A 72,089-nucleotide genomic window follows, 5' to 3' on the forward strand; every position below is an offset into this window, starting at 1 on the left:
GCAAATACCATAGCTCTTCTCCTGCCAGCAGGGTTAATGAGAGGGAAGCAAGGCTGCCAGTGCCCTTCCAGACTTCATCCCAATGCAAGATGTAGCAAAGCTGGGGTATGTCAGGCTCAGGACCTTTCAGTGCTTTCTGGTTGTGGTTTTAGACATTGTCACAGTATAGTCAATGTTCCAAGAAGCTTTTGGCAAATTTCCTCAAAAAAACACGTAAGGGAACAAAGCTACTATGGGTTAAGATGGAAGATTTTTCCTGGATTAATGATTGTTTAATAGAAAACAAAGGGCAGGGCTAGGATTAGGCTTAAAGTTAGCTTTTGTACTGAAAGGAAATTGCTAACTAAGTCACACATAGACTTGTTCAGATAGACAGGTATTCCTGGGACTTCTGTTGTTCAATACATCCATGAGGACTTACTGAAAGGAATCGATACATGAGGTTGCAAAGTTTGTCATTACTGCAAACCCGCTGCTGCGGGGTACATCTAATGTGTACCCACATCTTAGGTATTGGATGTGGACTTGGTAACCCACTTCAAAAGTTGAAAGAGAGCTTGCAAAGATACCCTTTACACCTCACCTTAGTGTCAGTCAAGATGGCAGCCATCACAGTGATACTGGGCAGGATTTTGTAACTATTTCATTTGTTTTGGGTGAGGAGCAGGGTACTAAAGAGAACAGACACTTTAGTTCTTTTCTCCACAAACTCTGCACTGGAAATCCTGGTAAAACAGATGTGTTAAAGCATTCAACACTGGGACTTTTAAGCATGCCACTTTCTTTTCCATTAAGTGTTTTGTAATTTCTGCTGATTTTTCTGCAAGTCCCTTTGATTATAGTTAGTGCAGCCTTGATGCAGCGTGCTTGAATTGCTATATCACTGAGATTTGCTAAAATAAGTCACACATGAATTGTAGGCCATTATCTATCATTAACTCATCTAGAATTTCATGACAAAGTAAGTGCTATGTCTAATGTGTTTTCTCAATTGTTACTGGCTGTGTTGTTTTAGTATATCAGAATATGGCTGATAGTAAAGTCACATGCAGTTTAGATACATGGAAATCAGTTTTGGGGGGAAAATGGTTTTAATTAATACCTGGTAATATTTAAAATTATCTAAGTTTTTTCAGTTACTAGAATTTATAATGCATTTATTTCTAGGAAATACAAACTCTTATCATCATGCTACTCTAGAGAAAATTTAAGACTAGGGTCAGATTTTCGTGCATCAAAAAATTGCTATTAGATGCTATTTAAAATACATTCTACCTATCTTATGTGGTGTCTGTAAACTGATCATCTTGTCTGCAAGCAAAAAGGAAGATAAATGGCTGTGGTTGCTAGTTTTCTTTTCTTTTGAGAATGGTGGTACAATGAATATTGTTGCTATGTGTGTGTGTGCATGTGTGTGTAGGAGGAAATTTTGGGTGGGAGAAGTTGCTGCACTAGATACATGCTCTTATTCAGCCTCTTCTGAATGCCAGAGATCCTGTTCTTTCTTCCCTTTTTTATTCTTTCAGTTGAGGATATTTTTCAGCATGCTGGTTCCTAGTACGGTGAGGCCAGCCATTATCAAGAACCATGGGTTCTCTAACTGCCGATTTACATATTAAGGTGCCTGAATACTTTTGAAAAATCTCCACAGCTCCTTTTTGTGGGCATATTTGATCTTCTGATGATTTGTGTTTTGTTGATACTTCTCATTTCATTTTGCCCACTGATATTTTTTTGAGAAGATGAGTTGTAAGCAGGCCTATGATCTCTTTGTTTACCACCTTCAGTGTTTAGAAGTGGGGTCAGAATGTTCTCTGCAAAAGGAACATGAGCAGAGTGGTGTATCTCAGTGTTTCTTCTCGTTTCTGTTTGTCTCATCTCATCTCATCTCATCATCTCATCTCATCTCATCTCAATTTTCTAAAGACTTGATACTGGTTGGCTCAATGTTTTCTGTACCATGTCTTCCAAAACAGACTGTTTCCACTAAAATTATTGTGAGCCTATAAACAAATTAATAAATATTTTTGTGGCATAAAACAATTGCAGAGCTTCCTTTTTATGGCATAAAACCCCTGAAAATGTTATTTTCTTGGTCCGACTAAAATTTGATTATCTTTTATCAGACTTGCATTCCAGCCATCATCTGAAGATTGTCCTCAGACTCATGTGAGCTTCTATTTCTAGACTTATGTTTATTTCTAGGTTCAAATTTGTCTTTTCTAATTCTACTTTTTACTATGAGTTCCAGATAGCTTTCTTCATCAGCTTGTTTGAAAGACTTATCCTAAATGATACATGTTTTTTTAAGACTAAAAGGGATTGTGTCCTTTGTCCCTTAGTACTACCTGGGAGATAGTACATGTTGTTATAGTTTGAGATGTAGTGCTGCTCTGTAATAATTTGCACATTTTGTGTGTGGATTTGGTTACTGAATGGTATACTTTATGACTACATTCAGTTAAATATTGTGAGTTTATTGTGTGATTGTATTTGTTTAGCTTGATGTAGATATGTTGGAAAATCAAGAACAGTGGCTTGATAAAGCATCGATCTACTAACATTTTTCATAGAATTAATACCATTTTCTTTTACATATTTCTGATGAACAATGGTTTCAGCAATGAACTTGTCAGAGTGAGAGGTAAAAGTCTCTGTTCATTAACTCAGGAAAATAAAAGCTTAATAAGACTGTAAAGAGTAAGGAACAAGAGGACTGACAAGAAAGGGTAGCAGAATGAAAAATTTCAGGGACTTGAGTGACTTGTAAGGTGAGACATGATTAATCTCATCCAGAGATTGAAAAAAAGCTGTTTGATCATTCTGCTCTTCACTGGTCACAGGTTCCCAAAAATAAAAAAGGTTAATCTTGTTGGCTGGTTGGCCTGGTGTAAGGCGCTGTACTGCAGCTCTGGGCCTTAAATGCTATTGGGTAGAGAAGAGGCCATGAATTGGAAGAAGTGGATGTAAACATGAACCTTGGTTTCAGTGTTGCATCTAACTATTGTTAGAGAGAAAATTTCTAATTTGCTAAAGTTTTAAGGAACCTTTTTTAACTTTAATTAACATTTTTTCATAATTCAATTAACTAACATTTTCTTTATTTTGACAACTTGCTTGATCCCTTGTTTTTCATTTTTCACTGTCATTGTTTTGTAGGTGCTTTTTCAGAAAGTGTATATATTAGCCAAAGTTTTGACTTAACCTAGTAGTTACCATTCTTGTCAGGTCTTTTTGATGATGTTACTGTAATGACTAAAGAATGAATATGGTGAATGTTTACAAAATTCTGGAAGTTTTCTTCTTAGAAATTACACATTTAAACCTGCTATATTTATAAAAGTGCATGTGTTGTAACTTCTAGCTTATGAGCACTTTTCCTTAAAGATAATGGGATTGCATTGAAACAGGACCCTATCTAAATATGTCAAATTGCGTAATACCCTATATACACAAAAGCATGCTCTCTATATATATTTGTATGTATATATTTGTTGAAAATAAAATTGTAATTTAAATTTGTAGACATTAATTTTTCTATATATTTTGTTAATTTACAGTATCCAGGTAAATTGGTATTGATTTTCATTCTGGAAACTAAAATTGTAACTATTAGTGTGACTGTATTTGCTTATCCAAGACCTCAGTGCCAGGTTTTGCTATTAAGATTAGGTAAAGTACATGTTGGCTACATTTTAACTGCAAGTTTTTAGAATAGTTTAAACATGTAGGTAAACAAGCCGCAGTATATATAGTCAGTGTAGGGTTTTTTTAAAAGGTCATCTGTGTAAGTCAGCTACAAATCAATTTTTAGTTGCCAGTCGTCTTGTTGCTATTATTTATGTTATGAAAATTCTATTAAAATATATTAAAAATGTTTTCATATTTTTTATTGCTGGATAATTCAGACCACATTATTGACACTATCTTGTGATTTATTTTTAGGTTCTTTATTTAAAAATGTCTTCTAAATTTAGGGAGGCATAAAGTTGACAAAAAGCTACATATGTTTTTCCAACCCTCTTCCAACTGCCTGACACTTTGTCAAGAGTGTAAAATTATGTAGCAGAGAATAAAATACAGATTAAGGAAGATTCAATCATTCTGAAAGAGGCACTACTTTGTTTTGTGTTTTGGTTTACTCCCATTATTTTTTTCTTCTTTTTTTCTCCATGTGTCCATGTTTTGTTTCCCCCTGCTTTTAAGCAAAATTATGTGATTTATCATAGTGCTTTACTTTGGATCCTAGCTCACTAAAATAATTCAACACATAGCTCTTTTTTATTATGCTTTTATTTCAGCAAGCCATTGTTTTGCACAGTAGGATACTGTTTGGACACCTGAAAATTCAAATGAAAAAGGAAATTTTTTCCTGAGTAGTTTTTGACCAACTTTTCTAAGTAGAGCATGCTTTTTGTATAATTTTGGCAATCTATATACATTTTCTATATATTGTATGCACTTGCTTGTGCAAACATGGCCTGTGGTAGGTTTTGCTTACAATATTAATGCAGCATATCTGGGTCACATCACTTATGTGTTCTGACTAGTTGCTACTTTATGGCCAGGCTTCCACATTTGTGCATCTCATTCCAGTTTCAAAGATGACAGATACCCAGAGCTCAATGCAGAGAAACAAACCACTGCTGAAATCTGCAGTAAAACCTAGAAAAGTCTAGGGAAGATGGAGACAGCAAGAGAAGAACAAGCAATGCAACAGATTTTAGATTGACATAGAAAGAGTTGTAGAACTAATCACTAATCACAGTATGCTATAGTTAGTACAACTTTAATTTGACTGATTGTTAAGTATTTTGGGGAGAGAAGGTCTGATTTGTCATCAGATTCACAAGTATATAGTTAGATTTTAAATACCTTTCTTACAACTAAGCATATGTCTACAGTCTAATAACAATAGCCACCAAAATACCATTTGATATTTCCAGCTAGTTTGGACAGTACACTCAAAGGCTAAGGAACAAATTAATACGTTTTAACACAACATCAGTGCAGCTATGGAAATTTTTCTTTGTATCTGTCTTACATGCAAGTAGATTTGGGCTGAATTTGAAAAGCTTTCTTTTCCCCCTTAAAACTGATTTTTCTTTCTGTGAGGTTTTATATTTTTGCACTGTTCATGTGAAGCAGGCTTTAAAACATTGGACATAAGTCTGAGAGTAATAATAACCATGGATTTGAGGCAGAGGAGAATTAGTAGTAGCTCCAGGTTTCAGTGGGTGCGAAGGTCTCTGTCATTAAGGACCACACTAAATAAACATGCTGGAATATGATTGCTTTATTGCTCTTTGCTCATTTTATGTCCTTTTATTGCCCTACTAATGACTGTAGAATTAGGTGTGTAAGGGAGGTCTGAAAATGTAGAACTAAAAGAGGTACATAGAAAAGTGTGTGCTTCCTGTAGAGAATCCAACTTCTCATCATGGATGATGGCGAGACTAATTTGCCTTGCAAAGATGAGTGAGGGTAGGGAGAGAGGCACAGAGGGAACCCCAAGAACAGATCCATATCTAGGCTTCATCCTCACTTTAGTACCCCTGATGATTTCTATGTGCCTTTATAGTGATCCCAGTGAGAGAGGCTGTGTCATTTCAAGTATTGTTTTTTTCCTCCACTGTTAGCCAAATGGTATATTCCTGATCCAGGGGCTATACATGAAAATACAGAGAAGAATTAATTTTTTATATGTTTAACTATTGAATAAAATACTCTAATATATGACAATGCCAGAATCAATCTGGCATGCTGGTGTAACAGTATCACTTCTGAGGACAGAAAGTACTGATGGGCTAATAATTTTACTGCTTTCTATTTTGCATTCACTGCAGTTTACAAGATCAATAAAGAACGTAGTACCTCAGCAGACTTACAGTTTAGACTGTAAGAATCTCTGTTCTTGTCTAAAGTCCTGTTGTATCTAAATAAGGGGTGCTAGTTTCATCCCTAGTGTTTAGAAGTGATTTTCTGTGTGTCAGTTTCTTCCAAGGGAAAGTAGTATGTATTACCCATAAGGTTTCAAGTAATGTGAAAGGCAAAGCAAAGAATGTTGCTGAAGCAAGTGGATATTTTTGAAATACGAAAACCTAAAGATGACATGCTTTTATTTCGAACTTAATAGCATGAGGTTATATTTGGGGTGCAGAAAGCAAATTGTCTTTCAGAGCTTTATGAGTGACCAGTGCATATTTTGTTTGGATTTAGCAGTTGCTCATAAATGCATAGACTACATATTCATAAGAATATATAGAATTAAAAGGCGACATTGAAATAAATATATATAAAGCAATAAATAGGTAGTGCCTGCCTAGCTAAAGCTTAGCATTTAAAAGTGCAGTTCACCCCACCCAAGAAAAGTCAGCAAGGCTGCAAGAGTTGTAAAGTAGTTCTCAAGGTTACTACAAAATGTCCCTTTGTTTCTTTCATGTCTTTATCCTTTTTGAGATGCTGTGCACGTAGTCAAATTAAAATAGTTTTTCTTTCAGGCTTTTCTACTACGAATCCTGTTTTACTATGTAGTTTACCCAGTTTACCTAAACATTAGTCATCCAAAGAGCAGGGGATCTTTTATTCATATGCTTCTATGTCAACAGAACCGCAGTCTTAAAAACCATTTTGTCTTCTATTCCCTATATGTAATCCTTCCAGGTAGTATTTCAAGACATTGTATAAATTCTATGCTTTTTTCCTGTACAAGTGGAAGAAAATCTGACATCAATGTTGTCCAATGATTTAAGAATTTTCTTTAATCTTCAGAAATGCCTTTATACCTTGAATGAAAGCACTGTATTCTCAACCTTTATACTCCAAATACGAATTTTATTTAGGAGCATAGTTGGTTTGCATTGAAGGTAGCTTAGCATTTATTTTACTCTTATTGGCTGCAGGTATTACGTAGATATGAGGATGGAAACTCAGCCTAGGAAATCAGCCTTTCCTCACCTGTGTATGAAGAACTGAAGTGTCTGTACTTTGTTGTTTTCTTTTTTGAATGTAAGTAAAGTTTTGCTGCATGCTTCACTAACCTCCTTGCTTGCTAGAGACTAATTTCCTGTCCTATTTCAACATGCGTCTCACTCAGAAATTGATGGCCATTTAGAGATGAATCAGTTGTAAAGATCATGTGCTTCTGAAAGCCATATAAATACCTATTAAATTGGAGAAGCTGGTGCTGGTGGTAGGTTGGTGGAAGGTATGCACACCCCAAAATTTTTTGCTGAATGATATCATTATTTTGTCCACCCAAGGCTGTGTGTGCTCCTTATCAGGCAATTGTTCCTCATCATATCTTATTACTTTCTCCAGTTCATATTTTTCAGTATCCTTCTGGGAAAAGTTGAATGGAAGACTTGTTACTTCTTTCTTTTTTTTAATTGGTCTGCTTTAGTCAGCTAATTAAGAACTTTACAACTCCAATATGTATTGACCATGAAGACCTTATACCTGAAAGCTGATGGTTTTTTTGACTGATTTCATTTGACTTTGAATGATCAGAGGTTCTTCAGTTCTGGGCCTTAAATATAGACCACTTGAAAAAATATTCTTCCCTTTTCCACTTGTTAAGTGAATTCTACCTTGAGTGTTTTCCTCTGTCCCCTGGTGAGCTCCATGATTCTTGTTCCTTTCTACTCAGCAGCAGCTTGTGTTTTGAATTCAGTCCCACTTGGTTCATCATGATGGTTTTTTTGCACATTTTTCATGTTTAATAACACTACTTTAGCTCAATTTGTGCAAACATCTTTTGGACTTGTTATAATTTGATTTTCTGTCAAGGATAGTTCCAAAGAAGAGACAGTAATGGGCAGAGGAAATGATGCTGGTGTGTACCTTATTTGCAATTCTAGTAACAGCTTTGTGAATTTGAACACATTAGTAAAGAGCACTTCATTCAAGTGCGTATTACCACAGAACTTGCTAAACATGCCTAAGAATAATGCTATTCCAATCTGGGCAAATTAGATGGATAACATCATTTACAGCAGTTGTTAATTATGCACCAGCTTCAATCACAGCATAATTCTGTTAATTGCTTATCACAATGAGGTTAACTTTCTGTCATTTATATTTCTTTAATTTTTAATTAGAATAATACACTTGATATTTTTCACTGGCCACTTTATAAAAAAATAGTCATGATGCAAATGTTCAGCACAGTAAGACTAGAAGAGATCTCCTGAATCACCAATTTGGCTGACATCACCAACCCATGTAATACCTTTCATAAATTTCTCTCCATGTCTTAAAACCAGTTAGGTTCCTCACCTCTGCTGCCCAAATAGAAGAGGTTTGTTGCAGTACCATAACCCTTAGAAGCTTTCCACTTGCCAGCCTCAAATTTATGCCTTTGTTCTAACGGCAGAATCGTTTTATTGTCTAAATAATTTTTTCCCCTATGTAGCTTACAGAGCATGATTTATTTGTAAAATAAACTCCCTCTCACTTTTCACTTCCCTGAGATGGGGAAGCCAACTCCTTCTAGTCTCCTTCAGTAAGATCTACATTCTCGTGCCCTGAACATGGCTGGCAAGCCATTTGTGCTCCTTAATTCTGGCTGTAATGGCAGCTTTTAACTCCGCTCCTCGTGCAGATAGAAGCAGAAATGCCATTCACTGTCAGGTGAATGACAGATAGCAGGAGGTGTAGATGAGTTCTGCTGGCTTTAGGAAATGAGTCCAGAAGTACTCATGGAAGTGATTGGCTGGCTTCTTATTCTGGCTAAATTAACAGATATGGCAGTATTTTAATTACAGCTGTTTGAGACAGCTAAGTCAATCTTTTCAAACTAAGTCCATCACGGTAATTTTATTTACGTATACACCTGAAAAACAGGGAATGCTATTAATGCTAGTAATTTAGCCTGGGCAGTCTAAAAAGCTGTTGTGGTTCTCAGGGAAAAAATATTTAATTGAGAATTGTGACACTGGGAAACAACTGGAGAACAATCCTATACTGGGGAGAGAATTAGAGGACTAGCTGGGAAAAACTCTGCTGTGAAGAACTAAAGAGTCTTGGTAGACAGCAAGCAGAGCATGAGCCAGCAGTGAATCTCAGAAGAGGGCCAACAGCATCCTGGGCTGTTTTAGCAGGGCTGAGGGAAATTATTACTTCCTTTTACTCAGCACTTGTTAGATGGTGTCTAAAATGGTGCATCCTCGTCCACTTGCCCCCTTCTTTCTTTGAGGAAATAAATGGATTAACTAAAGAAAGTTCAGTGGAGGGCCACCAAGATGGTAAGGGGCTGATGCACCTGCCCAGTTGAGGAGAAGCTGATGGACCAGAGTTGTTTCAGCCTAGAGATGGCTTTGTGGGAGAGACCCTCACAGCAGCCTCTGGTACCTCAAGGCCGTTTGTGAAAAGATGAGCTTTCACTGTGGTGCAGGTAGGAGGACAGGAGACTGTGGACGTAAGTTGAAATAAAAGTATTTCAGGCTATGTATGGAGAAAAATTCCCCCTGGGAGAACCAGGGGACACCAGGTCCAGTAGGAAAACAGAATGCCTTGAGAGGTTAGGCAGTCTCCATTCTTCAAAGTATTTTTGGATATGGCAGTTTTAAGCCTTTAGCAACCTGATCTGACCTGCATTGAGAAGAAAGTTCAACTCGATCATCTCCTGAGAACCTTGAAGTAAAGGATTAAGAATGTATTCAAGATTCCTCATGTTCGTAGTAGTATTAATACAATTCCTCCTTTTGGATTCATAAAACTTGCTAATAGATGTTATACAAATACCCAGTCATTTAGTTCTCTCCTGTATCTCTTCTTTCTTGACTCTGTTTAATATTCAGAACCCTTTCAGAAAATAACACTAGGAATAACATTTCTTATTTATCTTTTTTTCCATTTTCTTTCTCTTTTTCCTTTTCTTTTTCTTCCTGCACTTCAAAACAATATAATACAGCAATCTGCTACAATATTACTTTAGTAATTTTAATTCTCTTCAGTCTTGGAAATTAGCAAATAGCCCAGTATCCAGTTTCACCTTTGAGTCTTCTCTTTGTTTTTCTCTCCTAAATAATGAAAAGTGTGACTTCACTTACGTGAATCAAACTGATTACAGAAAAGATTGTGTCTTCATGTCTTTTTAGTATTTAGTATTTTTAGTATTCAATGATTCTGAGTATTTTGGGTTCCCGAAGTAATTACTTCTGCCACACTTCCTAGGAACTGTTGGTTTTCCACATCTTTTTAAACTGTTCCTTTCAAGATAACAGTAGACAACACTGTAGTTTTGTTTCTTTTTTTTTTCCAAGAACACTATGTAGATCAAATGAGACAAGTCACATCAGTCTTCAACTGGAAAATATCTATTGTGTTTCCTATCCCTAGCATTTATTATATGTAAAAAAAAAAAAAAGTAAGTGTAACAAAGAAGTTCCAGTATTGTCCAGAGTTGTACTTACCCAAAAGCCCAGGCAAGCCCAAGTTTTAGCAAGAAGTGCCATCTTTCTTAGACCAAGCAGGACTTTCACTTCAAACAGCCAACACTGCTATTCTCCTTGGTTTGGCTATTATGTTTTTGATAGGTATAGCAGTCAGACACTACAACTGCTAGACTTTGACTCTAGACCTTACACCACCTTAAAAGGAAAATCATGTTACCCCTATTTTTCCACTCACCTGCAGATTCTGAAAGTTTTCAAATGGATTTTTTGTTCTATGTGTAATCTACTTTAACATAAATAGCACACACCCAGTAGTGACCTTTCCATCACCTAAGTGAAGCCATCTTCGTTTCTGTGCATACAGCTGCTACTGACTCAGCTTTCCAGATTCCTAAACAAATTGTTCTTTTTGATCAGGAGAGTCTTTTCTACTGCTTCTTTTTCGAAATCAAGGACTAAATTTTCACAGGAAGTTACTTCTGCCATTCTCATAAATCAGATAGGAGTATTTAAATACTAATGTGTTTTAAATGCCAATTTATTAGCAGAAATCACTTATCAAAAGTGGACTGTCACCTTAGATATTTTCTCACGTGTCACGTTAAAGCAATGTTATCTAGAAGATTAATCAATTTTAGGTGTTGTCAGGGCATTTAATCTGTAGCAAGTACAGTTCACAGCTGCTTTTTCTCCTTAATCAGACAAAAAGAAGTGTATCTTTACTGCATTGTTTAAAAAAAACCTCTGAAACTTTGGAGTGCAGCAACTTTTATGTGTCTTTGGAGATAAATTTGACAGATCTGTTGTGATTTCTCCTTTTTATCAACACAGAGTGTAGCTTTGACAAGGTAGCTTAACCTCAAGCTGTTCCTGCGACTGTGTCTGCACTGTGTGTATGTGCATCACAGTCCTGGCCCCAGGAGATGCACCTGAACAGTGTCCCAGCAAGGTGGGGAAGTGACCTGTGTCTTCTGCATACTTGCATTTCTGTTGTCAGGCCAGAGAAGGTATCAGCCAGGAAAAGAACCTGTGTGCTTGGTGCACCTTCTAAACAAAATTATAGTCCTGTCCTTTGATCTTGGGGATTTTGGGTGCACATTGACAAACCAGGGATGCAGGCAAGACCATGCAGGAAAACTGTCCCACATTTAGGTATAGTAACTTAATATTAGCTTTGTTGCTTTCTGTGGAATGTTCTTTATCTAGCTTATTTTTAGTTTGATTTTTAAGTCTGATTCTGTTAATCCTCAATTGGTGTAATGTATCATTTTATGATTTCACACATGGCCATTTTTGTGAAGTTGGCTGACTCTTCTTGAAGCTTACACCCTCTGAAATATATTTTAAGTTGGTGAAAACATTATTTATTGAACTAGGACATTAAAATATTTTTAATTTTTCTTTAATAGATAAAGGGTATTTTTTCTGGTATTCATAAGCTGTAGCAGTTGTGCTATATGGTATATTTTCAGTTTTGAGAACTTGCTCCAGTAGAAAGGACAGGAGCTGGGTCTCCATCCAGGCTCTCCACCTTCAGCTCTCTTCTCAGATTTTGGGGAGTCATTTGTCATTCAACTCACCTAATTCTAGATGTCTGTTGCAGTCGTTTGAGCACTTTAGTTAGACAACCAGTGGGAAGAAATGGGTGTTTTGAGAGATGATTCGGTTCAACGTCCTGTTAAAGATAAGTTTGAGGAATCTGTGTAGATGTGCCTCTTTCTGATCATTATATGCAAAGGGAATTGAATGTTTGGTTTGTATGCAGGCGACTGTGTTGTAGACACGTGGACTCAAGTGTCATAAACACTATCTTTGGTTGTCCTTTGCCTCATTTCTCTGTTTATTAAAAGGGGACTATAGTTTGTACCTCTCTCACAGATGGGGAAATCATGTTACTGATTGCAAAGTTCTCAGATAAAATGATGGAGCCTGCCTACATTAATACATTAAGAACAAGGAATACAGCCACATGAATATTGTTCATGTCTAGAAAATCCACCCAGATCCTACTGTTATCTATACTATTGAAGGTAAACTTGATCATGTAACCTACATTATTGCAGCTGCACATATTTTTTCATATTTCAGCTTGATGACTTGCACTGTGTTTTTACGCATAATGGCATTTATGACCATTTCTCAAAGTTTCCTCTTACCTGCTCTCAAGATAGAGACTAATTAAAACCTTGCTAGACCACTTCTCTCATATCTCTTATGCCAGTGAATTTTCCCCTGCTCAGCTTAATCAGTGGTCTGGCTTCATTAGCTAAAAGAGATGCAGCCCGATTTATTTTCTAATATTTATCATCAGCTTTTAAAAGGGACTTCAACAGATTTTGAGCTTATTAAAATCACCGTTTAAAATCTGTTGGCAGCAGATATATCTGTACTTCTGTGAAGTCACAGTATTTAACGTTTTGTTCCTACCTGGGAACACACCTAACATGTTAAAATTAAAGAGATAACCACTGGCCAATTGAAGAGAGTCTGTGCACAGCAAAGCAAAGACCTGAGCTTCTTCTCCAGAGGATTCTGTTTTGTTCTCACTGGGATCTGAATTTGCTGTGCTTAGAATATAGATGCCTCTGCCAATAAAGATATCAGGTGTCCTTGACCTTCCTGGTTCTTAAGACAACCCTGTTGTTTGAATTCTCAAGGAGATACTGTTGTCAGTTCATGTCTGGTAAAAGCAAGAATGACTTTGTTCTCATTAGAAATATAATGCCATAATTTGAGGAAAGAGAGAAGGCTTCAGGAAGACCTTTTAGCAGGCTTTCAGTACTTGAAGGTGGCCCACAAAAAGGCTGGAGAGGGATTTTTCATAAGGGCATGCAGTGATAGGACAAGGTTGAAAGGATTGAAGCCAAAAGACACTGGGTTTAGATTGGATATTAGGAAGAAATTCTTTACTGTGAGGATGGTGAGACACTGGAAGAGGTTGTGCAGAGAAGCTGTGGATGCCCCATCCCTGGAAGTGTTCAAGGTCAGGCTGGGTGAGGCTTTGAGCAACCTGGTCTAGTGGAAGGTGTCCCTGCCCATGGCATGGAACTAGATCTTTAAGGTCTTTTTCAACCCTAATCATTCTATGGTTTTATGAAAATCAGGGTATTTTACACACATACCTTCCTAGGCTGTGAGTTGTTCTAGAAACTTATTTATTTGATGCATAAAATGGAGTTATTTTGATACTTTAAAGAGCTGATCTGAAATATGGTCGAAACAGAGAATATGCCTGTAGCAGGTTCAGTTCGTAAAACGGGCGGAAACACCAATTAAGTGTAGTGGTTTGGTTCGAAATATCCATTACTTACGTATTTTCCTTCTGTGAGATAAGAATTAGGAGAAAGCAAAGCAGGCACAAAACTTAAAAGAATATAAAGAAGTTTATTAACAGACCTAAAAGAAAGAAAAAAAGTCAGACTAAACCTTCAGAACACTTCTCCTCCCCCCACCTTTCTCCCTTCTCCCACTGACAAGATAAAAAGACAACCCTTGAGATTTTCAGTCAGTTTACCACCTCTCTAATAGTCTTATTCAGTTCACTTAGGGAGAGGAGTCTCTCTTGCTCTTGCTATGGAGACATCTCCACAAGAAACAGTTCTCTTATGGCCTCAATGTCACAGCAAGACAGCTGCCCGGGTTGGTTCTCTGCTCACATGTGAAAGTCCCTTCCCTTGTCTTACAGCTTTCCCCACAACTGCTTTTCAGGGCTCCATCTTGAGCTACTGGGGTACCATTTTAAGGTTGAGCTGTTCAGAAACAAAGGGTCTCTTCACCTATCTCTGGGAGCATCTTCATCTCTAGGAACAGAGGTCTTCTTCTTCCCTGGGAGTAAGAGACTTTCATCTCTCTCTGTTCAAGCTTCTCATCAAATCACAGCTACTTCAACATTTGCTTACTTCAGCACAGATACTTTTGCTCACAAGTACAGTTTGAACCCCCCACTCCCCATGCTTTCATGAAATTACAACGGGTACTCTGATGTATCATAGTCCATCATCATAGCTTTACAACAGAATTTCAGCTTCTAGGCTTGAAGCACCTCCTCTTTCTCCTCTTTTGGGGTTTCAGCTCTTCCTTCTTCACTGATTTTGGTGTCTTTATGGTGTTTTCTTCATGTGAGTTCACCCTTCCCTTTCCTTCAACTTGGGAGAGGATTGATATCTACAGGCTTCATCTGTTCTGGAGGAATCTTACAACACTAAAAGAGTTAATCTCACCCGGGCCTTGCAGCTGGAATTTGCCTCTCGCTGTTGGTCCCATGATCTTTGCCAGACAGCGGCCTCAGATGAATTTTGGCCGCACTGGGTGAGGCCTGGCCTGGCCTGGCCTGGCCACGCCGTGGGGCCGCCTGCACGGAGCAGGGCCGTGGATGGAACAGGGCCACTCAGCTCCAGGGTGGCTGTGTCCCGGCCGGCCCGGCCCGCACTGAGGGGGCTGTGCCGGGTGTCCAGCGAGCAGAAGTGGCTGAGATCTCAGCCAAGCCGCACCACGGCTGACCTGGCTGGGCAGCGCCGAGCTGGGCCCGGCCCCGCTGGGCTGTGGGCCCCCACGTTACCTGTCCAAAAGCTGGAAGCACGGGAACGTTCCCGGGCTTTGCTCGTTCTTAAATGTGGATCACAGAGGCGTGTCAGGCTTCTTAAGTGGCTTTAAAAAGTTGCCAGTATTCAAACTAGCCAGTTGATTGGTTGTGTCGGGTCTAGAGGAAGCTGTAAGCACCTCTTTGCAAGAGAATCACTTCCATGGCTGATGGAGCCCTCTTTAACTAAAACCCCAAACTATGCTAAACCATGGCAATGCCTTTATGCTTTCTCATTGTTCCTTTGTTCAGGGAGTATTTGAAGTGTTTGTTCATTTGTCGTACTTTCACTCTAAACTGATGTTCAGAGCATATTAAACTGTCTTTAGTATGCTCTGAACTTCTCATTAATTCATTTTTGTAATAATAGCAATTAGAGAAGTTTTTAAGCTAAGGATAACCATGCTAGTGTCTTGGAAGAGTTAAACTGAGTGTGTTGACCCAGCATGCTTTCTGCAGGAATGTGATGAGTCAGCTTAGGCTCTAGTTAAAAATTTTAATTTTAGACAGTGTAACTGAAAATAATGGCACTTGCCTAACTATTCAGTTATTTAATTAGCTTTTTATGTAGGACCAAGAGTTATATAGTCACTAGCACGGGCAGAAGTGTACTGAGTTTGTTTTGAAATGTTATGTAGAGTACATAACTCATTCAGCAGGGGATAGAATATAGGAATTAGAAGACTTGCTATGATTAATTGATCACAAAGAAAAGAAAGATCCAGGCAAGTTAAAAAAAAAGAATACCAAACAAACCTTGCCTTGATACTGGTTAACCTTTTTTTGAACTCTTTTATTGTGTATGGCAAAGGCAAGGGTGTTTATCTGTGGAAAAAAAATCTCATTATATGGTATTTCTAAGATAACTGTGGGTAAATTGTAAGTAAATTTTATCTAACTGGCTATACAAAACATTGTTTACGATGCAAGTTTGCATAAAACCTGCCAAGAAGGCTTATTAAAAAATTACTAATCACCTGGGGATGACTGAACAGGAGTGCTTAGTCTTGCTTATCAATAGCATGATGGTTTGGTTTTATCTTATGCCTGAACTCTTTTCTCTTTTCTTCTCATTTCACTCTGCTCTCCAGGACAACTCTCTGATTAATTTTCCTGTGTGTAGCAGAAAATAATAAGTTACCTAATTTAAGCAAATAATTAACAAGTGTATCCAGTCATTTAACTGTACCTCAGCAATTCTCACCACAAAATTCTATGCTACAAAAATCCTTTAAGCACTCTAAATGATCAACACTTCATGGCTATAGAGAGTTTTCAAGAATAAAATGAACTAAAGAACATTAAGTTAAAACAGAAATATTAAGTACTAAAGTCTACCTAATAGTATTTCACATACCTAACAATAAACCTAATCTGTTGCAATGTAAAAAAGCAAAAGTATACTGGTTTTTATTCTTTCTCCCCATAAATATGCACAATTTTCTAATAGTGCCTGCTAACCTTAGATAGGGTTAGCAAATCTACAGTTAATCTGGACACAAAGTGAGCACAGAAATGGACTGAACTGGCAAAATACAAATTTGCTGTTAGTTCACGGAGAGAATCTGGACATGGAGAATACAATGTGAAGAATTACTAAGATTCAGTATGTAGAAGGGAGAGCTTCACCCTGTCAGATTAATTTTTGTAGGTATACTCAGTGATAATTCAAGAGGCAAATTCAGCTATCACAAAAGCACTGACAGTAAATTCCTGTGTGTACGTACATGAGTATAAATGTATGTGTACATAAAGAAAGACTTTAAATCTGCAAAGCATTTGATATCTACATGCCTTGCAGTCTACTGTGGACATCCTCCTGGAATGGCTAAAGTAATATAACTCTTCTGTGTCCTCAGTCTTTGCCGCCTAAACCTTGCATCTGGCATACTGTGTTCTGACTGAATAGGAGATATTAGGATACACTAGACTAGATGAGATTTGAATAGAATAGACTGTTCCAGTTGAAAGGGACTTGAAGCAACCATCTAGTCCAACTGCCTGACCAAATCATTGCTGATCAAATTAAAGCCTTGGTGAACATTGTCCAAATGCCTCTTAGACACTGTCGGGCTTGAGGCACTGATCACCTCTCTAGGAAATCTTCCATGTTCAACCACTCTCTGGTAAAAAAATTTATCCTAATGTTCAGTCTAAACCTCCCCTGAAATAGTTTTGAACCATTCCCATTCAGCCTATCTCTGGATATAAGGGAGAAGAGATCAGAATCTCCCTCCTTCTCCACTTCCTGTCTTCAGAAAGCTGTAGAGAGGAATGAGGGCACTCCTCAGCCTCCTTTTTGAATGACTGTCTTCAAGCTTCCACTTCACCATTACTCATCCTTCTAAATCTTCCTGTAGAAATGTGCTACTTCAACTGGCACCATCGCGGCCTTGACCCTTCCATCACCCTGACACAATGCTCTCCCTCAGCGCAGTTGTGCAGCTAGCTGTTGACATTTAGTGATGCCCTGTATGCAATGGTCCATGTTTGACCTCTTGGCTATGAGATGGCTTTTCCTTGAATATTTCCTACTGGTGGTATTATTTGCTGAAAGGCTGTCACAGAGACACCATGGGTTTCACTAAACCATTGACAAACAGTAGCATGGGACATCTGCAAAATGAAGAAGATACTGCCTTAATAATTTTGCTCTGCAAAGATTGTGGGTGAATACAATGTGAGAATCATCATCAGAACGCCTTTCTGTTAAAGAGAGAATACAGCTAAGGGTTTGTGAACTGCAATGTATCTTATACTTTGTGAGATGCTACCCAGGTCACTCACTGATGTATGTGTGCATGTGTAAGTGATGAATAAAACCAGATAAACCAGATAAACCAGATAGCTTTGTCTACCTTCACCTTAAGAGTTGATGTAACATCTCTTTGCATATGACACCATTATATTACTGTTGCTATCCTAGTAGCATATCCCCTCAATGACACTGTGGTATATAAAGTGAATAAATAAATCATTTAACCTTTTAGAATAAGATGGAGAGAATTATATTTGGAATAGAGAGGGAGAATCTGAAAGCAAGATATATCCTCAGCAAGTGTAAATTATACTTAAAATTATACTGCAGCAGCTATTCTTCAGGCTAAAAATATTTTAGAGCTTTCATATTCCTTTGATATTTCCCCTCAGCTACTGACAGGGCAAATACTGAGGTGGATGCAAGATTAAAATTGTAAATTGCACTTCATAGGATTTGGAGTACTAGATCTCTTACTCAGCTTTGAAACTCTGGTGTAGACTACTCATTGATGTCTTCATAACTATTTTGGGATTATTTCAAGTTTTAAAGAGTGCTGTAGGGTGGGTCCGTAGTATTTGACAAGTCAGACACCAGGCATGTTCTTTGTTTTTTATATTCATTCACATTCATGACCATTGAAGTTGTAGCTGGTTGTTCTGAAAGACGAATACTTTTTTAAGCCAAAAACATAAATATGAAGACAATCAGACCTCACAATAATTGTCTGTTCCCTGTTATGCCAAAATGAAAAAAAACCCAAACACAACCCTCAACATAACTTATGAAAGAAAGCTATATGTGCTGTGTGTTAGAGCAGAGCTCAACATAATGAATGACCAATTTAACTGAAAAAAAGAGGCAAATTCAATATGTGCAAGAATCTCCTTTCTATAGAATGCCTGGGGTGGTCTAAGTGTCTGAAAATGTGAGTAATGAAAACAGGCTTAGCCTAGATTTCCCACAAAGATCTGTACTTTGGTTTCACCTGGCATGATTTGTTGCAGCCAATCTTACCACCTTCCCTAATAAGTGTGCTGTGAAAAGCTGTTACTCAATTCTGGTACTAACTTTGCTTTTCTAGTGTTTTATTTAATCACTATAATTTTTAGGACAAAGTCAAAAGTCTAAGTGCCATAAATTTATTTGTTGAAGGTGATAGTTGGTGCTGGGTTTGAGGAGTATGAGACCATGCCTTTGGTCACCTTAGTGGAAGCAGTTGTGCTATATGTTTATTCTCATGATTCAAAAAGTGTTCTGAAAAATCCTTTCACATTAACCAGCTCAAAGGCAACTTTGTCCTTGTTTGGCTCTGAAATTTTTTGAGGGCCGGGGAGAGGAGGAGGGCACAACATTACAAGCCTTGCTGCAACATCTTAGAGTTGTAGAGGACTGTAGCCATGTTGCCATCATGTTATTTAGGTGTTAAGTAAAAAGGCTATTTATTTCTTTTTGAAGAAGCTTGGTAATACACATTTATACTTTAATACACATTTATACTTTATCACGGATTTTTAGATCTGATCCAACTCTAACATTTTTATTTATTTAAAAAACAAAAAGCCAGCAATCTCTACCAAATAAAATAATGCCACAGTGTTACAAACATTTCCATGACAAACACATATACAATACAAGCAAACATTTCCCAGTCATTACTCATGGACCATTTATGAAGCACTTGGGGGTGGGTGTCAGCAGAGCTGATGTGATGGTGACTAGCAGTGTTCTCCCTGGCACTGAGGGTGTGTTCTAGCAGAGGGAAGCACAGTCTGTGGTATTACATGGGCGTGTATCTTTGTAAGCCAAAGATGAGATTGCCCATGGGTGTGCAGAAATTTTCACACTGCTTCCTAGGTAGCAAGCTTTTGGCAAATAAACTGTCTCGCTTGCAGGTCTCTTTGAGTTCACTGTAGTAAGGAAACATTCTGGCTCAGCTCATATGGTTTCTTTCGGGTTTGTTAGCATGGACTCCATGCATATCCTGTCCTACATGTGCCAGCCATCAAGAGGGGAAACAGATCAAAATGTGTGTTTTGCGAGCATGCTGGATAAATATGACAGGTTATTGACAAAAGCAGGATGCCTTCCAAGTATGTGTGCCACAATTCACTGTACTTGCAAAGCAGGAAATAGAGCGAAGGTGTGTTCTTACCTAGAATATATGGGAAACAAGAAAAATATTCCTTTGAATTAACACTTTATTCTGGCAACCTACATTTCTTACTAAGCTGGAAAGATAAAGGGACATATTACTATTTATTTAAAAAAAAATAAAAAAAAGAAAACCAAAACTGTTTCAGTGGTGATAGTAGTTTCAGATTTGTTTTTATTTTCAGGAAGCCTTTTATGGAAAGAACCTTGATTTTAGTAGGTTGTGCTGTATTTTATACCCCAGTCAGAAAGAATGATTGCATTTAATATGGAGAGCTGAACAATTAACAGAGTTAATAGTTTTAAAGATAAGATAGGAATGCTAGGATCTGTATGTGATCCTGAGGTCATCAGATTTAAAGAAAAAAAGCAAGAAAACCACATGAACAAAACCATTATTGTGTAGCGTTCTTTTCACAATTACTGGTAAATTTACTTTGAGAAATTATTTCTTACTCAAATTTACATTATCACTTATCTCAAAGAAGTGCTTAGCAGTTTGACTAATTACACAGTTTTAAAACTTTTGCTTACCTTAGGCTGATATTTCTTGGCTGTCAGTAGTAGATGACTTCACTTAGAACATTTTATACTACAAGCTGCGGTGTCATTCAGCATTTGAAGAACAGTGCAGGTGTCCAATATGAAAAGAAATCTGCTGTGTGAGAGTCTGAATAATAGTGAACAGTATAAAGCTTGGACTGACATAAGACCAAAAGCTGTTCATCATTAGCTTCTTTCGTCGACTGCTCTAATTCCAGGACTGCATTCTAATCCACATAAGGCTGAAAGAGAACATATTAATATTTTACCATAGTGATTTAGTATACATTAATTGTTCATGATGTACTTCATGATGCCAAAAATCCCCCAGAAAGCACATTTTTATGAGTGCAAGATTTGACTGTAAGAAGTTTCCTTAGCAAAACATGAAAAAATAGTATAAAGAATGTCTTTCCTGTAGCGTACATTTTTCCATATTAAAAAATCAATTGAAATAAGTTTTTATATGACAGAAGTATGAAGGGTCAATTCATTCCCTCTCTTTAGCAGTCACTAAGGGACCTGTTTTGGCAGCATTGAAGAAGTTCTTCTAATAGCAGAGGGAATAGCAGGATTTGATCATGTCATACTTGATATCTTCCATCTTCCATCCATTCCCTTATTTTAAATTTACTTGTATGCCAGAATGTTTTCAGAACTGGCATTTTGAATTAAAAAAATATGCAATGGATATGTTTGCAAGCATACAATTTTGGTATTAAAACCCAGATAATATTTATAGAAAATCTTATCAGAAAGTGTACACTGAAGAACAAAAGAGAATTCTAGTTAACATGTAAGCATTTTTATATTTTGCTAATTGGCATCTTAAGGCAATGAATCAATTTTTACGTAACTAGTAATTAGTTTTATAGCAAATACTATACAAACACAACAAATGGTTGTAGCAAATACAACAAATTCTGCTACAGAAGAAACTTTTCAAACTGAGCCATCAGGTAATATAAAATTATTCCATCTCATGATGAAACTACAGTGATTTCCTAAGCAATATTGGCTGTCAAAAAATAGCTCTTCATCAATCTTAATATATTTCTTTAAGAAAAAGGAGGAAATATTAGCTGTGTTTAAAAACTGTGAAACCTTGTACACTTTCAGTACTGTGAAATGACACTTTCTGAGTAATTTTTTTTATGTGATTTTAGACAGTAAATATTCTAAAATTTCAGTCATATTCTTAAATATCTTTAAAAATTGCCATTTCTTGGTATTGTCTTTTGTTGTGTATAGGAAGTATTTGTAGTCATATCAGTTGTTAATAAATGTGCTATTCATATGAATGCATGAAATTATAGGATTGCCCTTTTTAAGAAGTACCTTTTTCAGTTTTTGGTATCTCATTAAATACAGTAATGGATGAATGGTTTAAAGGAAAAGGAATAGCAGTAGGTTGAAAAGGACAGCCCCTGTGGAGACCCTCTAAAATCTGAGAATTTGTGCAAGCAGTAACACAACTGTAAATATGCTTTGGTTTAGGGATAGGTCCGTGAATTATACAAGAATCCTGTTGTCATATTTATGTTACTGGGCTCTGTTGGAGTCAGGAGGAGAACTGGCCTGAGACTGCATCTACATGTCCACAAGGAGACAGGATGATTTGTGACTCTCAGGTAACCCTGGGGACATGGATATTAGAAGTATGAATTTTGAAAGGCTTTTTTCTAGGTCTTTTCATGTAAATTTTCCTCCTTCATTGGTAACTTGTCTGTCACAAATTGCTTTTTAAAATATTTATTTATTTAATTAGTTAATCAAGGAGTTGGTGTATGTTACTAAACCACTACAGGTGCCCTTTTACAGCTACTTTTACTGAACAGCAACTGCAGACACTCTTCTCCATTCAAATATGCATTTCAGTGCTGTGTACACAGTTACTAGCACTTGTTAATTAGGCATAAACTGGGCAGTTTTCCTGTATATGTAATCTTTATGTAACTGTTTTTCAGCAGTGTAAAGGGTAGTTTTCTTTAAAGAATGTATTGAGAAGTAATAACATTTGAAATCCTGCTATCCAACATTTGAAAGCACCAGATTAGCAAGTGAAATTCTGCTGTTCAGCTATATATTTGGCACAGATTCAAGCAGCTTTACAGGGGGTTTTTAACTGGGTTTGTACATGCCGTGTCTACCAACTGATGAGCTGTGGACCTACCCAGAGATTCTTCATTACAGAGAAAGTGATTAATATTTCTTTTCCCCCTGTGCATCTGAATGGTGCTTGGAAATGCCGTGCAGCCATCACATCTTGTATGAAAGAGGGTTAGAGCAGGAAGCCACTGTCTGAGAGTGTGGAGGGTCCGGTGCCCAGAGCCATTGCAGCAGCACAGTGTGTGATAGAGGGGATTTATGAACTGGCCTTGCTGCACGCTTGTGTTACTTGAAGTCTTGCTTAAGGATGCCTACAGAGCTAGGTCATTGACAGTGGGAAAGAATACTACCAGCTGTAAAATGGGAGGTTTTTACAGCTGTCTTTTAAAATATGAAGGTAGGTGATTTGGGTATAGTTTGAGATAGTCCATAATCATATCACATTTCCTTATTGTTCTGAAGAGAGAGAGCAGAATGGCATATGAAATTAAAGTCTCTACACAGAACAACCTGAGTAGTTTGTTTAGAACTGTTTTACCACACATTGACAACAAAATGTGCAGCAAAGAATAAGGGATAGGAAGCTTCCTGCACGTCCTTGGGTTCATGCAAGAACTGGAACCAATACAACTCCTGATAAGATTATTTCAAAAAGCATTCCAAGATTATCAGAAGGGTTGCACTGTATCATAAAAGAAAAAAAATACCCAGGTAAAATACAGCATGCAGAAGCAGTTTTCCAGCTCCTCCCATTGCTGCACGTAAGTGACACAGTTATAGTTAACTTTGGATTATCAATCACTGTGAAACAGAATGGGAAGGTTGTACATTTGAACAGCTTTTCCACTGCTTTTGCATTCAATGATGAGGCTCTCAGAACCAATACTGGACATGGAAATGGCAAACTACAGTGAAGTTTTAGATCCGACATATACAGCACTGGAGTTTGAAACTATGCAGATTCTGTATAATGGCAATGGTGAGTTCTGCCCTGTGAGACAAAATCAAGCCAGTTAACAGAAAAAGTGAAGTTTAGTAATGCTATAAGGTGTTAGTTAAATGTTTTATTAATGGAACATTTGGGGGTTGTTTTCAAACTACAAATCTGCTCTCTTACACTTCATCGCTGACTCTAAGTTAGTAACATTATAATTCTTTAAGGAAAATAAAAGAGAGGTTATATATAATAAAGTAGCTGTACTGTCACCAGTCAGTTAATCAAAGGAAGAAAATGGTCTATTCAGCAGTTGTTTTATTTACTGTAAGACAAATGAATAACTAGTATTGACAGTTTGGACATGGAAGTATATTTCGTATATAACTTTCAGAAAGAAAGGACAAAATCATCCAGAGGTTTGTGAAAAAAATTAGCTACTGTTTCTTGATGCCTAGTTTCTAATTGTTGGACCAATATTTTTTTAATTTAAGTGTTGATCTAACCTTTCTAGCTAAGCGTATATAGGAACAAGAGTGATTAAAAAAGAATCACATTGGCTTTCTAGAGGATAATGTTTTGCTGAGAAAAAGTATTTGCATTTGGCTAATATAACACTTTAGGCAGACTTTTTATATGCAATTTTTGAGAAGTTGTATCAATAATTTATGCTTGAAATAGAAAGCATGCCATTTCATTCTGCTATTGAGTACTGACCAAAAAAAAAAAAAAAAGTGAATAAAAGAATAAAAGTATCAGGCAAGTTAAACTACTCAAAAATGGCCTTCCAAATCTTTTAATACACTAAAAACGTTGGCTTATTGTATCTTAAAGAACAATTCATAGATATATAGTAGTATGTATTTTTAAAAGGCAGAACCAATATGTAGTGATTTGCAGGAAAAATATTTAGCACCTGAATTTCCACATATTCCTGCCATATAGAAACTAATTAAGGTTTCATTGTTGGGCTTTAAGTTTTATCTGAATTTCTGATGTTGCATTACAGCAAGCTTAGTAAAGAGAAGAGTAGATTTGGTTATTGATTTAGGAAGAAAAAACAGGACTTTATGCCCTAACTGAATTTGAAGCTATCAACAATGATTATATAACTTTAGATGATTTCTCTGCTTTTTGTTCTAATATGGGTATTTCATTGGTCATTTGTTTTTTGCTGAATAGCACCCTTTTGGATCTGTTAATGTTAAATAAAATGGGAAGCCAGATTAGGGAGATTGTGCTTGGTTGCATTATGTGCTGGTGATAGAGCTGGTTAAATTATCACTGTAAGTGATTAGCTTGATAATTATTAGTTATCAGGTACAGCCTTCTTATGTTTAGAGTTTGTTTAGAGTTTAGCCTAAATATTTTCTTACAGCATTTATAAATACATTGTCTTGTTACAGTGCTAGTCTGGAACTGAAAGCTGCCACTTATGAACCTTCCTGTGTATCTTTTCTAGCTGTCTAAATTAATTGGGAGCATTTAGAGAACTTTAACAAGCCACATTCAGGCAGATTACACAGTTCTATTGAAATCAAAGAATTTTTCAACATCAGGTCAATTTTCCAGACATTTTGTTTCAGAATAACACCAAAGAAAATAAATATGTCCTTGTATTTATATGCACAACTTATATTGCTGTGAAATTTTTCATCATAACATTCAAATACTGTATTTTTAATTATTCTGCTGTATGATGCAAAGTTACAAAACCACAAAAGAAAAGTCTTATATTTTTCTAAAACAATTCTGTAACCTAGTTGAAAAATAATTTTCCAGTCATGAAAATTCTGATTTTAAAATAAAATCTTTACAGAACTGAGTTCTTACTTATAAGATTTCATTTTATTTAATCATTTTTATGTAATTCCTATCAGTTACAGCTCTGTAAACCAAAACAAAACAGAAAGGTTGCTTCTCTCTGTATCTAAAGAACTCTTCAACTTTTAAGCTCTGCCAGACACAATGAAAATTTTATAATGTATTTATGTTATACATTTCAGTTGGATCTATATAATATGAATAATATATATATTAACAGTTTTACTCTTCATCCTGTACACTGTTCATGACCTCATGTACTTGACTTTTGAATCTGTTTGCATATCTAATTAATGTAGCACTCTTTCCTCTCCTGGACAAAACAGCTACAAATGCTTAGGGCATATTTTCCTTTCATTTAAACCAGAAGCAAAACAAAAAGCTATTTTGCAGTTGTTGTTTTGAACATGTCTGCTAACATTGTGACTCAAAGTATAAATATAACTGGTTTGCTTTCAGGTGAACTTATTCAGTAGTGTTTACCATATTCAGTAACTAATTGTTAATCACATAGCTAATATTCTGTGCAAGGAGAGACTGCACCAGTGTTCCTGTCAAAAATATATTTGAGGAAATAACAGACTCTTAGCATGCATTTTTGTTTGGGTTTTTTTAAATTAAGTTGTGCAAAACCCCTCTTTTTTTTGTTTCTTTGTTTAATGTCACAAACCTTTGTATGAGAGTTACTGGCTATTGCCAGCTTGTATGAGAACTGATACAAGAGATCTTTACCAGTTAACACCGCTTTGTGCCAAAGTTCCTCTTCAGGAACTTCAGGAATCTTTCAGTATTCCTTTAGTAGGAATGTATGTGTAATTATAAATGAAGAAGTGCACTTTAATTTTTAACCCTTCAGCTGAAAGGAGTTTAGAACACAATTATTTGTTGTTTTGAACTTCATAAATTCTTTTAACATCTCTATCATTTTGAAAGTGTTCACGTCAGTAAGAACCAGACGTAATCAGATAGGTCATGCTGTATAAATTGTTAAGTGGCAATTAAGAGAAAAGGCCAGAAAAAACCTCTATTTAGGTACAACTTGCGCATGAGGTTGTTGTTGGAAGTTTTGTCCATAACTGTGTATGTTCTTGTCTCTTGTCAGACAGTTCAGGAGAAGCTGTCAACATGAATGCTGCTGACAACGGGGTCAGTAGTCTCTGTGCAATATGTGGAGACCGAGCGACTGGAAAACATTATGGTGCTTCCAGCTGTGATGGATGCAAGGGATTTTTTAGACGTAGCATAAGGAAAAACCACATCTATACATGCAGGTATTTCAAAAGATCATCTAGAGGCACTAAATTAATGAATTTAAGGAAAAATTGTATTCAGACCTTATCAGAATTTTCAAATTATGTTGGGGTATTTTCAGCTTTTTCTTAAGGAATGCTACTTGATATTACACACTCCAGACTATATTCCAGATACTTGTTGATGTTGTTGATATCATTACATCACTCAGAAGCTGTTTCACTCTTTTATTTATGATTACAAAGGTCATTTCCTGAAAAAAAAAAGGAAAAATGCTCATATTTTCACTGCAATGTGAAAACTGTAATTCTTAACTGTTTTCAAAAATTCTTTCCTTTTGAAGGTTGTTTTTGAATAGTAAGTCTAAGATTTATGAGTCTTGTTTTAAGGGCCATACAAACACCTCTGCACATATTCCCACTTGGTGTGACACACAGGTCTTTTTGAGCAGCCATTTGCCCCCGTCAGTCTGAATGACAACCTGTTACTTTCCGAATGGTGCCCAAAATATCACCCTGCACAATTTTTGATGAAATTTTCTGTGCAAGCTCAGGTCCATAAACTGTCCATTTTGAGCCATGAGCAGAACATATGGAAATGAGTTTAAACAAATCAATGAAAGGCTATATTGGATTTTTAAGTCAAGATTTTGGTAGCGATGGCGCTACAAAAGTGGATTCTCTGAGAAGCTGTCAGAAGTGTCCCCAGCATCTGGTGAAGCCAATGCCAGCCAACTCCAAGACGGGCAAAGCTGAGCCTATCAGCAATGGTGGTAGTACCTCTGGGATAATGTATTTAAGAAGAAAAAAAAAATCATTGTGCAGAAACAAAATGTAGCTAGAGAAGAGAGGAGTGAGAACGTGATACAGGAACAGCTCTGCAGACACCAAGTTCAGTGGAGAAGGAGGGGGAGAGGATGCTCTAGGTGCTGGAGCAAAGATTCTCCTGCAGCCCATGGTACAGACCATGGTGAGGCAGCTGTCCTCGTGAAATGCATGGAAATTCACAGCAGAGCAGGTATCCACCTGCAGCCCATGGAGGACCTCCTGCTGGAGATGGCGGATGCCTGAAAGAAGGCTGTGACCCCATGAGAAGACTCTGCAGCATCAGGCTCCTGGCCACACCTATGGCCCCATGGAAGGAGGAGCCCACACTGGAGCAGGTTTTCTGGCAGGGCTTTTGACCCTGCAGGGGACCCGCTGCTGGAGCAGCCCAATCCTAAAGGACTGCACACTGTGGAAAGCAACCATGCTGGGGCAGTTCATGAAGAAGCCCATGGGAAGGACTAACATTGGAGAAGTTCATGGAGAACTGTCTCTGTTTTGAGGGGCCTGACAATGGAGCAGGTGAAGAACGTGAGGAGTCTTCCCCTTGAGGAGGAAGTAGCAGCAGAGACAACATGTGGTGAACTGGCTGTAGCCCCCATTCTCTGTCCCCTTGTGCCATTGTATGGGGTAACGAGAAAACATTTCTAAGAATGGCTTGTTACTGGAAATGTTGTTTCCTTCACTCTTCCTTGGTTGTGTAATACTCTTATAAGGAAGCCTCTTCCTTACAGGCATAGCACAGTGATATAGCATAGGCATACCCCTAAAGTGGTGTGTCAAGAGCTGACACAAGTGATTTCAGGAAGAGCTCTGCTTTTTCAGAGTCTGTTTATCTAACAAACACATGAAAAGAAAAAAAGGCAGACCTAGACAGGGAGAGGGGCAAATGGCTCATCTGCATTCACTTTAGGCACACCTGTAGATGTGCACAATAGCCTGGGTAAGCCACCTTGCAGTGTCATGCTCCGTGTATTTCCTCAAGCCTTTATTTCATTGTGTTGGTTCCTCTCATTTCCTGTTTAGGTTGCCACCTGTAGTGATAAAACATGCAGCTTGTTCATTGTTATCTCCCAGAAGGAGTAAACATTGCCAGACAAGGGTAATGGTTTTGCAGCTAAGGGGCTCCTCCATGGCAGCAACACTTGGCTTTTTCCTTGATTGTGCTTTCCTTTTTCTACTTGCAGTTTTTCTTCTTTTTTTCCTCCACCACCATTCGATGCAGCCAGTTACTGATATACCTCAGAAATCAGTTGAGGTGTAAATGATGTACATAACTACAAAATTTTCCACACTTGCCTATTCCAATGCATACACATGTTTGTACACATGCATATATTCCTAGAAAATGAGCAGGTACGAAACAGCTCTCAAAACTGATTAATAAAGAAGAATAATCAGTGCAACTGAAGAAGAGAGTCTGTGGTTATAGAAATTATTCTGACAGGACAGATTAGTTGGTTTGCTTCTTTGTAATCAGGGTCCTACTTTATTAATGCTTTATACATTTGCCTTTTCTTGTCTCTGATAGATTCAACCGACAATGTATTGTTGACAAGGACAAAAGGAATCAATGCAGATATTGTCGTTTAAAAAAGTGTTTTCGAGCAGGAATGAAAAAGGAAGGTAATGGAGTCGTTTATTATTTGATATACAAAGAGAAAAAATCTGAATTAGCTTTGAAATATAATGAAAATTCTAAAAAACTCCAGCAGAATAAACCAATGGAAAATCTGCTACAATGCCTTCATAATGGGGAAGTGCTTTTATACTAAGGTGAAATATGTGTCTTCTAACTTTCAAGTGGGTAAGCAGTTCTAGAACTTTGAACATAAGGAAGTCCATAGATTTAAAGTGAATTTGCAACTGTTTAATTCATTAATTCTGGCACCAAAATTCATTGATTTCTACCTATTGAGCCATATGCTGGAATATTTCAAACCAATAGATTTTACTTAAAATGTTCCACCAAATTGTGTAATAAAATATCTATCTGGCTTTTTTTTCCTACACTAAATAATGACAGTGCCAATTTACTGGTTCTTCCCTTAAATGTAAGTATATGAAGCATTCAAGCCAGAGAAAGGAATGTGAAGTTGAGTGAAAAAATAGTGAGAAGAATAGTGGTATCTGTCAGTGGAGTGCTCACATTAATTAACAAAAAATCTAATTTCCTTAGGGCTTAATATAGGAAAATTGTTACTTATGCATCTCACTGACAGATATGAGAAACACGTGTAACAGTGATTCTTCTGTGAGAGTGGAAGGACCAAATGACCACAGAGCAGAGCAATAGGGAAAGAAGGGCCGTTCAAATATTAGAGGTGTTTTTTTTTTGTTGGGGCTGTTGTTTCAAGGGCAGTTATGATGTGGAGGCAAAAGATGTCCTTATCCTTTTCAAATACACATTCAAAAGTCATTTGTCACAAACTTTGCTACCTTTTTTGTTTGGAGCAATGTGCATCTGCCTGCAGGCCAGTCTGAAATGTGAGTGCTCAGTTCTCTTGTAACGTGGCAATCATTCTTTTAGTCTGTACAAAGGAAGCTTTTTCTTTATGTTCTTAAGTATCTGTACTGTAGCAGTGCTTTGGTAGTGTTCAAGTCACTGGTATGAGATAAAATGGATTTTTCTCCTTGAAGCTGGATGGGGATATTCTAAACAGTGTTACACAGGGTATGAAATAGGTTAGTTAACTCTTGTGGCTCTCCTTTAAGACACTTTGGCCTTTTGGAATTTGAGCCATTAAATCAGTAACGTATTGTATATATGTTATCAATCTAATGGGAAGAAAGGGAAAGATCTGTGTATCCACAGCAGCCATAAAAGTTTTGGAAATAGCAAGCTTTAGAGACTTTCAAAACCTGGAATTAAAGAATAGTTCATCTCAGAAGGGACATCTGGAATTCATCTAGTTTATTCCCCGCTTAAACCAAGGCTGACATCTAGGTTCAGTCAGGTTGCTTGGGACCCTGTCCAGACAGATTTACACAGTCCTGAGAGGGGAGATTCAACAACTTCTTGCTCGGCAAGCTCTTCCAGTACTCGACCACCCTCAATGGGAAGGGTTTTTTCCTTATAACTAGTTGGAATATGTCTTACTGCAGTTAGGGTAGTGTCCATTGGGTCTTGTCTTTTCATTATGCATCTGAGAAGAATCTGGCTCCATTTTCTGTATGCTACAGAAATGAAGACCCTCACATCCATGTTGGTCTTCTCGTTTCCACATAAGCAAAGATGCCTGTCTCTGCTTCACCTTGTGCATCTTGTGGATTACATCTCTGTAGCCCTCTGCTGGACGCTGCCTGATTTTCCAGTATCTTTCATGTGCTGGGGATCCCAAACCACAGAAATGCTCATTTCCCTCAATATACCAATGCAACCTGGTGCACGGCACAAAACTTTTAACCTACTTAACACTATTCTGCCCTACTCTGATCCCACTGTGTCTAAAACTTTCAACACTACTTTTGTTTTGTTATAACCTCTCTACATGGTTAGGGCATGTCTCATAGTGTAAGTGTGGCATAGAGTCTATGATAGTTTCTCATGTTGTTTCTAGAAAATCTCTTTCTTCAGGACAAAGATAAGAAAGGCTTCAATTTGTAAAAGCTTTAAAAGTCCTCTTTGAGCAAATATACCACCCTCCTCATGGAGTCTGTTTAAGGCTATTTTAGCCTGAATTGACAAAAAGGCTGTAGCCAGATAGTCTAGTCTAATAATCCAAAATTATGTCTGTGTAGAAGAAAATTAAAGCATCCAACTATGGTTTTCAGTGTACTCCACCAGTGACTTTCAAAGGTGGAGTATTGTCAGAACACCTTACTATTTTTGTAAGACTAATCAGTGCTGAACTTATTTTAATTATCTGTGCAGAACTTAAACTGCTTAGATTCAGTGGATGTTTGTTTCAGCATTCTTTTACAAAAGGTTATGTTTCCTCTTTCCTGTCTACAACATACTATGTGTTTATCACCCCACAAGATTTCTTAGAGTGACCTTAATAAAAGGCCCATCAGCGAGTGTCCTTGCAAAAAGTTAGTACACCTCTGGAATAAACAGTGTGCATTGTTCAGATAAACCCTGAACCTACTCAGTGCAGAGAATATTTTTTTTTTATTGAAGCCCCTTGTACTACTCCTAAATTCTGTAATGCAGATTGTTTCCCACAAAACAGCAAATGTATCTTTGGAAATAAAGCTGCTGCTCTTAAAGGACAATGGGAGTCCTTATACAATAAAAAGATTTCTGTTGATGCAATTCTTTTTTTCTCTCCTTTTTTATTTTCCTTGGCCTAATCTTGGACATGATCTAGGTTTTAGAAAGATCTGACTGATAGTTTTTACTTTTTCTTCTTCCTTTAGTTCAAAAGTATGCCTTGTTGCTTCATAGGCTTCGCATGTGTTGATTGCAGATTCCTTATCCAAAGCTCTTTCAAATGCTTTTTTTTGGACCCCATGAGACAAAACTTACTGAATTTACTGTCCTAAAATTTTTTGGTGTGTTATTTTTGGGTTGATTTTTTTTTTCCTTTAAATTAGTTAATGTTCCATAAACTGGCTATGAATGCAATGTCACTGATCAGGAGCATGAGATTTGAGTTTCAAAATTATTTTACTAGTGGATTAAAGTCATGATTCATTCCTGTTTCATTGTTTCACACAGCAGAGCATGAATAGGGCTTTCATACTTCCTCTGACAGATATTTTTTCAGTAGTGGTGCTGTACTACTTGACCTGTTTGGCAGTCTGGAGATGTCCATTTCTGCTGTTATCATAAAGCCTGACTTAATAAATTGGTTAAAATTGAAACTATGTGTTCAAGTTCAAAGGAAGAGGTTTTACTGTAATTAATCCAGTGACAAAAGTGCTGATAATTAATAATAATCCCTCTACAATTAGTTATACATGCTTTTTACGGGCAAGTAGTGTACCAATACAGACCATAAACATGTATTATCATCCTTCCTCATCACTCAGAGCTAAAAGCAGATCATCTTCTTTGAATGTCATACCTTTCAGTTCTTACGGTTATCTTCTGAAATCTAGTAAAGTTCTGAAATTATACTGTGTGTCAGTGTTTTCAAGTCAATAAATGAGATGATTATTCTTTTCCAGCTGTACAAAATGAACGGGACAGGATAAGTACGAGAAGAAACACTTTTGATGGCTGCAGCAGTCCCTCTATTAGCACATTGTCGCAAGCTGAGACACTCTCGCGTCAGGTACTGAGAACTATCACAAAATTATTTAGTGATGTTCAGACCACTTTTACTAAAATTAAATACTGTTCAATTTCTTATTCTAGGAATATAATTGTTGAGATTACTTTTTTCTACTTCCAAAATGCACACAGCTTCCTCTTCTCAATAAAAGAAGCGGTAATAGAATACATTCTTGAAGCAAAGTCAATAAAAAAAAATTCTACTTTGTCCAGGACAATATGTCTTAGGCACCTTTCTTAATAAAGGTTTATGGTTCTATCTGCTTTTAAATCAGTTGCTGTCTTAGGCAGCTGGTGGCATCTATCTATCCTTGAAGCTGCCTTTCCCATCAAACATAGGGAAAAATTTGTCCAAAGCCATTACATTCAAAGGGGTGTGGACACTCACTTCCTTACATTCTTTTGAAAATCCCATTTTTAATATCCTTAGACATTATAAGTAAGGCAAACAGAAGTGTTCCAACTGCAGAGTCTATTCACATCTTGCTTTTAAATTTTCTTTGTCTCATCTGAACTTCATTTTCTCTTTTTCTTTTTTTTTTCCTATCCAATCAATTGCTGAATGGAACAGTCTCCAGTCCTTTTCTGCACCTCAGATAAATCACGGTCATTGATTCTGCATTCTTGCACCTCTTACTAACTTGCTTAGAATTTAACTGCCACCTTTATGATTTCATGCTGACTGATTTATACATCCCAAAATGCTTTGTAATCTCATCCTTTATCAGCATCTCTCTTAGGCTGGAACTGTCTGTAAAGAATTGATGCAGGAATTACTAGGGAGTAGTCTTTGGCACATATTGCATGTCCAGGCAGAGCAGATGAATATAATGTACCTTCCTACCTTTCATACCTATACAATATGAAAAAATATAGCTATTTTTATCTCCTTAGTAATTTTTTAACTTGCTTATTGTGCTTTTCTTATAATACTCCTTAATCATTTCCAACTGGTATATGCAATTCAGGAATAAGAACTGTCTTGAACAGAATCACATCCTCAGCTGTTCATAGCACAAAGTTATTTTCAAACAGTAGGTTCTGGGCCTAAAACATCACCTTGTGTGTACACAAATTTATTGTACTTACTATTTGGTATGTTTTAGTAGAACAGAATTGCTTCCACTATGTCAAGCGTATATGAAGATACAATCTTGGCCTCAAAATCCAAGAGGCTCCATTAACATGATGGAAAATCAAAGTCTTAAAAGTACTTGTTTTTCCCTCAATTTCATAGGTCTGTATGATGAGTTCAGTCCTGAGAAGAGACTTAGAGGAGTTGATAGTGTCCCAAAACACTATCCAAGTACTTCAGCTGTGAAATGAGGAAGAGGGTGGCATTAATCCCTTTTGAAATTTTCATATTAAATAGGGAAAATTAGTTATTTTGTTCCTTAAGATCCCTTACAGGGGGGAATTGTCTAAGTATAATTTTTCTCCAACAGACCTGGGAGAGGCTTTCAGGATTATGTAAATATGAAAAGGGCATGCTGGATTCTCATATGAATAAAGAAATCTGTCCCTGAAGGATTGCAGAACAATTGGGATACAGTGTTATATTGTCATGTTCATCAAGTCATTAATGGTAGAAGTTATGCTGGCAAAGGTTTCTTCTCAATACCAGAAAGAAATTTTTACAGTGAGAACAAGTGATTACTGGAGCAACCTTTCCAGGGATGTGGTGGAGTCCTCGTCACTGAAGATTTTCAAGATGCAGTTGGACAGGGTGCTAGATAATCTCCTCTAGGATTCCTTTCCCACAAAAGGTTGGATTAGATGATCTTCCAAGGTCCCTCCTAACCTGTGCTAGTCTATGATACTATCACATCAGTGACTCCTGTGTTGTATCCCATAAATGAGAGGCAGGTAAAAGTAATACAGAAATAGAAATTGAAAAACACATAGCTTCATATCCTTGTCAAGAGATGAAATCCTAGGTTCATGATGAACTCCACTGGAGTCATCCCATGAATCCCCAGCAGAAGTTCACCAAGTAATTTCAGCCTGGAGACTGCAGTTTGTAATATAAGTTGTAATTTATAAAAATGCACAGCTTTGATTAAAATATATTAAGGGAAGGACAATGTATTAACTTCATGAGTCACTATGTCTAACAATTAAACAATCTACCTCTTCTTTACCTTCATGTATTATCTTCTAGTTGGTGCATAGTTAGTATCATTTTCAGGTAGATCAGAGTGCGACCTACTATCAGAAATCTCTTCTTTGTACCTTTGAATCATGATCAAGACCCCTTTTACTCTTCTGGAAAAGGGGTATTGAATTTCTTTACTCTCTTTCTGTACTGAAGGTTTTCTAGACTGAATCACTCTGATAGCTCTCACCTGAACAATATTCAGTATTTTCAACCTGGTTTTTGTACAGGAGATGCCAGAAATGGATTCATGATTATAGCATGGATTTCACACGTTCTCTGTCTACAAAGAGGCAATACCTCTAACCTTTTTCCTACATGATAGCCTTTGAATTATGGGTCAGAGGAATTTTTCACCTGCCTAGCTGCTGTATTTCCCTGAGAACTAATGTTCATCTGGTTAACTGACATTAATATCTAAGCTGTTTTCAGTGTTTTACACTACTGAATTATGTAGGAAGCACAGAGCTTTAGTTAAGAAGTTCAACTCCTTTTGACTACCCAAGGATAAGGGATTTCACCAGAGATCCCACTGTGGGATTTAACATGGATATATGAATGAAGGGGAACTGGTAGGAGTCAACCTAAGTAGCTTCCACTATCCTGAAAAGTGTAGGAATGTAGTGTTGGAAGAGTAAACAATTATTTTGTTTTCCTGAGGAAGATAATCGTGCTACATCATTTCCCGAGTATGCTTTTGGTAATAAAACATAAAGGGAAAGTCAGTTTCATAGGCCTTGTACAGTGATCTCTTTTTCTTTTTTTCTTTTTCTTTTTCTTTTTCTTTTTCTTTTTTTTCTTTTTCTTTTTTTCTTTTTCTTTTTTTTTTTTCTTTTTCTTTTTCTTTTTCTTTTTCTTTTTATTTTTATCTTTTTATTTTTATTTATTTTTGTTTTTATTTATTTTTATTTTTATTTTTGTTTTTATTTTTTTTTTGTTTTTCTTTTTCTTTTTCTTTTTTTTCTTTTTCTTTTTCTTTTTCTTTTTCTTTTTCTTTTTCTTTTTCTTTTTCTTTTTCTTTTTCTTTTTTTTCTTTTTCTTTTTCTTTTTCTTTTTCTTTTTCTTTTTCTTTTTCTTTTTTTTTTTCTTTTTCTTTTTCTTTTTCTTTTTTCTTTTTTTCTTCTTTTTCTTCTTCTTCTTCTTCTTCTTCTTCTTCTTCTTCTTCTTCTTCTTCTTCTTCTCTTCTCCCTTTTTCATTCTGTTTCCTTTTTTCTTTTTTTTTTTTCCTTTTCAGCTTCCTTTTTCTTTTGCTTCCCTAGTATGATAGCAACTATAAACTGACTTTACCTTCTCAAGTTTGGCTTTGTCTTAAGTTGGCTTTCCTTCCTGGCTTCAGAGAAAGCCTGGTTTTGTTCCTTTCCTTGAAAAGTCATTAAGAATTTAAGAATTTGGCTCAGTAGAAGTGCCCCAGCTTCAGGCCCAGAAAGATATTGTTCTCTTGCCATTTCACAGAGCACTGTTCACTGCAGGTGGTCTAATGCACTCTCATATCCTTTACATTTCCTCTGAAATGTCGCAGGTCTCTGCCTATACCGCTGCTTCATCATTGCAAACCATTCTCCTCCGGGCACTAAACCCCCCCTATTTTACCTTCTAAAGTTAATGATACTTATCTTTTCACTAGAAGAACATGCTAACCCTTTATCACTCTCTTTCTCTTAATATCTCTATCCCTTAATATTACTGCATGCCACTATGAGCTCTTCTTTTTTTCTGAAATGAAGTAAATGTCAACCATTTTAAAGGAAAAAAACTCCAAAACACTTCCCTTCTACAAATGAAAAGAGCTCTAATGCATTTAAAAATAGTATTTTGGAATGAGAGGATATTGTATCATGATATGATTAATTAAAGTTTTAGCATTCGGCAATGCACACTGGCAATAATGAGAAATAAAAATGTATAATTTACGTGCAGGGTAGTGGTCCCTATGGTCAAGGAATTTCTCAAGAGCATCTGCGATTACTGCTGTGATTTTTTCTTAAATATGCTGTTAACCAGTGAAAATAAAATTATATGGAATTTAACATTGTTCATTTTTTTCTCTCATTATGTCCAGATCGCAATCTCCAGTCCTGGTGCTAGCACTGATATAAATGTTAAGAAAATTGCTAGTGTTAGTGATGTCTGTGAATCTATGAAGCAACAACTTTTGGTCCTGGTGGAATGGGCTAAATATATTCCAGGCTTCTGTGAACTACCACTCGATGACCAGGTATAAGAGGAAAACAAAGAGAAAACTCTAATTAATGCTGTGTTACTCCTGTGATATTTCAATGTCATGATGAAGCACTCATTCCTTTTTGTCTGAACAAATAGAGCGGGGTACTAGACCCACCCTTTACTAGACCACCATTTTTTTTTTAAAGTTTTGAAATAACACCACCACCACCACAGAAAAGACATTAACAAAAAGAAGCAGCAAAGCAGCGTGTCTTTAAGTGTTTTGTTCTTTCTCTAGTGTTTTGGAAACAGAACTTTTTTGTGACCTTAAAAAGTATTTATTTCGTGTTCACTTTTCATTATAATATGGTTTAAGACAGCATGTTATTTAATTTGAAGTGGGTCTTCTCTACTTGCAAAAACCAAAAGTGAATAGCATCTCAAAAAAATTCCAAGCATACCGATATCAATCCATAGCAAATAATCTTTCATACAATCCAATGTACTGAAATTATACTGTATATAATAAATGAGAGGGGAAAAAGCATCAAATCTTGAAAATTCATGAGTGTTTTTATGACAGAGGTCTGATCTATCATCACATCTGTAATATATCCTAATATATCACTGGCTTTCAGAGTATCAGTATCTCCATATTGTGGTGAGCAGTTCTCTGACAAGCAGCCTCAGCAGGAGGTTAATTCATTGCTTGGAATCTCTTGATTCCACACAAAAATCTGATTAATCTTGAAAATCACTCTGTGAACTGGAATTGTGTAAATCCTTCTTTTTGTTTCTTCTGTCTCTCAGTTTTTAACAAAATCCTGCAAGTGCTAGATCATCCTTGGTTTTGAACTGAGTCTTTCTCTCTTATATCCTTCTTCAGGAATATCATGTTTAAGGCCACAGGACACCCCCCCAAAACAGGAGTTTGGTGATGTCTTTGCAGACACACAGAGCACATACATGCACAAGCTCAACATACTCAAATAAGTTAAAACTCTGCTCATGTGAAAGAGAATTTCAAATGCATTGGCTACACAAGGGCAACAAAAGCAAGCAAAAGATATTGTGGCTTTTATTGTTATGATGGCATGAAGGAAAAGAGAACGTATCAAATGTCCTTAAAATGTTTTTGTCTGCATTTAAAAAAATAAAATATCAGCTCAGAATGATAAGCTGAAAACACTCCTGCGGTGCTTGAAGAGTACATATTGGAAAATACTCTGAAACCTTAAGTACCTTAGTAAAGTAGGGGCAAAGACGTTGAGAAATGAAACAAATGCCACTTTTTCATTTGTGATAACGGGTTTCTAAGGGGCATTGTGCATTCAGTTATAAAATAAGCCATCTGATTTTGAAAAAACGATTCCTGATCTGGGAACCAGCCTGATTTACAAACCACAGAGGAGGCCAGAGCAGCTAAGGTAACTCTACTGAGAACCCGATATGTCTTAACAGATAAGTGTTACCCAGATGCTGTGTACCTTTATATCTCTCCTCAAGTGATTGTCTTGGATTAGAATGACTTGTCAAGAGATGAGTTCCTTGAGGAAATAAAGGCTGTTGCTGAGATTTCAAGCAGACATTAAAACCAGAGGAAAGTAAATAGGTGACAAAGAGTAAACTAATAAGTGCCTTCGCAGTACAAATTTGGATTCCTCTTTGTGGACAATAGTGGCTCTTTTAGCATATCTGGCTTTGTTGGGAAAAAGCTCTTTGAAATGCTGCATAAATTTTTGGTTCAAGAGAAAAAGCAGTGATGGAACCAAATTTACTGTAACAGTTCATTCCAGCCCACTGGAGTCTTTAATGTCATCTTAGAAAGCCAGAGAAAACTTTGTCAAGGGAATACGCACTAGGAAATAAATGGAGGTAGTGTATTTATTGAAAAGTATTTTGCAGAGCCTGATACTTAAAATCTAGACAGAATGCTAGAAGTGACAGAGGGTGACAGTTTAATTAGAGAGTGCTATTTTTATCATGTTAAGATTTTTACATTCACTTTACATTTTACATTGGAATCTTAACAGTCTTAAACATGTACCAAACACACAGTAATATGTATCCTCTTTTTTTATGCTCCTATTGAAACTTACTGCTTTATCATCTAACGAGTCTGCTGGTTTTTTGTGAGGTTGCCCTGCTAAGAGCACATGCTGGGGAGCACCTGTTGCTTGGAGCAGCAAAACGATCCATGGCATATAAGGACATTTTACTTTTAGGTAAATATTGGTTTTGTTTTACTTACTCATGATGATGTTATAGTACATTAGCAACGATGTAATCACTTAAGTGGGACAACTGTTCTGCCACAATCAAAGCAATGCATTCTGTGAATGCTAAATAGCTATTAATGACATAATGTCACGTGCCTGTTCTAGCAAAAGCAGGTGGATGGTTTAATGTGAGTTAATACAGCTAAAGGTCTATTGGATACCAGAAACCACAATTTAAGGGAGTTCCTGGCAATTGCCTCCTTACATTATTGTCCTTTCTACACCTTTGTCCCATAAAACAATGGAACGAAACAATACCAACCACAAAAACACCATAAAAACCCCTTTGCTTAGGAAAGGAACAGCCAGCATGTTGCCCATGTAGTACTTTCAGTCTTCATGAAAACCATCTATCTGGAGCTTTCTCAGGAGTCCTTCTGACTCTACTGCCTAAAATATTAAATAGCCTGTTCCCTGCAACTCACTTTCCCAAGAGCCCTCTCACAGGTGCCTCGACAGTTGCCACAGGGCCACCACATAAACATCATTCATGCTGTCCCTGCTGTGTGACAGATGGGTGCATCCATGGCACAGTGCCGAGGCACACCTGCAGGAGCATATTCTTGGTCAGCTGAAACAGCTCCTGTGCTGGGTTATATAAAGGGAGCATGGCTGTCAGGGAAGAGGATGTTGTCACGTCATGGAAGCATGTCTTCTAGTTCATGCAATGGGAAGTCCCAGTTGCAAGATTAGATGTGAGCCTGTGTGGAGGGTGATGTGATGAGGCATTTGTTAGCCTTGTTTGACACAATACTCTGCCACTCTGAAGTGTACTCTGACAAAAAGAGTTTCATTAGACATGTTCAGCACTGGGGCTGTTTTGCGAGGAAGTCTGTAGGTCGTTGTGCCGATTTGGACAAATTTGGAGGAAAATGTCCTCTGATAGAAGGCAGGTCACAACCGGCCCTCCCCCACCAGGTTCAGGAAAAAAAAGAAACTTTCCTTGAAGGAAAGTGAAAGAGATAAAAAACTATTTATTTAACAAACACACAAGGAAAGCATAATAATGCTAAATAATAAAACCTCTCCTTGTGGATAGAAACCTGGGAAGATTTCAGAGTCCTTCTGTAGGTGTGGTCTCTCTCCTCCTCCTTGGAGCTGGGCCGGTGTGGGCCCACCTCCAGGGCCTCGGTGGAAAATTCTCCTGATGTGTTCTGATGTTGAAACAGTCCAGAAGAGAAGAAGGGGAAAAACTGAAGTCCCAGGAAAACAAAGTTCACCTCTCCATCTCCTTCCGGAGAAAAGGAGCCGAAAACTGGCTGAAAAGCAAGAAGGGTGCTTCCTCCGCTCTTGCTGCTGCAGAAGCAGAGGAGTGTGCGTCTGTGTCCTTGAATAACTGTTTTGAAAAGTTCACTCAGTTTTTTCTCTCCCCCCTCTCAGGCTCAGTTTAAAGGCACAGAGAGGCACAGAGTTAATTTCCGGGCATAGTGCAGCGATAGGGGATACACATCATAAAGACACCCCAAGACAGTCGTCTTGGACAGGGTTTTTGGTGTGAGGCAAGACTATATGGGATATGGACTCAGACTTGTCTCTTCACTGGTAGTGTGGTACAAGGACGTTTTCTACTACTTATTCTCCTTCCTCTTTGGGCCTGCCTTTTCATAGCCCTAAATCAGCTTGAATTTATTTTTACACATATTAAAACATTAACAGGACAAGAAGGGCTTGGTCTGAAGGTATTTCTCTCACCAGCACCTTTCAAGATAAAAGCTATACAAATGGCTTTCTTAAGGTAGCTATTTCCCTACATACAGTTTCACTAACAAAATTAACAGAAACAAACCAAAAAAAATTGCAGTTTCATTGCAATTAATAATAAGGTAATAAGAAAAATAATGATAACATAATAGTAAGAAAATTATATTTAGTATCACCAGCATCAGCATATATACCAAAAAAAGAAACAATTTGAGGCTTCACAGCTTGTTTATGATACTTGGAGGCAGGTATCTGTAAAGTTTATGAGTAATTTTGACATGGATCTCTTGTGATATAATTATCAGTTTTTCTTTCAAAAACTGCATGGTGGCTTCTGAAAGCTTCGTGATATTCCTATTGTTCTCCAGAAGGTGAATTAAGATGCCATAGTGGAGACCTCCAAAATGGATATTTAAAAAAAAACCCAAAAAACAAAAGCCGCAGGTAAAATTAATTCTTGACTGAAAATTTTACAATGCTAATTTTATTAGGAACAACAGAAACATCCATTAGAAAAAGAAGCATTTCCAGTATCTCCTCTTGTCTATTGACAAATCCTTGTCATTCAGCTTGGGATATATTATTTTAATTAGGGAAGAAAACATTTTAAGATCAATTCATTAGTATATTTATCTGTTATTTAAACATAAAGGTCTACTTCCTTCATACTTGTACATTCAAATACAAACTTTGGTCCTGTGGACTAATCAGTAACTCCACATGTTGGCATACTTTGATGTATAGATTATTTACAGGGTGACAGCTATAATTTGCACATATACTCTGTTTACAAGGAAAAGTTGTGTGTGATGCAAGGGAGAGTCATTACTTAAAAAAATTATTAACTTGATTAAGCAATATGAAATGTACTTTTGAAAATTGCCTTCAACTAATACATTACATCAAAATGTTTCTATTAATTCACATGTTGGTATTCTTTCTTTCTAAGGCAACAATTACATAATTCATCGCAACAGCACTGAAGTAGAGATCTGTCGAGTGGCAAATCGGATTCTGGATGAATTAGTTCGTCCCTTCCAGGAAATTCAGATAGATGACAATGAATATGCTTGCTTGAAAGCAATTGTGTTTTTTGATCCAGGTATTTTTGCAAAAATATCTCTCAATTATTTTACATGTGATTGTATTGAAAGTAATTTTTGTGAATGTAGCATCTGTTCATGTTATCTAGCTGAATGGAAAAGAATAAAATGAAAAACAGTAAGATGCTCCTCCCAAATCGTGATATGCCTTGACTTTCAGTTTTTGCCATTTTTTAAGATGCAAAAGGCTTGAGTAATCCATTGAAGATTAAGAATATGCGATTCCAAGTCCAGATCAGTTTAGAGGATTATATTAATGACCGTCAGTACGACTCCAGAGGAAGATTTGGAGAACTTCTTCTTCTACTGCCTACACTCCAAAGTATCACTTGGCAAATGATTGAGCAGATACAATTGGTTAAGCTATTTGGGATTGTTAAAATTGACAGTTTGCTTCAGGAAATGTTGCTGGGAGGTAGGCTAACAATTTGTTAAATTTACCGTCTTATGTTGAATTTAGCATGTTGAGATGTTGAGGGAATCCTGATCTAAGCTACCACTCTGACTCGCTGTCTGAGCTTTGGGTTGTGTAACTGTTAGCTAAAGTCTTCTTGTCTTGGCAGTTCCTCTTGTTAACTTAGTTCTACAATGACAGATTGTGCTATGTATTTCTCAGTAACTGCTGGGTTGTCCTACAATTCCCTAGGCAGATTAAAGAATCCTTACAAATATTTCATGAAATGCACTGTAATTGCAGTCAAAACAGTGAAAATAAACGCAGTGCTTAATATGCTTGAAGTCTGGTTAAATTGTTTAATGAATACCCAGAGGCAATTATTCAAATTGCCAATCAAAATATTTACTCTGTGGAAATGTAATTACTGAAGTATAAGTCACTGGCAACAGCATGCTCTTTTGAATTGATATATGCTCATGTTATTTTTGCAGGTACCTCTAATGATGCCAGTCATCTGCATCATCCAATGCATCCTCACTTAGCCCAAGATCCATTAACTGGCCAAACTGTCCTCATAAGTTCAATGTCTGCGCCTGTACATACAGAACAGATAAGTAAGTAATTGCAAGTTAGCCTTCTGTCATAACATTTCACTGTTTAATTTTAAAATATTAATTAGAATGGTGGCCTGTCAGTGTTCATAGAGCTATTTCATCATCATTCTTAAATTAAAATAATTGTGCATTAAAAATGTATGTATATAAAGGGTGTTAAGTAAGAGACTTTGACTTGAATTTAATTAAATTTTAAAAATTCAGCATCATTATGATATATCATTGTTTTTACATGCACAATCTTTAATAAACTAAAAATTCTGATAATTAAAATATCCTGTTTCCCTAGCATGTCAAATACAACAGGACTCCCTTTCAGTGCAGTAGTGTGTATATGCAGAGTACACCAGTCTATAAAAAGATGTAACTCTTTCTATGTTCTTTTTCAGCAACTCCAGAAACTCCATTACCTTCCCCTCCACAAGGCTCTGGGCAAGAATACAAAATGTCTGCAAATCAAGCTTCAGTCATTGCACAGCAATCTATTTTGAAACAAAAACCATTGTGATAATATTTCTGTCTCTGTCTTATCCCTTCCTTCCTTCCTTCCTTCCTTCCTTCCTTCCTTCCTTTCTTCCTTCCTTCCTTCCTTCCTTCCTTCCTTCCTTCCTTCCTTCCTTCCTTCCTTCCTTCCTTCCTTCCTTCCGAATTCCTTCCTTCCTTCCTTCCCTTCTCCCCTTCCTTTTCATGCACTAGATAGATTGGTAGAACACTTGCACATTTAAATCTCAGGTTGATAAAGGAAATTATTTTCTCAGCAGCCACTACTGTGGGTGTTCCTTAAAACACCTTATGATTTGGAAAGTAATGCTGTTCTGACTGCTACATGCAAACTGTAACTATGGATGCTGCAGTCTGACAAATATGTATAGAGGTTGATATTATTTTTAGATCTTATTACTGCACAGATTCATGTTTTTATTTCCTGTTTTAGTTGTTGTCTTAATATTATTGTTTTAAGTGTGTATATAATTTTCATCGTAATGGAACTGTTTAGTGCTTGTTTAGCTGTGAATTGTAGACTTGGAAAAGTGGGTTAATCAGGCAAAAGCCGAGATTCCACTAAGAGTAGAACAGTACGCTGCCAAAAAGCACACAAATTGAAAAAAAAAAAAGGAAAACATACTTAATGGAAAGAAAAACCCAACTATATTAAAAAATCCTGTTTTGAAAGTATATATACAATAAGGTCTCTATATAGTCGATTGGCCAGTGCTGAAGCATTTATATTGATAAATAGTTAGAACAAGGACTGGTAGGCTTTTTGGTTAGGACTAACTAGTACTACTTCACCAAAAAATTCCTGGGCACGCTTTGGGAATTAGGCAAGTCTAGGGAAACTTTTCACCAGGTTCTTTGGGTACAGCCCCTCTCTTTAGGGGTACAGAGAGTATCACAGAACCATAGGATATCCTGAGTTGGAAGGGGCCCACAAGGATCATCAAGTCTGACTCCTGGCCTTGCACAGCACCATCCCCAAGAGTCACACCATGTGCCTGAAAGGGTTGTCCAAATGCTTCTTGAACTCTGTCAGGCTTTTTTGTGACCTCTTCCCTGGAGAACCTGTTCCAGTGCCCAACCACGCTCCAGGTGAAGAACCTTTTCCTAATATCCAGCCTAAACCTCCCCTAACACAGCTTCAGGCCATGCCCTTGGTTCCTGTCACTGGACACCACAGAGATCAGTGCCTACCCCTCCTCTTGCCCTTATGAGGAAGCTGTAGACTGCAATGAGGTCTAACTAGGACCATGCCATTTGACCTCAGGGCTGGAGTATACTTTGTGATGTTTGGTTTACTGTAAGAGTAGCCATTGTGTTTATTTGTCTAACTGGCTGGTAAATGCATGTTTCAGCAATCACTAATATTCACCTACAGAGAAGTTGTAATTGATATAGTAGCTCTGTGTTTGGAGAGGTATGACTTACTAATTGCAGTGGCAAATGTGCCTGAATTCAGCTCCAAGTGTTCCTGGTTTGAGCCATTGTATTTCAAGAGAAGATAGCCAGAAGACAGCACACCAAATACTCATCCTCTCAATTTTTAAGAGTTTTCAGAAGCATGGGATGACTTGATTTTCTGTGATGAACCCCTTTCTCCACCTCTTCCGCCCCTCCCAGTCTGCGGGGGTGCAACATTGACTAACTTTTATCTCTGGAGTCCGTAACAACCCATCTGGATTTGAACCCTCTGTGAATTTGCACAAAGTGAACCTTGTGACACATGCTCACTTGGAGCATTTATACTACTCAGTTACAATTTGTGAAAGTAATCTTTTATGATATATGAAATGATATGTTGTTCATACAATACTAACATCATAAGAAAATCACCACTTTGCACATTTTATTTATTCCAGACAGCAATGATTTTTTCTTAGTACTTTAAAGTAGACTTTCTTCCCAGAAGATAGGTAAGAGAGAAACAGACAGAAAAGAGATAATAAAATATTGAAGTTTGCTGAACTATTGCAAAGAGAAAACATAGTGGAGTCAGAAATTCTTCAAGGTAAGATGTGGATCATCCTGAACCACACACCTTCATTGATCACAGCATCCAGAGATGGTGCAGTTACTCCTTTGGCTTGTAAAAGTTATTCAAACAATCTGGAATGATTCTTCAAATACATTTTTGTAGGCAGGAAATACAACACAGTAAATGCTGAGCTGACCTGAGCATTCAAAAGGCTTTAATAAGAATGCACCTATCACCAGGTAGACAATGTGTTTCTTTTTTATTTTAAAGTAGTTGCTTTTGTAAAGTCTGTGTACAGTAGCTATTAATGTTTGCCTTTTGCTTTTTAGATTATTTTTCTTTTTGCTGTTTACTGTTTGTTTTTTATTAATGCATTGCTCTTTTTACAAGTTCCTTTTAGTATGAGTTTTTATGACAGAATAATGTACTGAAGTTCTGCCATTAACTTTAAGGGTATCTGGACTGTGCTATTTTTACAAGGTGGCCACCAATGCTCTACAGTGATACACAAAGGTAAAACAAATGTGAGAGATACTGAGCAGCTCAAAAGAAAAGTTTACTGATTAGGCTCACTTTTGTGTACTTGTCATAGAAAGAGTGTTGGACTCTAGGTGGATCTGCATGAATTAATTGGGTCAGATAAATGAAGTCAGTTGCATAAACATAAACATGGCAGTATTGGTCTGACTAAAAAACATATAACCGGAAATAAAGATTAGTCCCCAAGCTGGCCACCCTTGCCTTATATAAGAGATGTGCATAATAGTTTAGTTTATTTTTCACAATGAACTTTAGATATCAAGTGTACAATAAAATGTTTTCACACACTGCCAAAATGTACTGGAGGAAAAATATACTTTAGTATTTTATCTGACAAAAAGCTGTTGTCTATTTTGTATGATATATTACATTTTTGAATAAGATTTCCACTGTAAAATTACCACTGTAATTTATTGGGAAAAGCTGATTTATTTTATAAATGTAACATTATTTTTGTAAACTTAATTATGAAAAATCAGAAATGATTAGTGCTGTTAAATATTAAATTATAATGAGATGTAACTTTATATGTTTGAATTCTGATACCAAGTTTTTGTATTGAGCATTTGGAATTGGAATGGTAGCTGGAAATATTTCAAATGGACTGTTTTTCATCAAAGCTCAATAAAGAAAAATGAATGATCCAAATGACACATTTGCCTTTTAGTATTTTTTTTTCATATTTACATAAACAATGAGAATATTTTATAATGCTTACACTATGGATAAGTATGTAACTAACATGCTTTCATCTCTACAGTGTTCACAGCATCACAGAATGGCTGAGGTTGGAAGGGACCTCTGGAGGTCATCTAATCCAACCGCCTCTGCTCAAGCGGGATATTGAAATCATATGAAAGAATATGATAGCAACATTTTAGTTGATTCTGCTGTAACATGGCAAAGTATTACATAGTTATGGTCTTCAGTTTTTACTTCTGACTCAGACAAGGACTGAAGCATATGCTTAATTCCATCTGTGTTTAAAATGAACCATATGTTCAACAGCCTGTTTTTTTCTGGTCAGGGATAACTTAAGAAATCACTGCCTTTCCTCCAGCACATTGTTATTTAGACAAATTTAGGTGCAACTTGTTCATAAAGATGTTGAAAACTTTAGAAAAACTCTTTACAAAATTTTTTTTAGATAACCAGTATCTCCTCAGCCTTGGAAATTTTGTTCAGTTGTATAGAGATGGGGTTAGGGATATATATATATATATATATTTTTTTTTTTGGTGGTGGTGGTGGTGGTAGTAATAATACAGTGATTTGGATTTGGGCTGCTTACTTTTGCTCAAATGGGCTCTACTCTGGAGTGCACAACTACAGGGAAAAGCTGCCATGGGAGGAAGAGGGGACTCCATTTTGAATGCTGGAGATCATCTGGTCTCTCTGAGGAACTTGAGTCAATGGATGTTTATTCTACTTGCAGAAAACCTCTGCTTGTGATGCTGAGTGGGGTGTAGGAGGTTTATGATTTTAGGGGACTGAAGAGGTTTTTTTTCAGCCTACAGTGAAGAAAATATGGAAACTCCCTTACAACTTCAATGCTGTGAAGTGCTGACAGACCCTTCTTCAAGGATTTCCATAAATCAGCCTTACAAGTAGCTTCAACAGGTAAATCAGGATTGTGTGTTTTACAGAGACAGATGGATGAACTAGCCTTCAGTTCTAATCATTATCAAGAATTCCACCCAACTAAAAAATTCTGAAAGTGAGCAAAGATATTTACTGAGCTCCAGGAATATTCTGTGACAGAAAATTTAGCATTCACAGAATGTAAAAAAATTTGTTATAATTCTTTGTTATATTCATATACTTGAAAGTTCTGGTTTTACCTCAAGGATGTCTGTCAGTCTGTGATGGACTAACATTTTTTATGTCTTTCAACAGACTATTACTAGTTGTGCACCACCAACATTTGTATTACTTATGCTAAAGTACATAGTAAAGAAATACCTAGATCCACATTTCAATAAGTCCTTCAAAAATCTTCTGTATTGGTTTGCAATTAATTTTTACATTTTTCATATTGGCCGTGATTAGCTTTAGCTAAAGCATTAGCTTACTTCTTTCCCTTTATTCTCCCTAAGAATAATCAAGAACTGGAAAAAAAGTATTTATTCCCAAATTTAGTTTTATGACGTTAGCAATATAATTGCACTTCCCTTTCTTCTATTGTTTTTCTAATATGGAGATAGAGGAGATGGTTGTCATCAAGGCTGATATCAATCACTGATTTCTTCTGGTTCCTTATTTTCTTGTGGCAAATCCAAGTATTTTCATTAATTGAATAGTCTATGTGTAAATAAAAAGCCCTCTATGAAGCCAAAAGCTAAATTTGGTTGCAGAGAGGATTAAAGGTACTCAATTGCAGGAATATATTTTCAAAAAATTATTTCATAAAAATTAAAATGCATACCTGATTTCTAAAAAAAACCAGAAATATTTCTATTAAAGGGTAAGAAACTTGAAGACATAGTCAAATACAAAGATTTTTATGTAATGACAGTGAAAGAGAACTTCCATCTTGTATCACCAGCTATAATAATTTCCTTTTGAACACCAGCATAACTAAATAGTTTCTAAACAGGATGGGCAAAATCTCATCAAGACAAATGGCTAAAAATGTTCTTATGACAATGATCTCTATTCTTTAATATTGTGGTGGAGCTATGATTGCTACTGACATTATCTGGTAGTTCATCTGAATCCAGTGTCAGTCAAAGATGCCACATCAACACTAGATTTACTGGTGCTGCTGAGAGGGTTGCCACCTCCTCACAAACAAGGCCTGATGTGACATCTTCTCCAAGTCACCTTGTGGCGGGACACCCTTGCACCAGCACAGATCTCTTAATTACCCAGTGCTTTTGGGCCTGACACCACTTCTTCCTTTTGGAAGGGTGAATCTCACTGATGTCTAATGTGATGAGGTAAACAGCAGCAAGTGTTGAAGATTTTACTTTAGCTAGTCTGATCAAGAGGTAGTTTCAGCTAAAGCTTAGCACTCTCCTCTGAGACTAAAGAAGAAAGCCTAGAAATCCACAGTTTTAAAATGTCTTTGGTTTTGATCTGAATAGCACTGGCTGGTCCCTTTGAGTCTTAATGGAGCAAGAGTTGAACAGTTGAGTGTCTCGTGTCTGATTAGGCTCAGTGACATTTTGCGGTTTGGCCTCCTACGTAGCCTCCTTTGCCAGTTTGTTGGCAGGTTGACCAAACAGACAACAGTTGCTGTTTCAGTTTTAGAATACTGAAGGTCTTCAAGGAAGCATAATCATAAAGATTGTGCAGGGAGATTTGTCTCTGGGAGTGAAATCACCTGAACAAGTTAGAGGAGTTAGTGATGGGTTAGAAAAATACAGAGTACATAATAAGGTGTACTTCAGTGTTTCAAGGGACTTCAGTGAAAGGAGGAAGGAAAGAAGACATGCAAAAATTGGCATGTGCTGTTGATTCCATGAAGAGATTAAGAAAACCTCTTCACTGGAGGTATAACATTAGACAGCTTTGCTCAATATAGTTTGGTTTGTGGTTCAGTATATCACCTGTAGATTGCAAACTTCATACTCAGCTGGAGCAGCTGAGTTATTTACAGTTTTTATTAAGCAGTTGATGAAATGTATCCCAGCATCTTAACATGCCCTCAAGTTCCCACTGGCAGCTTGTTGGGTCTTCACAGGGCTGATCTACAGGGAGGTCTGGCCACATTCTGCATCATTGCTCTGGGACCCTTCCTCTCAGTATTATGTAAATACATTCCTTATCAAAGGGCAGTAATGCCATGGGAGTGAAACAATACCCTTCATGTAGCCCATGGCAGTGCTTACTGTCACCAATCCCCTTTTATCATCACACCTTGTTGCATGTGACACAGGTGAACAGGCCAGTTGTATCACCTGCTATGTCATGCTCTGTTTCATGCTTCTCACAAGGCCAACTGAGACAAGATAAAAATTTGGTCAGGTTTTTAGTTGCATTCGGAGTCAACATTTCACTTTGATACAACTTTGGAGAAAAAAACAAAGTGTTGAATCTGGTGATATTCTCATCTGTCACTTTCACATCAGCTGCCCAATATGCTTGTGTCACCTATTAGAATGGCCCCTACTTCTTGTCTTGTTCAAATAAAGCGATTAAATAGGTTGGGTTACAACTGCTCTCTAGCTAAAATTATGACAAATTCACAGAACACAGTTTTGAGATCATACTGAACTGTCTTTTTTTAGTCTATGCATTTTGCTGCTTAAATGAAATGGTGAGGCTTATGTTACGTTTTGATCAGCAAGCAGTTTTTTTCTCCCCTGTTTTTTTGACCTCCTCACAATTGAATGGATTTTCATGAATATGACTGCCCAACAAAGCATCCTGTTTTTCAGATGCCTCCCTTTTGTAATTCAAATAATGTAAGCATATGAACATAGATTTTGAATTAAGAGGCAAAGGCAATCTCACCAAAAGAGTTTATTCAATATATTTCCAACATCATCTGTTTCAAGATATAATTAAGATTACTGTGGACCAAGTCTAATTTACTGTGGTTTCCAAAAAGTGGAGCAGATAGCAATTGTAATAGAGGACAAGAATTTTCCATATAAAATTTTTCATTGTCATATTAGATTTTTAATGAGCATTAGTCTTGATCAGAAATGTAATAAAATGGAACAATACTCTAAAATATGCAGACAGATGTACTATAAAATAACAAGGTTTACATATTTAATTTATATTCTGTGAAGTACACTTTTCTTTTGCAACATGAACATTAATATCCATTTTTTATCTCAACACCAAAATCACAATTTAACTGTAGCATGATCTGTCCTCTATTTTAATGTGGGCTTTTTTGCAGGTTGATTAAAATTGCATTGTGTGATTAAAAACATAGAGGCAGATATTCCATCCCTGTGACACTGTGCCTCTTCAGAGATTGACAGCCTGAGGTGCTGCTCATTAACCAACAAATAATTTGAAAATGAAAAGAGGGATGGAGTCCTTCTGGAGGGCAGTAGAGGAATCCCCATTTCCCTGTTCATGAGGAAGGTACTGTTGGAGCTTTCAGCTTTTGATGTGTAGAAGGAGACACCTACTTAAGGAGAAATTTTCACTTTGAAGATAGGGGTAATAGTGGGAAAAAGAAGTATAGTGCTCTAAGTCTCAAAGGTACCCAGTTAGGATAGATTCAAGAAGGCTTGAAGAGCACAGAAGGGCAGTTAGTCAAGGAACTAACACGGTGCTATTGCCTTTTGCAATGCCTCAGCTTCTGGAGGTATGTCAATATGTGAAAGGGATCTTTCTTTAGTCATGGTCAAAGCAAGCTTGAAGGCACCATGGATAACAGAGAACCTCCTCAAACAATGAAACTTACATGCAGAAAAATAAGGTGCAATATTATTTTGATTTGGAAATAATTCAGTTTATTGATTTTTTATACACGTCAATCTTTCTGGTATTTTGAGTGCTCTTTTCAGATTTTAAATGCTTGGAATTGACTGTGATATGTCAGATGTCATCTTAGTGTTCTGCTTGCTAAGGGGATGTGGGGGCAGTGAATGAAGACATAAAAAGGTCAATAAAAAGCCAAAGCTGTGGAAACTCTCCAATCCAAAGAATATACCTTCTCCAGCACAATAAACAGACTCATGGAACCTACTTCAACTAAAGCATGTGAACAGAACCATTTCCTCAAATTACTGTCTTCAACCCTAATAATATTGTTTGCTGGTGATAAAGGTTCTTTAGTGCAATAACTATTAATTGCATTGCCCTGTCCTCCCTCTCACGTGAATCTTATCTTTCTCACAGTAAGAGTACTTATTTATTTACAGTTTAATTTATATTGAATCCTGTGCCTGAGAATCCTTGAACCCATCAAGCTTACAACACTTGTGTTGTCACACTGCCAGCCCCATTTCATGTGAACTCAGGCTGTTTCCTGAAACAATCCCCTCACCTATTAGAATATCTAGAAAAGGAAAGACAAAACAGCAGCAGATTTAGAAGGATGCAGAGCATCCTGTCATTTCTATTACTCACTGCTGCTGAATTCACTCCCTACTCTGTATGACCTCTGCACATGTTAGCGACTGCACGGTAGTTCCTCACGTCACAGGGAGACATATGGTGACACAAAGGTCTACGTGCCGCCACTTATTTTCTCTGTGAAAGCCACATCTGGATTGTTATGGGGAGTGTTTAGAAGGATGCAAACAACACAGTTATTTCATCCCGTTCTTTTGTATAAAAACCACAAATGTCTGAGTCATCCTTTGGCTCTTTGCACGTCATTTCATTCATAAATACTGATGTTGACATATTAGTAAAAATGTAACACTTAAACCTCAGCTGATGCCTCTCACTTTCTCTATCACGCACCTTATTAAAATAGTTTTCAGCTGTGTTTATCTTCTAAAACTACTTGATTTCATTGCAAGGTAGTTTAAGATTTTAGTCTAACTTTGTGATGTGATTGTGGGAGAATAATGAGGTATACCAGCATTTCTGTAAATGAGGCATCATTGCAGTCAGAGTGTATGCTACAATGCTTTAAAGTGGCTCATCTCCGAAGTTCTGTAATGTGGGTGCACTGTGTATTACAGGTTAATCCCCAGTACAAACAAACCAGTTCACCAATTTAAAGCTCATTATTTCCTGTCACTTTGTTTTAAACTACAACCGCTGCAGGGCCAAAGCTGTGCCCGTTGTCTGCTGTCATTTGCTTTATATATGGAGACACTGAGAGTTATTTGTTGACCTTTGAAGTAAAATGTCGAGTTCCTTTAATATTCTTTCATTTCAGATGATGAGGAATACCACTGAGAGTGCTTGGTCAGTCCCACGTGACACATGTCCTCCCTGGTAATGAGGCTAAGTGGCACAGGTGACCCCTAATGCTAGGGAGCAGCGGAGTGCCTGCTCCAGCATGTCTGTAGGGCTACATCACCCTGTGACTGGAAGGGAGTTACTTTTTGCTTCTTTTTCTGTGGAATAAAGGTAGCTCAGCCTCCACTAAAGATGCTGCTACATTGGAATGATTATTATCCATGCGCTGGGCATTTCGTTTCTTTATATGAAAAATATTACAGTGCATTTTTGTGACATAATACAAAGCATTATAGTATTATTGAAAGGAAAATTTTACTAAAGGCCATAGCAAGCCTACCTTACAGTTTGGTCACACTTTTTTGAATGAGTAAGCCAACTTGAGGAAAGATAATAGGGATCCTAGAAATTAAGAGTATTTGGGTATCATTTGCTATTATAACCTAGTGTATAAAAGTACCTGCCTTCAGAACATAAGGTAGAGCTCTTCAGGCTAGGATATTTAAGATAGAATCCAAACAACCTTTAGCACTCTGACCTGATCTAACAGAGCACTTGAGCAAAACTTGACTTAGAGTCATGGCTGACTTCACTGGAGCTGCTGGTAGGCTTAAAGGCGAGCACACTGTGACGTGCTGTACCACATAGAGATAGACAGTGTGCCACTGCGTGCCACCCTGTGGAACAGAAAGCACTGCAGTGCTGCAGCCCATCATACAAATTATTGCTGCTTCAGCCACAGCTGTAAAAAGACCCCACCTACTTTCAGCAGAATGGATGTTTTCTCCCATCTACAGGAAATAATGTAAGAAGACAAGTTTAGTCTGAGATAAGGGTCCTCTATGAATCACAAAGGCTCTCTCAAATCCTCTTTATTTTGAATATAAGATTAAACACAGATGGAAAGTTGTGATTTTAATCCTTGGACATTGGTTTTGAAGGAAACATGCAGCTCTTTCCATCCACACCTAGGGGTGCTGGTCAAGACCTGGATGAACATGAGCCAGCAGTGTGCCCAGGTGGCCAAGATGGCCGGTGGCATCCTGGCATGTATCAGAAATAGTGTGGCCAGCAGGACCAGGGCAGCGAACATCCCCATGCACTTAGTACTGATGAGGCCACACCTCAAGTCCTGTGTTTAGTTTTGGGCGCCTCACTACAAGAAAGGCGTTGAGGTGCTGGACCATGTCCAGAGAAGGGCAATGGAGCTGGTGAAGGGTCTGGAAAATAAGTCTTAGGAGTGGCTGAAGGAGCTGGGATTGTTAAGCCGGGACAAGAGAAGAAAGTTGTGGTGAGGTAGGGGTTGGCCTCTTCACCAGGCAACTAATGATATGACAAGGGTAATGGCCTCAAGGTGCTCAAGGTGAGGTTCAGGTTGGAAATTAGGAAAAATTTCTTCACTGAAAGAGTGGTTAAGTACTGGAACATGGTTCCCACGTAAGTGGGCACTTTGCTGTATGATTTAGTGAGCATGGTGGTGTTTGGTCAAAGGCTGGACTTAATGATTTTGGGGGTCTTTTCCTACCTTAATGAGTCTGTGATTCTATGATTTGTGTGAGAAGTACTGTTGGGACTGAATGTTCAGCCACCAGCTGGGTAGAAAGTTTTGTCCAATCAAAGCTGTGCCCACAAATAGTTGCACTCACATTTTTGCAGCAAGGTTGGAGGCTGAAGGGACTATGAGAGCCTGCACTTTGTTCTAACACCTTTTCACACAGCCTTCCTCAAAATGGATCTAGTGATGGGAACTTTGGGCTATAAATAACTCATGAATCTAAACTTTGGCACCGATCTTCAAAGATATTTAGTCACCTAACTACCACAGAAATCAATGGAAGCTGGTTACCTAAATAGTAATTAAGTGTGCATGTATCTCTGAGGATATGTGCCTCTGATCTCAAAATCTGCCAGTCCAGCTCATTACAAGCTGTACATTTACTTTAAAAAAAATATGAGTTATGAATTAAGGATAAGATTAATTAATAGTGGCATTAACTGTAGCAAAGCAAAGAGACTGATTGCCTTGACAGAGAAACTAGAAAGGATAATGGATTTAATGGCATGTGTTCTAATGGAAAAAAATAACCTATTACATGAGTCTGTCATATCTGAAAAAAATGTGGCCACCATTTACGGTACATATAGGGACAAAAAGGTTTATATACTAGCAGTATATAAATCACTGAAAAGAATAAGTTGAGATCTTTACAGTAGCAGTGATATATTTTCCCTTGTGGAAGCCTTTGCCCAATTTTGTATCTACAGAATCTCTCTCTAAGACAAAGGACTGACATATCTCAAACATCCAGTTCTGGGGAAGGATGCATCCTGAATGGAGACACTCAGCCTCTTTGAGCAAACCCCTGTTGAGGAACAAGCATGAAACCTTCCTTTACTGCTGGGTAACTCAGGGATCTCATAATTTATCTTACTAGACTGCCATGGTTATCATTAAAAGTATGTCTCCAATATGGTAAAGACAGAGAACCCAAATCAAGAATGAGAATTTGACAGGTGGCCAGTGAGCTAGGAAGTTAAACATTCCTAGTGCAGATATCTCTCCTGTGGGAATTCACATGTGTGCTAACCACTGAGCTGGCTACTAAAATGCAGAACAGGTGGTTTCCTTCTTCTTCATCCCTTTTCCCTTTTTTGGGTCTCCTTGAGGAAATTTGTTCAAGTTCAGAGCCGTTGAGGCTAAGACATTTCTGGCTGTCTATACAAGTAAAAATTTAGGAGCTTTTTCACAGGACCATGGTGTTAGATGGAGAAGAATTTGGAGGATGGCAGTTAGCACTACAGCTCCTCTTTGGTCATAGAATCATATCATGGTTTGGGCTGGAAGGGACCTTTGAAGGTCTTCTGGTCCAGTAATGAGCAGGGACAACTTCCACTAGATCGGGTTGCCCAGAGCCCCATCCAACGTGTCCGTGATTATTTCCTGTGATGAGTCATCTACAGCCTCTCTCAGGAACCTGTCCCAGTGTCTCACCATCCTCACTGTAAAAAAGTTTTTCCTTATATCTAGTCTGATGTTGGAGAACAGGCAAAAAACAGCCTATAGATATCCCACTCCAAAACTTGATGATGCTGAACAATCACTGCTCAGCAATTTCTACATGCTGCAGGATGATACTGTGGCCTCTGAACCACCTCTGGGCTCTCACTGTCAAGCCAGCTGTCATCAGCTGACAAGATACCTGTGTCAGTACAACATCATCTCAAAGATATAATGCACTGATATGACTAAACTACTTTTAGAACCACGTTTGCATTTTCAGGTATGTCTGTGCTAATTTGGCATTCTTCACATATGCTGCACTGTGCAGCACAGGCACGTACTTATGTTGGATTCCTTTGTAGACCTTGTCTTCAGTGCTATCTTAGGAGCATTCTTTGTCACTTCCCCAAGTCTGATTTCTTAATTATCCTATGCATGCAGAAATGGTGACAGAAATAAGTAAATTCTAAAAATAAATATAATTGAATATGACATAACTGCTACATGAATCTAGAGTCAAGCTGATAGAGAATGAAATGTGATGACAGCAATAATTTTAACTGGAAATAGTGTGGTGAAATTTGTGAGACTTAAGCATGTATGGGGTTTCATCATGCTTAGAAGTAAGTACATGCCTAAGTCTGATGGCTATGAATGTTCTCAGCTTGCTGTTATTGTCCCAATTCTGCAAGTTCAAAAGTTGCAATAAAAATAGTAAAATAATAGGAAAAAAAATGGTTTGCAATTATAGTAAAATGAACGATCTTGGTTTCATGTTCCCATGGCTTTTGATTTAAGGTGTTGGATAGTGAAGAAGTGGCTAAGGAGCAAAATGCTGATAGTGCCAGGTGATGATTAAGGGCATGGTTCAATCTGGGGATGGAGGGTGGGAATGCACAACAAGAACAGTTACCTAAGTCCTCCCCTTGTCCTGGGCTGCTGAGTGGGGACCAGCCCTCAGGCAAAGGTTAGAGAAGCCCTGAGACAGCTTTGCTAAACAGACAGATCCCTCTGCAAGTGCAAGATTACTCCCAAAAGAATGCTATTGACTGTTCTGTTCATTTTGGTTTTAAATGATTCATGCACTAATTGAGCTTCTACTACTTACCAGCTGAAATATCATTTGACCTGCCTTTTAGGGAACTCAGTCTTGTTCCAGTGTCCTGACAATTGTCACTGTGTAATTGACCACCACCACCAAAAAACAAACAAGTGCCTGCAGAGCAAATTCTGCTGATTGAATTTGCTAGGCGAGTGTGATTGGAGAAATATAGCGCTGCAGCTTATTTTTTCAAGAAATAAAACTACAAAATACTTCAAGGCACTGAAGTCAATGGGCAGAAACCAGAACCTAGCACAAACTGGGAAAAATATTCTCCAGTCATTTGCTTGTTCTGATGCCCTAGTTCATGCTAGTAATAGAAAAAATTGCAGAAAACTGTATATGATCTTCTTCATAACTATCTACTAAACTCCATATACTTAAAAGGTGAGGTAACAAAGGAATAGGAAGGTGATTTAAAGGATCTCTGCCAGAATCACTCCAACAAATATTCAGCTGACTGGTGCTACTGTATTTCCAGTAAGTATATACTGAATGAAATAACATCTTTTTGTGCCCACCGTCAAGATGTTTGGCACAGATCCTTTTCTTTCCAGGACTTATCATTTCCCACAGTGTAGATTTGTATTGGTCTCCCACATGGTAATAAAATGTAGTACAACTAAACTAGCCTTTAAAATGTCAGAGTGCGGGGAGATGGCAGATGTCATCTAGTGATTGTCCAGAAGTACTAAGGGCACAATTGCTGAAATAAATAGACAGAAATGAGTAACCAAAAAAGCATTTTCATGATGTTCTGACACCTTTCCCTGTTCTTTCTTCAGAAAGGAAGGTCAATTTTTAGCCTTGAGAGGAAAGACTTATTGGATATATGAAACCCTATTCAAAATTTGACATTAAGCTTCATGAGCACTGAGAAATTTTGGATTTAGCTTTGAATAGGATGAGGCTTTCTCTGGGGGTTTTTTGGTTGGTTGGGGTTTTTTTGCATGTTTCATTATTTGTATAATTCTTCTATTTAGTGTATAAGCAGGAGTCAGGGCACTGATATTATGTATAGGAGGCTAAATTGCTCGTCAGAAAACTGAAGGAGCAAGTGCTCAGTGGAAGGAGAGCACTTCTGTGATTCTATCACTTGTTGCAATTATAAATGCCTCAGGAGAGGGTATTGTCTGGAGCCAGTTTGTCTCCAGGGCTGATACACTGGCAAACCAAGACCACCTCAGTACCAATATCTTACTGTGATCCCCTAAGCCTTACAGGCTTGTACATATTCTCTGTGAATGGGAAACATTTTTATTTCTAGCCAGACCTTCAAAGTACCATGAAAAAGGACTAGATGTGTGCAATAATGTATTTGGCCTCACGCATTCTGCCAACTTCAGTATGAACTTCTGCATGAGCCTATGGGTTTTGATGTGAGACTGAGCTCCAGAGGAAGTATATCTGACCCTCCAGGTGTTTATAGGACCTGGACATGCCTTGGGGAACAGCACAGGCCAGACTGTTTATTCCTCCTCTGGAGGATAGAGGTCAGGGAATCATCTGGCCACACATGGTAAATGACTGCACAACCCTAGTTTGCATGTGTTGCTCAGAGAGGTGGTCAAGGCAAAATAAAATTTACATTACCTGCAAGATAGACACATTGAGGTCAATCAGCTTAACACATTGACAGTAGGATACTTGAACTATACCATGATAATCTGTTGTTCTTTGTATTAGGTCTTACACGACTGACAAAGAGACAATATATGTTTTTCTTCTGAATAAACTGTATAAAATTATATTGAGACTTACAAGTATATTAATCTTACCAGGCACAGTAAAGGGAAAAAAAAACCCACAGAAATTAAATGAGCAATTTTGAACCAGTTCAATGGTCCCTTCATTTTATTATAAGTCACATCACTTTCATAAAAGAAAATCACATCTTGAAGAACTGACTCAGTAGAACACCCACCTAATTGTGTGTTTCAAAAAGATTTAAACCTGGGATTGAGCGATCTGATGAATCAAAGCTTTATATACCAGAGCTCTCCTGAGCATGCTAACAAAACATTGGAAAAGGAATGTAGAAATATATTTGGTCACCCAAAAAACTTTTTAATCTATTAAGTAAGTCAAAAGTTATAAGAGTGAAGGTAATAAACAGGTTTGGTTTCTTTTTTTTTCTCAGTAAAAGGCAAAAAAAGATAAATGCAAAAGAACAAGTAAATTTTAGTACAGTCGAAAGGATGAGTAAGAAAACAGCTCTCATGTTTCTTGGTGATATGAAAATGGGAGCAGAGGAGAGGAAGAAACCTGCATTTATTATCTTTGTAACTTATGGTAGTAAAACTAAACCAAGTTTTCCCTGAGGAAAAAGAGGAATTGCTCATGAGAGCGTGTTATTTTTTCTGTAAATACATTTGTCTCCCATCTCACCTCCGTGTGATGTCCACTTTTCATCTCTGGGACTCAGCATGCTCCTTGGGTGCCTGCCTTGCTGGCCAGCATCTCTGGGGGGTCCCACAGGCAGGGAGGGCTGTGGCAGTGCAGTGGCCATTGAGTGTCAGATGGTGCTGCAGCCCAGCACCCAGAAGATTCCTTATGCAAGGCACAGTCTTCCCTACCTCAAACTTTGTTTAATATATTCCTAAAAATTGCATGAAACGGATGAAACTGTAACAATTAGGAGAGTCCAGGACCTGTGGGACACATACAGCCCCTGCCTACAGTTCCACAGTATTTTTCTCTAACTTTGCTCGTTAACCCAAAGCCACCTCTGACCGTCCCCATTTTTCATAATATCCTTCCAACCAAAGACAAAAGGGAGATTTTTAAATTTGCTGCTTTTGATCTTTGACTTATTCATGCTAAGATGTCAGATGGATAATCTCTTTTTTTCTGTTGCAATGCAAAATTTCATAAGAACTCCACAGGCCAGAGGTTTGTAGAGGAGATGAATAAGAAATTGAGATGCCATATTTCTAACACATAACCCTCATACACATCAGCACACAACCCACATCTCCAATTCACTTTAGTGTGACAAAAGCAAAAGAGAAGTAAAAATTTGAGATTGCTAGAAAAAATTGAGCTGTGATGTATATTGGTATTGAGAGCCTTCAGAATTATATTTTTTGACAGCAAAGGTCCTGTTGAAAAATTTTTAGACATTTATTTATTTTAAAAGTGTATATTTGTAAGCTTATTTAAATAAAGCATCAGATTATGGTATATACACATAGGAGTTATATATGTATATATTTTTATATTTCAGTGATCAACTGCTGTATGCACATAAAGACTGGCACAATGTTTTAGGAATTTTTAGCAGATACAATTTATTGGTTCTCTGTTAATTATATAATAAACATTGAAATATTCCAACTGCTTCATCAGTTTTAGGAAGAAACTGCCTCTTGCAGTATCATTTTACATCTTACGTACACACTAACTTAGATATCCAAAGTAAGATAAATGCATCTTCCTTCTCCCACAGAAACTCCAGCTTAATATGCCACTTGAAGACACTATTTTCCCCCTTCAAAATCATAAAAGTTTAGCATGCTGTAGACTATCACCTTAATATACACACTGAACTAAACTCAAATTTGTGTGGATCATCTGGAGTGAATTCAGTGGGTAATACAAAGAAACCTCCTTCTGGCCTAGTCATTTTGCAGTATGAGATCTTTCATTCCTATAGCACTGTTCTTTGCAGACCAAGATATAAAACAATACTCTTGGTATTCAGGAGGGTATATTGAAATGCAAAAAATCCTCTCTTGGTTATTAGATCTTGCACACTACAAATACAGTAGTCACCGTATCTGTGAAGATCTAAGTGACCACATTGCACTTAACTTGTATAGCTGAATAAAAAATAGATATAAAAAGTTTTTTAAATTAAAGTCACAAAGTTCACCAAGGATTTGTTGTATCATTGAACTTTCTGGCCAGTTTCCACAGCTTAGACTTTGGGTTCAAATCTGAACATTTAAAGCACAAAGAGAAGGGGGCAGATTTGACACCTCACAGAAGAAAAAGCTGATACAGCAATAGAGTACAAATACAGCAAGATTCAAAAATGACCTTCAGAGAAAGTGTCACAAAATAAATGTATAGATTATTAAATTTTGAAATCCCAGAAAAAACACCAGCTCCTTTAAATATCTCTCAGAACTGAATTCCTATAGATATTCTTGGGGTTGTTTTTTATTTGTTTGTTTCCTTGGTTGTTTCCTTAATTTCTGAGGTACTGAGGAAATGGTACTTCCATTCCTGCTCATCCCAGAAGGCATCAGGTGCTCAGAAGGTCTGAAAAACAAAAGCCACCTGATTTCAAGAGGGAAATATATGTATTGAAGCAAGTAGAATATGCCACGCCAGGAAATTGCTGATTTATAATTAAATAGTAATATGATTACATAACATCCCACTAAAACATTGAAAGAAATGATGCTTTAACAGTGACCTTATAAAAATTTATACTTTAAGAAGTCATTCTCAATTCTGTGATAAACCACTATTTATTACAGTAGATGTGGCACAGGTTTATATAGTCAGACAATTACTCCTGTTATAAAACCAATTCAGCAGACTTTACAGAATGTTCATTGTCTTTGCAGATATTGTAAACTACATGATTACCAGAATCTTTGATATGCATTCAGTACCATTATGTGAACCAAATATTATCCTCTTAAACTACCAAAATCCAATCTAAAATAAGAAGGTGTTAATACAGTCTTTTCCCTTCTTGTGTTGGAAATTAGCCAATGAATTGTCTTCAACTCATTCTGTTGTATAAATTACTAGAAAAATTATATTATTTTTCGGTGAAAGCAGGGCATCTGCACAAGATCACAATATCCTAGATATAAGCTACAAGGGATCTCTTCAGTCTGTTTCATCCTTTACCTCTCAAAACAAGCAACTGCGAGAAGAGTATGTGAAGTAGACTTGCAGCTCACCAGTGCTACTTCTGGACTAATAGGAGGTGATGAGTTTTTATTTCAATGATGCTCCAAGGACTGGTGAGACAACAACCAAGGAACCTCATATCTATGCAGAGAATAGTGTTTTGCAGTGAGCCAGTGTCAAGAAACATTTTCTCCGTTTTTCTCTGCCCATTTTATATTCTTTTACTTTCCCCAATCTCAACATTATGAGGGGAAAAATCTGTTTAGGAATGGGCAAGAAATTGTTGAACTATGGACTCTGTTTTTTGTTGTCAAATGTCATTACATCAGGTTTCTTCCCTTAGTTTGTAAATATGTTCATATCTCTGTGCAGTTTTTCTTCCAAAAGTAGCATTCTTAGTCCCTAAAATAACCTACTCAGCTCTTAAACTCAAGACCTTCTTTTGGTAATCACATTGGAAAACTACTGGTAGACAACCAGCCTTGATTGGAATGCTTTGGGACAGGGTCAGTAAAAGAGAAAAACTAAAATTTGTGTTAACCTTACTTGGGAAGACAGAATCACACAGATAGGGCCATTGTGTGGTCAAACTTTTGTGCTCTGCTTTGGTATATTAAAAACACTTCCTGAAGATCTTTGGTACTTTTCATGAAGATTTTGGGCTTTATTATATTTATTTATGTGTGTATGTATGTATTTCTTTATTTATTATTTCAATAAAAGTAGCAGAAGCCATTTTTCCTGCCGTCCTAGTTCTGGAGAACTTTTCTTGCAGTTTGTATAACTACATTCACATTCTAGTGTGGTTAGTATTATTCTATGAATTAAGTCTTTTACTTGTGGTCTTTTGTCTGTAAAATGTGATTAATTTTAAATTAAACATGACCCAAACACTTGAGACTAAACTGAAATGTGTTGTAAAATATGTCTATTGATTTTAGCCAAACACAATCTTTTTTGATAAAAATACTCTTTGATCCATAGTCAGTGCACCAAAAACTAGCTTTCCTGACTTTGATCATACAAAGACATAGAGAAGATGTCAGACATGAAATAAATAAGTGAGAAGTGTGGAAAAATGAATGAGGTGACATAGCACTGGTTGAGCTTTGTTGTCCCTGCTGTACACTACTAGAACAAGCACTTCTTGCTAATATGACGGAACAGCTCAACAATTTTCAGGCACAAAGACTACTTGAGGGAAAATTCAATAAGTAAGTTAAGAATACCAAACTGTAATCAGACCTTGGGGAAGAAGCAGTATTGAAATACAACTTTTTTTGACAGTTTTGAGTGTAGCTCTGGTGGTCTGTTTCAAAACCTGTCAAAGTGATGATAAGTGGTCTTGGGAGTCTAGTTTTGATTCTTACCCCAAATAATCTGGTTGCCTTCTTGGTATTAGTGCCATTAGCAATTTAAGAAGTCTGATTTTTGAAGGAGAAAAGATGCTAAAATAGAAAAATGACTATGCTGAATGTAATTACTTTTCATGACATCCTCATCGAAATCAATAGGATTGACTAATTAAGACATCTAAGCTGAAATCAATAGGATCTGACAGCTAACACCTCCCTGTAGCAATAAGCCAGCATCAACAATTTTGCATCTATACTGATGTTAAAATTAGCCAATCCTATTTTCTTTGCTATTCAGTACTTAATGTTTTCCTGAACAGCAAAGCCATTCCGTACCTAACACACTCCCCACATTCCAAAATAAAAGCTGATGATATTGATACACCTTTATCCCTTCTGCTGTGTGGTGCACATTTGCAGCTTGTTACAAAAGAACCTTGATTGGCCTGATGTTTGGGTTCTCAATCCTAAAATGCCAGTGGACTATGACAAAGCAATTAATATGCATGTCATGGCCAGGAGCATCAAATACAGAGCCAGTAATCCAGAATAGGAAAAAAACCCCACAACCAACACTGGCTTTTTTTTTTTTTTTTATTCTTTTACCATTGAGTCTTTAATGGGAAAGTCTTTGGGTGGATAGTTTCCTGACAGTTCTTCCTCTGAGGGTTTATTCTGCCTTCCCTCAAGTTTTCCATTTTCCCTCAGTAGATTTCTGATGATCTGTGCAAGGTCTGTGCTATATTAGCCCTGAAGCTATCCTCAGTGAAGAGTAGAATAGGTTCACAGAAATCATGGCACCTTGAGGCTTTCTGGAGTTGGAAAGGAGAGAGAGACAACAAATGAATCAAAATACACTATATGCCATCCAGTAGACATGCAGCCAGAGGTTTGGGGGTTTTTTGCTGGTTGGATTTTGAGTCTTGATGAAATTTCTGTTCCTTCTGAATTTCTAGGCAGATATGATGTTCAACAACGTATTCTTTCTTTAGTTTGCAGTTTGATGTTGTAACTGTTCCTCAAGTCATGCTGATGAGCATGATAGCCTTCATTAAAGCAACCACAATCCATAGGCATTATGCACAAATGACCTTGGAGACAGATCAGGAAATTCAAGGAGAGCAGAGCACATCAGAAATATCTTCTGAATTGAAATATCTTCTATTGTCTCCAGAATTCACTTCCATTCATTTCCTGATATTTTCCCTTCCAATTGTTGCTGGGTTTTTGCAGTTTATTTTCCTATTTAATTCAGGGCCAAATTAATATTATTGGTTTTAATATAGTTGTGCATAGCAGAGTAGAACCATGTCTTCCAACCACTAATGGTCACAATAAACAACTGTTTGAAGACAGTTAGAAGCTCTCTATTGGCCATAAGTGTTTCCTCTTTCTCTCAACTACAGCACATTTATTTGGAGATGGAGTACAAATTTAAGAATGCCTTCATGTGGCTTATGTACTTCAATTCATGAATTTTAAAGCTAAATCTCAGAAATTTTTAAGAACCCAAAGTAAAGTATATCCTGTTCCAATTGCAAAATAAAAACCAATCCAAAATATATTGTAAGTTGCAATCTTTCATATCAAATTCTCTCTTCATAATATCTGGGGCAAAGTACTTCCATAATTTCTTGTCCGTTGAAGGATTTTGCAGATGCCTGGATATCAACAAAAAAGAGGTTATATGATTCATGTTGGAAAAGAACTGAAGTCCACATTCCCTAAGGAAGCAGTAAATCTTGATATTGGACATATTAAAAATTTACTTTAGGCACCCTTTGCCTTCCAAGAAATTTCTTAGTATCTGCATGTAGTATTTGATTTGAGAAGAATTAAGTGGTTTAAATTTGAGATGTGCTGAATATTTTTCCTGAACTTGGCTGGCAAGAACATCCTTGACACAGTGGCTGTTTGTCTTATTTATGTAATGTCTGCCACAGCTTTGTTCAAGTCACTAGAGTTTGTCTATTGGATCAGGGCCCATGGAATTCAACCACCTTTGCTGATCTTACTTAAAGCAACATGGCTTAGAAACAGAAGATGGCATTCAGGCTGAAACTTCCTGCCCTCTTGGGAAACCACACTTAACCTGATTGAATGTCCTCTGAATTGTTATTCTCTGCAATTGCCACCACAAAACCAAACAACTTTACTATGTTCTTCAGCAAATTTCAGCATTTTCAAAACTGTGGCTACAAAGGAGAAAAAATTAGCTAACAAATGTGAAGAGATGGTAAAATACCATAATTTTGTTGTGGCAGGGGCCAAATTGTGTTGTGCCTAATGACAGGAAGTACCACGGCATTCTCTCTATGTTAGCAAAAAATATTTTTTACACAGCATATGAACTTAGGAGCGGTAGATTTAGTTTCTCTATTTTTTCATCCTGTATCTTTTGGTAAATGTCTTTGCCCTGATGGATCTTGTGTTACTCAAAATAGGTTTTAGACGGTTCTTAGGAACTACCCTCTGTATCACAGTCCACAGCCGTATAGGAGGATACGGACAGAAGGACACTTGCCCAGAAGAGACACATTATTTAGAGCTGGGTTTAATGAAGCACGTATCCTAGAAACACAGATCTCTTTTTTTTGACTTGTGTCAACACAAGACTGAGTAAGTGCTAATATCACTTTCCTTGGGGTGGGAAAAACTAGATTCAGATCCTTGTTCTGCCTTTGTCATGGCAAAGTGACCTAAGACAAGTACACCCACGTGACAGATGAAAAGGGCTAGAAGAAAGAGACAATCTCTTTTTCCTTACTAAATTATTTATAAAGCACAGAATAACACCAGTAAGATAAGTTTACACTTTAAGTGTTTTGCAATTAAGGTACACACATGGAAACTGGCAGAGCTATGAGGGAAATTCATGGTCTAGTTCCAGCAGCAGCAGAACTTGAATGCAGGCCTACCTCTGTGTGAATGCTTTAGACTTCAATTTACTCTGCTCTTTCTGTCATATTCTTTGAAAAAGAACAAACCAAGTTTAGGTTCATGTCATGGAGGGTTAATTACTGGGGATTTGATTATGTGATGTCTTAAATTTTGCAATACCTCATGTTGTTACTTTTAAGGGGACAAACCTTTAAGTTTCTCTCTGTCTCTTTTCCCTTGTCCATAAAGAATGGGATAGTGGCTTCTCACATTCTACGTGTGTAATCATAAAATTGCAGGTAATGGGACCATGTAATATCTGTGCATGGATATCTAATAACACAATAGCTCATGAAGATAGTGAGCCAGTGATTTACAAAGGCTGAAAAGAGAAACTAATTGAAAGAAACACCTCTGAGTTACAGACTCCACTAGGTACTTCTTTTCTAGAGGTTCCAGGTGCTCAGTGTAAGAAGAGCCATACCAGAGGTACTACAGAAAAATAATTTCTGTGTGAGAAGTGGGAAAGGATTTCTATAACAGTAAAGCATGTGGGCTTTATAATGAAAAGGCTATTGGTAATTTCTTCTCCCATCTCTGTGATATCAAGGAAGAAGCTTCATACTTTGAATATAGTATAAATACTATGAAAGGTAAAAAATATTTTCATCTGTATCCCATAAAGTATTTTCATCAATTCAGTCAAATAACAGTCTATAAGTAAAGCATTACATAGATTAAATAACAAGGTTCAGATACCCTGGTTTAAGCCTGAAGAGCTCTATTATACTTCTCAGGAGAATACCTTCCATTTTAAGTGCATTATATTAATAATTCCTTTCCTCTTCCTCCTTTCTTCTTACATTTTAATTCATTTTGCATCTTTCTCTTCATCACATGGGCTTTTATTTTCAAAATAAGCCATTTTTGCAGTATCTTTTCCAATGCCTTTGGAAAATTTAAATATATAATGCAGCTACATTCCCTTTATCTGTCATGCTAGCAATATCTTCAAAAAGTCTTGTGTATTTGTAAAGCAAGTGCAGCTCTCCTAGCATTCTTACTGCATCTTGTTAACTAATCCTCTTGTCACCACCTTATTTTCACTTTCTTCTGTCACAAATTAATCCATCAACAATCATGTAATTCGAATTATCTGGTTTCCTTCTTTTCCATGAAGTGACATTAACTCGCGTTTGAGTTGCAAGCAGGGTGCATAGTTTTCACTGAACAAAATATAATCAAATCTTGCTACTTTTAACTGCTACTTGAGGTCTTTGCTTGCTACCATGCAATGCTGTCAAGGATATTTAAGAACCTAGACAGAGGAAAAATGCAGATTGGTTAAGATGTGGGATCCAGACCTTTATGGAGCCAGTATAAAGTTTCCCATTGACTTTGCTGCCAAGGCAGTGACACATCCTCCTTTGCTGGGTGCAAGAGACTTCCTTTTCTAATATTCTGGGGAGGTGAAAGTAGAGCTCCCTGACTGTCATGTTGAACTGAGGAGGGAGAAACAGGATTGGTATTATCCCATATAAAAACAAACCAAAAAACAAACAAACAATCAAACACAAAACATCAGAAATAAAGCCTCCCTAACAGAACTGAGTATGTACTGCTGATGAAAATAATACGTGAAGGATTGGGGAGTCACCCGTAGTTAGACTTCAAGGTTTTTTGGACTGCTACAAACTGTAATATGCTACTAGCAGGCAGAAACAGTGGAAGTAGAAACTAAAGTCATGAGCAACTGCTGCCGCCTTGTTTCAAATAGGAAACAAAGGACTGTGAAAGCAATAATAACCAAAAAAGTATAGTTTTCACAGGTAATCTCATTTTCTGGCTGACTAGAACCACTTGACTTTTGTCTTTGCTTTTTACAGTGTGTCCCAAATAAACAAAGATCTCACGCAACACACACCTTGCTAAGGGCTCTTGCAGATAGAGGTAGAGGACTTGTTCCCAGTTGTATTGAACTTCCTTTAGCCGTATACTCCAGTGAAAAATAATTGTAAATATTTTCCAACTCAACTTGATGGCACTTACATGGCTCTTGTTTTTTATCATGAAACACGTGTGACAGTATGATGTGAAAGGCAACTGAGAATTAGCCCAAAATAGCAGTTTAATAGCTTTTCCCAACTGACCTACCCAAAAACTCCAAACAACCTTTAAAACCTTTAATTTCTTTAATGTCTTTCATCTCATCAAGATTTTTGAAATTAGGAATTTCAAATAGCTTCACATATATATTACATCTTAGAACTCTGTGGAGGACTTAACTACACCATTTGGAAAGAAGGAGATTTATAGTAAGGAAAAAAATACACTCATGATCTCACATGAGATTGGTGAACCTCATTCAGTATGGAATCCTGTTACCATCTTTTGCAAAGTATAATGGAAGGCTTATTAATGTGAAAATTTTATATATTATGGGCTTTGTTAAAATGCATGCACTCCCCTCCCCCACAGATATGACCAATTTAAAAGTTTAAAAAGATAACAAATATTTTTACTTTTATTCTTTTAATCTGCAGTGAGGAGACTAATTTATGAACAGTTACTCACTTAGGCCAAAATTCTGCTATTATCAAGATCTATTTGTTTCTCAATCTCTTCAAAATTAAAATTTACAGGGCCTTTTTTTTTCTTTTTATGTGTCTTTCAACTAACTCTTGGAAATATCTGGAAAAATTATTTTACAGCCTAAATAATTTTATTTTAGGAACAATCAACGCTCAGGTAAATTCAGACTGCAAAATAGATATGTCAGGAAGTTATAAAGGTCTGAATTTGATATGATGAACATGAAAAGGGTTGTTATTCATGCTGTATTGTAATGGAGTCTGTACCAACAGCCTCCCATGCTGAGAAGGAAGACTCATGTTTTATACATCAGATTCATACGATGGCAAGAAAGACACACTCTTGAAGACAGAGATGTTTTACGGTCGCGCAGTTGAACAAGGGAGATGTAAAAAAATTTCTCTGAGAGAAAAGAACAGTGTCTGGAGTGAGGAGTTAAAAGATGTAGAGGAAGTCATTTTTCTAGCTACGACTCTGAGGTAGAGACTATGTGGTGTGAGGGATTTTGTTAAAGGTCACAGCTAACGGTGGGCTTCAATGGAGAAGTCAAACAGTGGGGTCACCCAGGGAAGGGTGGGGACACCCAGCCACGGACAAACATTTTGTGAAACCTCACAGATTGCAGGGGCAGCCCTCCACCCCCCAGAACCAAGAGGCATTGTGCCTCCTTGCCTGGCAAGGACTGTTTTGAGCTATTTTGTATTTTATGGCATAAAACCCTTCTATAATCCTCCCATGTGGGGATAGGGACTGGGCTTTTCTCGACAGAGAGGGCTCGAATATCGCCCATTCCTAAGGAGGCTCACGCAGTGGCCTTTCCTCCCTGCCCCTGAGTCCCCAGGGGAAAATATGCAAATTATGCTCTCTGTAGGTCTCAATTTCCCTATCTGCAGACAGAGAACATTTAGTCCATGCGATACCCGTAGCCCTTGAAGACATCTGAAAATAAGCAACAGTTGAGTGCACGCATCTACTAAATATTAGTGCTGTTAGAAGCTGTGTGGACCAGCTCCAGAAATGAGTTTGGGCACAGACAGGAATTTGCAGATGCAAAATGGGCACACAGAGCAGTTGCACATAGTAGGACCCAACTGTTGCTTACTACTTTTCATGTTATTTTTCTGGTTTATATCTTTGTTTTTTATTTCAAGCACTAGCCATTGGATGTAAAGGCAATTATTGACAGTTACATATTTTCATTTACATCTCTTTATTATGGCAATTGAATTCTCATCACTGACCCATATTTATCCTTATCCCTATAGGATATAGACTTTTTCAGTAGTTCTCTCCGTTGCTGTACTGTATTGATCAAGCAATTTGCAACCTGTCCTTCCCTTAATGTAATTTCCAAATATCCGTCTGTCTAGCCCCCTATCTCTCCCAGGTAAATATTTGGTGGAGGCAATCTTCTCCAGTATAGCATGGCATTATTTCTATATTTAAATGCCACATTATATTCATAAATGGGTGCACAGTGTGTAGAAATTAATGAAGAATCTCCCTGCAGGTGTCAAGCAAACCCTATTGATAAAGGCAAATGAGATAGAAGGGTGGCTTAAAAATAGAAAAATAAAAAACTAAAAATAAGTTTAAAAGCCCCCAAAACAGTAAGCAGAAATTTATAGACGAAAGTCCTAATAATTGTCTTCTTTAGCTGTCAGAACAACAACAAAAAAGCCCAAGGAAAGAGAATAATCTGCCCCTTTGCAGGTTAGCACACATTTATTCATTTTCTCCTGAAAAAGCTTGAATGGTCAAATTTGGATCACTTTTGTATCAGTGTAACACGAGCAGTTTCAGAAAAATAATTTTCAGCCTGTGAAAATGATATAAAATGAGATCTGTAAAGCAGTGCAATTGCTTTCACTTTCATTTTAACACTGCTCTTCTATTAAGAAATTTACTCTATCATATACAAGCTGGATCCTAAGACCAAAATCTTTTGAAAAGGCTCTGCTGTTATGAAGGAAAAACTTTTAAGTCACAGGAAGACAGTTTTACAATTTTTGTGCAAACTAAACTCTTTAGTTTAGTTTGCAATGTAGGGTGTACCAGCCTCACAAAGAAAAAATGGCTCCTTAGTCCTTTAAAAAGGATATAGAATTTTGTGAAAACTTTTCTAAAGAAAGGAAACAAATCAAGGCTTGTAAGAGCTTTTCTAATTTTCAGTTTGCTAATATATATATATATGTATTTGTAAGTACTTATGTATATAATTATAAAATTATATAAATATTTTATATTTTGTTATTCTTATTTTTTGCAGACCTCCCGCTTTAGCTGCCAAATCAGTGTCTGAAGTCTTCTTGCTATGCTTTTCAGCTTTCCATAAGTCTCTGTGTTCCTAAGGTTGGGATGGACCACAAAGGGCTGCTCACAGAGGCTTAACTGCAGGATTGGGACCTTGATGTATAGTAAATGTGAGCCTGCAAATCTCTAGTTTGTTTCCTGGCATCAAATTTGAAGATTCTGTATGAAGCATTGAAATATTTTTTTTCCTAACCTTTTCACGCAAATTTGTACATAGTACCTCTCTAAGTTTGCACAGGAGCCAGAGCGCTGAAAATAGATGAGGAGTAGCTGTATACTCCCACCTGATGTTGGTTCAGATCACTGGAATGATGTTCGTATAAACAAAGAGCTGCAGGCCATGTCAGAGCCCCTTCCCTCTGCTTAATCCACAGCTCAGTTAAGAAATAACACATTTTTCTTCATTCAGGACACCTTTTATCTTTTTTCCGTCTCACGTGTCTGTGGGGTGTTTTTTTTCTCCTCTTTGCTATCGAACTGCTGCTGAATGTTGATGAGAGAGTACTTAGGCCAATCCTAGAGTGATTTTGTGTTATTGTGGGTTGTTTTTTTCCCTCTTTGGGTCTGGCAGTACCTGATTCCGGCATTTAAGAACACCATGTGGCTTACATTGTCTGAATACTGGATGTTGTCCTATGATGCCGCCTTTCCTCACCTCTCCTGAGCAAAGGAGATGCTTTAGAAGACAAGGCAGAAATGTTTCTCAGTGAATCTTTCAAAAGAACAAAACTACTCTGTCTTCTCTGCCTTGTGAGCAAAAATCACAGGATGGAGTCATATTGGAGAGGAGAGAAAACAAAAGTTCAGTGCTGGTGTTCTGGGTCAGTAGGTTCCAGATGTACACTTACTTTTACATCTGTTGCTCTGATTTATAGACAAGGTGGAGGTTAACTGTTTTCTGTTTTCCTTTTGCTACAACTTCCTCTGACCTCAGAGCATATGCTTTCTTGATAGTATTTAAAAAGAACCCTTGGGTTAGTTTTTGTGGGGCCAGAGATATTTGCCTAGACCTGGGGAAAAGCCCCATTTTTAAACTGCATCTTCTATGCTTGTTAAAAAACCCAGCAACCATTTCTGTTCAGTTCTGTTTTCTAGGATCCAGCTGTATTTTTAGCAGCAGTGGTTAAAAA

At 37.2% G+C, this 72,089-nt stretch overlaps 1 protein-coding gene across 2 annotated transcripts; it reads left to right on the forward strand.

Annotated features, from left to right (window-relative positions):
• The first annotated feature begins 6,904 nt into the window (after nt 1–6,904).
• Nucleotides 6,905–43,559, forward strand: HNF4G (hepatocyte nuclear factor 4 gamma). 2 transcript variants are annotated; one of them, XM_032127867.1, is made up of 10 exons: nt 6,905–7,008; nt 26,401–26,569; nt 28,905–28,999; nt 32,489–32,595; nt 36,809–36,964; nt 39,050–39,137; nt 41,842–41,994; nt 42,174–42,410; nt 42,884–43,006; nt 43,396–43,559. In XM_032127867.1, the coding sequence occupies exons 2-10, from the start codon at nt 26,424–26,426 to the stop codon at nt 43,512–43,514; spliced, it is 1,224 nt and encodes a 407-aa protein (XP_031983758.1). In that variant the 5' UTR covers nt 6,905–7,008; nt 26,401–26,423; the 3' UTR covers nt 43,515–43,559. The 2 variants fall into 2 exon arrangements, with proteins under 2 accessions (XP_031983758.1, XP_031983766.1); XM_032127875.1 differs by lacking the exon at nt 42,174–42,410.
• Nucleotides 43,560–72,089: the final 28,530 nt, after the last annotated feature.

Source organism: Corvus moneduloides, chromosome 1 (genome assembly GCF_009650955.1).
Source record: "Corvus moneduloides isolate bCorMon1 chromosome 1, bCorMon1.pri, whole genome shotgun sequence".
Taxonomy (NCBI): Eukaryota; Metazoa; Chordata; class Aves; order Passeriformes; family Corvidae; genus Corvus; species Corvus moneduloides.

Coding starts and splice junctions, on each gene's coding strand:
- HNF4G (XM_032127867.1), top strand. CDS start 26,424: ATGAATGCTGCTGACAACGGGGTCAGTAGTCTCTGTGCAATATGTGGA. Junction 29,000..32,488: donor AGCAGGAATGAAAAAGGAAG/GTAATGGAGTCG, acceptor ATTCTTTTCCAG/CTGTACAAAATGAACGGGAC. Junction 41,995..42,173: donor AATTGTGTTTTTTGATCCAG/GTATTTTTGCAA, acceptor CCATTTTTTAAG/ATGCAAAAGGCTTGAGTAAT.